The sequence below is a fragment of the Bombyx mori genome, chromosome 19 (genome assembly GCF_030269925.1).
Source record: "Bombyx mori chromosome 19, ASM3026992v2".
Classification (NCBI taxonomy): Eukaryota; Metazoa; Arthropoda; class Insecta; order Lepidoptera; family Bombycidae; genus Bombyx; species Bombyx mori.
Window position 1 is genome coordinate 882,662 of NC_085125.1, and position 67,050 is coordinate 949,711.

Sequence of the window (67,050 nt, forward strand, 5' to 3'; positions counted from 1 at the left end):
CAGCTACTTCGGCTGCGTGGCTTTTGCGCAGAAGATGCTCAGCGCTGCCTCTGCGGATCAGGATGCCGGGTCGGTGACGGGTTCTAATATTAACACTGGACCGTCTGGTAGGCCAAACATTAAATTACCTACTATAAATTTGCCGATCTTTTCTGGACGCTATCAGGAATGGCTAGAATATCACGACACTTACAAATCCCTTATACACGACAACACAACCATTCCCAAAATCCATAAGTTTCACTACTTACGAAATACATTAAAAGAGAGCGCTTCACATATTATTAAATCCCTAGAGTTCTCCGCTGAAAATTATGACATAGCATGGGATCTGTTATGCGATCGATATAATAACGATCGAATTTTGGTCAATAATCACATACAAGCAATATTTAACATACCACCAATAGTTCAAGAATCTTCCAAGGCTTTAAGAAGTACAATAGATTCAGTTAATCGAAATTTAAGAGCTTTAAAAACACTGAATCTACCTACAGAGCACTGGGACATTATCATAATACACATGGTGTCTGGTAAGTTAGACCCAGGCACACTACGTGACTGGGAAGAGAAACGCAATAATTTAACGAAATTACCTACGTTACAAGATTTTCACACATTTCTAAAAAATCGTGCTGACTTACTAGAGACAGTGGAAGAATCATCAACATATACAAAACCGCAACAATCACAACGCAGACACAGCGATATTACTCACAACCGTCCAAAGACGTTTGTAGTTAACCAAACACAAAAACAAGCGCTGTTTAGATGTCCTGTGTGCAAGAATAATCATGCAATTTACCAATGTATGAAATTCAAATCAATGCCGATTGAGATGCGTCTTGACCGAGTTAAACAATTAAATCTATGCACAAACTGCGTGCAGGTCATGATGAACAGCGCTGTAGGCTCAGTTCCTGTAAGCTGTGCACACAGCGCCACAACACTCTGTTACAAAATAAAAACACTGTTCCGGAAGCTTCAACTTCATCAGCGGGCTGTGTAGTCTTGCCCACTGTGCAGGAACAGACTCAAAAGGAATCGAGTAGTGTCACACTCTCATCCACACATCACAGTCAGGTACTTCTATCCACTGCTATGGTCAATATACAAGGCTGTGATGGTCAAACACATAAAGTTCGTGTACTACTCGACAATGGAAGTACATCTAGTTTTGTCACAGAAACTTTACGAGCGAAATTAGGAATACGCAGTTATTCTACTTCACTACTAGTACAAGGGTTGAACAATCAGTCCTCAAAAATTACAAAAAGATGTGACGTCACCATATCGTCACTCACAAACAGTGGTTATACAACTGACGTCAATTGTTTTGTTGTACCACATATCACTCAGTTGATACCTACTTCACAAATTAATTGCAATTTCTTTTCCATTCCCTCTCGCATCCACCTCGCGGATCCAACCTTCTCCACGCCGTCTGAGGTGCAGATGTTGCTGGGGGCGGACATCTTTTGGGATGTCCTTCAAAACAATCATATTGTCCTGGGAAAGAACAAGCCAACTCTGATTGAAACAACATTAGGGTGGCTTGTCACCGGCTCTATACAATCAAACACAAAATTTAACACCAACAATACAGTCCATTGCCATTTTCTAAACAACAATGAGCTTGATGAGAAGTTAGACAAATTTTTCGAACTAGAATCAGTTCCCTCTGCTCAACAAATCCATACTAAAGGTGAGAGTGAGTGTGAACAAATATTTACACAAACAACAAAGCGCCACCCAGATGGCAAATTTATTGTTACCATTCCATTAAAAGGATCACCTGAATCTTTAGGGGATTCCAAACAACAAGCTCTAATTAGGTTTCAATCTTTGGAACGTAAATTTAAACGCAACGCAGAGTTAAAAAAAAAATACACAAATTTTCTTGAAGAATATTTGGCTTTAGGTCACATGTCAGAAAATGAAACAATACAAAACGACTGCATTTCATACTTCATGCCTCATCATGGCGTTTTGCGGGAAAACAGCCTCACTACAAAATTACGTACAGTCTTTGATTGTTCAGCTGTAACAAGCACGGGTTTATCATTCAATGATATTCAACATATTGGGCCAACTGTACAAGATGATTTACTTAGCATATTGATTCGATTTAGACAGCATAAGTTTGTAGTAACGTCAGATATAGAAAAAATGTATAGACAAATTTATGTTAACAATAAACAACGATGTTTGCAACAAATATTTTGGCGATCACACCCCAGCCAGCCAATTAAACAATATAAATTAAACACAGTCACATATGGGACCGCATCAGCACCGTATTTAGCAACTAGATGTCTGGTACAGCTGGGACAAGAATGCACCAATGAGGATGTTCGGGAAGCAATTTTACACGATTTTTATGTAGATGATTATATATCTGGGCATGATGATGAAAAAACGTTAATACAAATATGTAAAGGCGTCATTCAGACGTTAGAAGGCGCACGTTTTCATTTACGTAAATGGCTGTCCAATCAACCGTCTATCCTGGATGATATTGTTAGCGAAAATAATACAGACGAGTTATTAAACTTAAACAAACATGATTATACAAAAACATTAGGTTTACTCTGGGCCTGTAAAAAGGACACATTATTATTTGCAATAAATAAAATATCAAATCAGCCTAACACAAATAAACGTACAATTTTATCCACAATTGCTCAAGTGTTTGATCCACTTGGTTTAATTAATCCTTGCATGTTACAGGCAAAACTCATATTACAAACACTATGGGCTAAGAATATCACATGGGATGACCAGCTACCTGCTGATGTTGAGTCACAATGGCACGACTTTATTAAATACTTACCAGAAATTACAAAAATAGAAATTCCTCGTAGAGTGTTATGCAATTCGTATGTTAAGGTCGAATTGCACGCATTTTCTGATGCCTCCATTAAGGCCTATTCAGCTTGTATATATCTACGCTCAGTGTCTGAAACTGGGAATGTACAAGTACATTTGATACTTGCAAAGGGCAGAGTGGCACCATTGAAGCAAAGGCTGACTATGCCAAGGTTGGAGCTTTGCGGCGTCCTTCTCGCTACAAGGTTAACAAAAAAGGTAGTAAATTCATTACGTTTAAACATTGACTCAACATTTTTTTGGTGTGACTCAACTATTGTGCTGGGCTGGATCAAAACATGCAAGTTAAAACTAAAACAATTTGTATACAATAGAATTAATGAGATCACTAATAATTCTGATCCTAATTCATGGAACTACGTTCCCACAGATATGAACCCGGCTGACATTGGTTCTCGCGGTCTTAATGCAGCGCAACTTCAATCTTCACTTTTGTGGTGGGGAGGTCCGCACTTCTTACATCAAACAGATGTGCAGTGGCCCACACAGCCACAAGATGTGAATATTGCTAGTTTGCCAGAAATGAAACATCAATGCCATCTGTCAACTGATGACTTTCATTGTCAGAATTTCAATATTTCTCAATATTTTAACAATTTTTCTGAATTTAGTAAATTACAACGTATCATAGCTTATGTAAAAAGATTCATTTCCAACTGTCAATATTCTCGCAATAAAACATCAGGTCCCTTGACTGTCACAGAACTAAATACTGCATTAGAATTATTGTGCAAACAAGTACAACGTGATTCATACTGTAAACAATACTCACAATTACTTAATAAAGGCCCGCTGTCTCCTAAGGACAAACTTCTCAAATTAAACCCTTTTATTGACCATGCAGGTATAATACGAGTAGGAGGTAGACTGTCAAACTCTCACTATGATTACAACACAAAGCACCCTATCTTACTAGACGCATCACATCACATAACTAAAATATTAGTCACACACTATCACAAAATTCTTTTACATGCTGGACCACAGCTGTTGTTATCAACGTTGCGACATAAATACTGGATAGTCAATGGTCGTAATCTTTGTAGAAATGTTACTCGAAATTGCATATCCTGCCTTAGATTTGCAGGCAAAACTTATCAGCCTATCATGGGCAACCTACCTCTACAAAGATTGCAAACAGACTACCCTTTCAGTAATACGGCTGTGGACTATGCTGGTCCCATCATGATGGCAAACAGAAAAGGTCGTGGCTGTCAGTTGAAGAAGGCATATATTGCCGTTTTTGTTTGCCTGGCAGTGAGAGCGATGCACATAGAACTCGTCACCGACTTAAGTTCTAAAGGTTTCATTGCAGCCTTAAATAGATTTATTGCCCGCAGAGGTAAGCCAGCTGTGATCTATTCCGACAACGGAACTAATTTCGTGGGTGCTTGCAACGAAATAGTTAGGTTTCTAAAAAATCAATCTAACGATATTATTTCATACGGTGCTGAAAACGAAATTAATTTCAAATTTAGTCCAGCCTACAGTCCACATTTTAACGGCGTAGCAGAAGGGTCAGTTAAATCAATTAAAAAACATTTAACTCATGTATTGTCAATGGCTCATTTGGATTATGAAGAGATGAACACTGTATTGGTTCAAATTGAGGCAATACTGAATTCTAGACCTCTCACTCCAATTTCATCTGATCCATCAGATTTAGTTCCTCTTACACCAGCGCATTTCTTGATTGGACGAACGCTCACTATGTTACCTGCTCCCCAGGTCGATGATACTCCAGTTCATATGCTTTCCAGATATAAAAGGATACAATTATTAAAAACACATTTTCGGAATCGATACTACAAGGAGTACGTTTCAGAATTGCAGATCCGAAACAAATGGCGCACAAATAGAGGACAACCACAGCCAGGAGAGATGGTTCTCATTAAAGATGATCGGCTGCCCCCCAATAGATGGCTGCTGGGACGTGTCACCACAGTGTACCCAGGCGCTGACGGCGTCAACCGGGTGGCAGACGTAAAAACTACTTCAGGAACCTTACGCAGAGCTTGGAATAGGCTCTGTCCATTACCAGTTATGTTGGACCAGAAAGATGCATCTGCTCCAAGAGGGCCAGTTTGTTAACGAACGAAGCGGTGCCCCCCCTCTACGTGCTGCGGGACGCGCGCGCGCCGCCGCCATCCCATTCCGCCACCGACCGGCCGTGCGATCGCGCGCGCCCGCTTCACACAATTTTTGTTGGCGCGTCCATTACGAAGGAGCCTCCGTGATTCAAGAAAACACGCGCGGCCATCACAAGTTGCTGCCGCGTGTTACATCAAGAAGCCTCGTTAACAGTGACTGAAAAACATAAGTGTACTGTTTAGCATTTACAAATGCTATAATTGTGTAAATGATGGGATTTGTTGTTGTTCCCATGGCCTGTAAAAAATTATTTGTAGCAATAACGTAGATATAAGGTAGCTAGAATAGATATGTAGCTAGTATAGATACTTTATTCGACTTGAAAAAGGAGGAGGTTCTATGTCCTACACTATATACTTTATTTATCCAAATTGTGTAGATGGGCGACCGAGCTCATAGCCTATATCATCATGGGAGCTCATCGATACTGACCTCATCTTGAGACATGAGGTGGAAGTGTCTATTGTATGGCATAGCGGCTGCCTCACCTTTCAAAACGGAATGTAGTAATACTTTCGGCAAAAATGGGTAGAATGGTAGTATGCCTAGGCGGACAAGATAAGGTCAGTGGGCTTTCAAAAAATTGCCAAATTGTACTCTGCAGGTACACCCATTGTTAAGCTTAATTAAAGTGTTTCATTATTACTGTTATATGAGTATTTTTAAATAACACAAACAGCAGTCATCATAGTTGCTTAGCACGGACACCGGTGATCATTGTCTAAATCATCAATCATAAACCTTTGAATAACGAAAGCTAATTTGAATAAAAGAAACAAAGCGCTTTTAACGTTAATCTGTTTTAGTGCTATCTTGTGCAGCGGCTGTGAATACATCGGTAATTATGATTTTTAATTGACAAATAAAATAATGTCCATGTCTACTAATTTAACAAAGGCTACGTGTGATTCGCTCCAGTAACTCAGCGCTCGTGCTCATATTGTTACTTAACATCGCCTCATAATACACTCGCACCCGGCGCTCAGCCTCCCAGAAAGAATACTTATAACGCGGACTTGAGATATATTATACATTTGAAAATATTAATTAGTCTTTAGTTCTGTACTGTTGAATTGAAAACATATAAATGGTCTAAAAAAGCCTAACGCTCATTGTCGAGCGGGGGCCAGGGAGGCGGATCTCGCCCAAGCCCTGGCCCTCTAAGTGTTTCGGGTCCCCCTCACATGTCGGTCTGGGGACCGGCGAGGGGGGCCTAAGAAGACGACGTGCAAGCTGCTCTGCACGCGTTTTACGCAAGAGCATCCGGGTGATGGAAGGCCGGCTATCCTCGACCCACGCTGGCTCTGGCCCAGCGGGGTATTCCGTGGGGTAACCCACTCTAACCGGCGCCATCTAGGCGGGCTTCGGACAGTCTGCCGACCGAGAGGGCTGGTGGTCGTGGCGCCGACGACCGCCAGTCCGGCGTCCCGAGGGGGAGGGTGATGGGAGAGATGTGCTCCGCACTAAACGCTTCACTTTCCCCCCTTTGCCTTGTCATGAGTTCTGTCTCATGCGAGGTTTGGACGTTGGTTGTTGAGCGACAGGAGGTTTTAGTCAGTTCGACTCTGACATACCCCGCCCAGTATCCCCAGAAAAGAGCGGAAGTCCGGCGATTTCCTCCTGACCAAAAAAAAAAAAGAAAGGAGAGTCTATTCTTACCATGGGAAATGTATAGACCAATAAGCCACGATGACATTCGAGAGATTAAATTAGTGAGGTTAACTATATAAAAAAATCTGATGAAAAATGTCTCAAGTTCTAATTTACGGTACCCTGACTTTAAACCCACACAAGATATTTTTGGCAAGTAAAAACTTCTATATATAAACAGGAAAGTGAAATCGTTTCTCTTACATTACGACTATTATCTCCTAGCCAAGGCGTTCATCATGAAATTGGTTTGTTTAATTATTATTTTAATTAAAATTAGACATATTTATTGTGTACGCTACAATTGTTTTGGGCTATTTCTTAATCTTCAACATGAAGATCTCGATAATGGAAGAGTTGTGTCAGAATGTTATGTGGTAATCACTTCCGACCCCTCTGGCCCAAAGATACTTATACAATTTTTCACCAAAGAAAATAAGGGTGGTGGTAAACAGTAATCGCGATATTAGCAGCAGCATTCATTATCAGTTTATATTGATGGTAGGATGGATTCTGAGTACATCCGGAGTGCCCCGTCCTCCTTATTTCTTCTGCGAGGCCATTGAGCAAAATATAATTGGGAATTAAAGTTCGTGTGATCTCTATAGGCTTCTAAAGCCACTGAACATTTGGTGAGCGGTGGGGTTTACTCTTACTACTAAAAAAGAGATAAAGTAACTGATAGAATGTTTTGTTCACAGAATTTTGGGGTATATTTGGTCTTAGGCAAAGCTTTATGGACTGTTTATCAGGCTTACTGCGCACCTGATATTAAGTATGTACCGGAGCCCGTAGACACAGTGTTTATCGCGTTAACTATGCTTGTATGCTTTCACAACCAAACAACAATAATTAAAACAAAATACAGACAGTGCTGATTAATAAAATTCTTCCTTCAGGTAGCAGTATTCGTGACGGTAATTACCGCGGTATCAGCAGGCCAGGTCTACATAAACCAACTGGTTGACCAGGCCCTCACTCAGCCCGACTATCCCTCAGGAGTCTATCAGCAGGAATACCCCGCGTATCATCCGCAGCCGTTTGTCCCTAATCACCAGCCGGAGAAGGAGGCCAGGATCCTGAGCTACATGTCCCAGAATCACGGTCATGCATATCAATATGCTTACGAGTCGGAAAATGGTAACTAATATTGCTGATTAACTAATTTGTGAAGCTTTGCCTATATATTTACCAGCTTCTTCCATTTGACTCCATACAGAAGAGGGCCGTTCGGATTGTTGATAATCCCATTCTTATGGATCGTTTGTAGCCTCTGGGTCTGCGGAGGGACTTCGGTTCCCTCTATATTTTGTACCGCATGTTAATCCATACTACCTGAAGCCACTACGTTTCCAGAGATATTTTTTTGCCACGTAGCATCCGGCTTTGGAATGAGCTCTCCTCCACGGTGTTTCCCGATGACATATCCTTCTTCAAACAAGGCTTGTGGAGAGTACTTAACGGTAGACAGCGGCTTGACTCTGCCCCTGGCATTGCTGAAGTCTATGGGCGATGGTAACCACTCACCATCACGTGGGCTGGATGCTCCTCTGCCTAAAAGGGCAATGAAAATTAATTCAACAGGGTGAAGTCATTGACCATGTCGTAGTAAATGGGTATCAGAGCATATAACGTAAATGCCGCTACCTTGAGTTCTTGGATAGGTTCCACTATCTTGCCTATATCAGCCCTGAAGCACGTGTCGGTTTGAAGGGTGAGACTTTTTTAATCCAATTCAATTCAGGCTCCGACCTCAGTGTGTTTAGTCCGAGTTTTTTATAACGTTCTCTATAGCGTAAAAGTTAACTCAAAGTTGTATGCAGTAGGAACTTAAATTTAAAATAATAAACAAAAGTAAAATTGCAACTAGTACATAGATATTATAATATTTATGTACTTCGATTACCACTTAACGTCAGGAGGGCTGCAATCCATTATTCATCTATAGCAATTAAAAAAAGATGAATGACAGTACCACTATACAATAACAAGTCACGCACCGTCCCAATTTTAGGATTCTCTGTGTTATGGGTAACAGAGATTGACATACATACTTATGTACCTCTAAATACATAAATATATAGATAATAAACACCCAGATAAAGAGCAAACAAACTTGTTTATCGCATGATCGTTTGCTTGATGTGGGAATCGAACTCACGACCCTCGGCGCAATAATGAGAGTCGCTAACTACTGGACCATCGAGTTAGTCAGTTTTTGTTTTTTGCTTAATTGGGTAGACGAGCTCACAGTCCACTTGGTGTTAAGTAGTTACTGGAGCCCATAGACATCTACAACGTAAACGAACCACTACCTTGACATATAAGTTCTAAGGTCTCAAGTATAGTTACAACGGCTGCCCCACCCTTCAAACCGAAACGCATTACTGCTTCACGGCAGAAATAGGTAGAGTGGTGGTACCCACCCGCGCGGACTCACAAGAGGTCCTACCACCAGTAAAACTAACTATCCCACTCTCAAAACTGAAACACATGCCTGTTTCGTCGCAGAAATAAACAGTTTGATGTTACCCGTGTGGGCTTAGAATATGTTTTACAGCCTGTAAAATATCTACTCAAAGTTTATTTGTAACTTTTTTCAGGCATAAAAGCACAAGAAGTTGGTCAAGACGAGGGTTCCGGGAAAAAAGTCCAAGGCTCCTACTCGTACAAGGGTGACGACGGTCAGGTCTACGAGGTGTCTTACATTGCTGATGAGCACGGCTTCAGGGCTGAAGGCGCTCACCTGCCGACGCCTCCGCCTATCCCAGAAGCCATCCTGAAGGCTTTGGAGACAAACGCGAGAGATGAAGCCGCTGGTGTTTTTGATGACGGTTAGGACTTTTTTAATAGAGAGAGCTAGGAACTGCCCAACGGCCAGGACAATTGCGCTGTTTTTTTTTTATTGCAAAGACGTGTTCACAGCCCACCTGGTGCTAAGTGGTTACTGGAGCCCATAGATATCTACAACGTAAATGCGCCACCCATCTTGAGATATAAGTTCTAAGGTCTCAGGTATAGTTACACGAACGTTCAGTATCTTAAACGAATTTCTGTCCGAAATCCAGGATGCTGACGTGTTTGCCGATAGTTGGGGAATACTTTTATCTAAAATAATGTTATTTTTAACATAATAATAGTACTTAGCGGTAGTCAGCGGTAGGCAGCGGCTTGGCTCTGCCCCTGGCATTGCTGAAGTCCATGGGCGACGGTAACCACTCACCATCAGGTGGGCCGTATGCTCGTCTGCCTACAAGGGCAATAAAAAAAAAAAAAAACTTCATAATTTTAATACTGTTTTTTGTGTTATCGAGTTAGGCGTTTTGATGCAAACTGTAAACCTGACTTTGTATTGAATGTAATAAATAAATAGACACACAGCATGACACATCAAAGTGATGTAACGCACCGGAATATATAGAAAAAGTAATTCTCGTAAATCATAAATCTTAGTATGTTTTATTAGGACATAAAATTACTACCGCGTTGAAGTCTTTTGTACTGGCAAATTGAAGTCACGTTAAAACTGTTGCATAGATCAGCGTCACAATTTTTGTGGCCATGTCCCATGTTCTTAACTGGTTACTGCATGTGAGTGAAAATCACTAGTCACCTAAAGACATGAGGTCTAAGAGTTCTCCAACCCTCCAAACCGGTCAACTCAAATTTTCATATTGGCACAGAATTATTAAAATAGTTAAAATACTGATATCATTATTTTTTCTAGGTAAATACCATGAAGTTACTTACGGAGCTGCTAGCTACAATCCCCATTCATCCCAAGGTCAAATCGAGGAGCATCAAATCAACCCAGGTCAAGTCCAAGACCACCAGGTCATCTCAGGTCAAAGAATAGAGTCTGCTTACCACGGATATCATTGAAGGCTAACATTTAAGTCATTAGTTTTTTAAGGTTAATTTATGTTAAAAAAAGAATAAAGCTAAGTAAGCAAATTGTTTGTTTTAACCACATTGCCTATTGCGTTTTTAACGCGTCAGCTGGGTAGATAAAAAATTGCTTTTTTAAATTTGTGGACGAACTCTTTGCTTCTTTGTAACCGAGTGAGAACTTTAATGAGCGTCCAAGTGAGTATCACCAAGACATTGCAATCATTATGGTCATTCCACACTCCAAGCTAGAGCGCTTGTTTTGCAGTATTAAAAGACATCGTACCAGTAATCACGGAAAATACGCAGTCACTTAATATATTATTGTTACGCGCTGGGGTTCGGGATAAATAAAACTTCTACCTATTGGAATTTGGCAGTATTTCAATAAAACTCTAATCAGATTTCTTATAAAGGACACAATGAAAATATATTTGCTCTAAAGCCACATCAGAATTCATTAGCACAGGTTGCACAGATAACACACATCAATTGGAATAACCTGTACCAAAACGTTTATAAATACTTTTATGATCTACTATATAAATTTATTTATTCAACACTACCGAAGTACAGATTGAAACTCTATTTACACTTAAAACACTTAATGAACACTTTAAAATTCTCAGTTCACTTCTTCCGCTTCGCTTCAGGTGATCCGTTCGCTGTTTCGTTTCGAGTAGTTCTGATGCAATGCTTTTATAGTCGATACGACATATCTAAACTTATCGAGAACATTCTTGACAAGTCGAGTAGTTTTGATACGTGTTTCCGATATTCGATAATAGATGGCGTTGCGCTTCTCGAGCGTTCTCTATCTTACTGGTTCTTTTGATATTCGTTTCTGCAATTCGACGATAGATGACGTTGTTCTTACCGCCGTAAAATTATTTATAACGCCGCACCGCCCGTAACCGGAGTAAAGTTCATTTATTCATCAATTCCCTACTTCAAACCACTGTTTTTTTTTTATTGCCCTTGTAGGCAGACGAGCATACGGCCCACCTGATATCTGATCTGATCCACAATATATTTCATTTGTGCGTATAAGCCTTTGGCTTTGGAATAAACTCCCCTTAACGGTGTTTCTTGAGCGCTGTCTTACTGCAAACGAGGTTCTTGGAGAATTCTTAGTGGTGGGTAGCAACAGCGGTGCACTCCTGTCCTTTCTAACGTCCATAGTAATCACTGACCCTCAGATGGGTCGTATGTTCGTCTGTCTACTAAAACTGTAACTATAGCTGGGACCTTAGAACTTATACCTCAAGGTGGGTTGCGCATTTACGTCATAGATGCCTATGGACTCCAGTAACCACTTAACACCAGGTGGGCTGTGAACTCGTCCACCCACCTAAGCAATAAAAAAAAGAAAACAATAAATAATACATTATATTATGAGAATATCTGAAATTCATCGTAGTTTCAAACAGAAGATACCAGGTGTATTTGAACACAGCGATGTGACTTTACCGGTTGCCGCATCCCGCCAACAGATATAGCGTGTAATCTTCGACCAACAATAGTAACTAGATTTAGGTCGGTGCATAAAATCCGTCTCGTCAAATAACAGCTCACTTGAAATGTGAGCCCTTATTTTGTTTATTCACTTCAAACTATTTATGTATATGTTCACGCGGACAGTTTTTGCTTTAATTTTGTACGTATCCCTTTATATAGTTACGATTGTTGATCGAAGCGTGTAATAAAAAAGACAGATGTCGTGTGAATACCCGGTTGGAACGAAGTTCCTGTTGTTATATACTTTTTGTGTCTGTATTAAAGGATGGTTATATAAAAAAAAAATAGTCAGTATAAAATAATCAAACGAATCATATATAGTGAATAAGCGCGAATAAAGTTGGTATCGTAGTTAAATTCCTGGAATATTTGTGAAAAACATTATATTACAATTAAATCTTTTTTTCTTACAAAACTTAAAAATAGTTTTTTATATTTTCAAGATTGAGAAGTTCCGTTTTTATGGTGATCGGAAAGTACCTCAAAGATCACTGCAAAAATATATCATGTGTGTCGTTTTTTATTGTTGTACTTTTCGGGTCTAGCGCGCGTCTGTCTGCGATCAAAGCGTGCGCTAACGAGTTCCAAAATCAGACCCGCAAAATTTGAAGATTTACATAAAACCTAATAATGGTAGGCCGTGTTACGAGGTCTGGTATGGATAGGTACTAAAATCTTACCTATTTCTGCCGCGTAAAAAATAATACTGCGTTGTGGTTCGAAGGTTTTTTATTGCTGCTTGTAGGCAGACGAGCACACGGCCCGCCTAATGGTTAGTGGTTATCGTCGCCTATGGACGTCGGCAATGCCAGAGACAACCTACTGCCTACTGTTAAATACTCTCCACAAGCCAGCTGTGTCAGTGGGGCAACCGCTGTATGATTGAGCCATGGAACTCATGTTTCAAGGCCCTACTGTATAACTGATGATTCTTTTTAACAAACAGCCCGACATAAAATCACTGTTACAAATTATTAATATTGAGCGGAACCAAACTGTGAATTTGAGACGATTCATTAAGAAATCTTTTTTTGTCTTACGTACAAAACAATCGTATAAACTCTGAAGGTTTTATTACTCAACTCATCTTGATCTAATCTGCGTTGGTTGGTGGGAATCCGTGGAACGAATTGTCGAGGTTTGCGGGCGAGATGAATTAGAACAGGAATTTTCCTGTTTATTTTCGATGTTTTATTACAGTTAATAGACGAGAATGTCCAAATTGAAACACGAAAAACCATTGAAGTACTAACGCAAGATTGTCTTACAGCTGAACTATGCAGGGCGGTAGTAATTACCCGTGCGGATTTTTAGTACGTCCTATTAATACTAATAAGTCTCACCGGATCTTCTCAGGAGGTTGCGATTCCGGTACGTTAGTAGATTCAATCACGAAGCAGCTGCTCTTGTTAGGTATCTTCGGTAGGCGCTCAGGCAGCTGTTAGCATATCCCTTGCCACCTAGCTGAGCATTTGCAGGTGTAAGGTTTTAAATGAAAAATAAAAAAAAGCGTGGGGTGGTTTTCAGGATACTAGTGGCCCTGCAGTGTCGAAATTCGACTATAACTAATTGAAATTATAAGTTTAAACATTATTATGGTTCTATTATCAAACACTATTAAAATTCGATGATATAATCACAGTATTCGCCAAAACTGCGCCATAGATCAATAATATTAATCTATTTTCAATTCGACCACAGACTGTAAACAATAGCGAAAGTTTCCCAATTGACAGTAAACAAAGAGTTAATTTTTATGTATGTGTTGTGTCAAATACATGGCAGTGTGAGTAATGTTTTCTTTATTGATTTAAAGTATCTTTTATGCATTATTTTAAAAATATATTAGCATTGTGCACTCCTTCTCTATATTCTCTATAAATGTGAGAATTTTCATATTCCTCCGTCTGCGCAATATTCGTAAAAAGGGGTACAAAGTTTTTGCTTCACGTATTAATATATAGATTATTAGATATATATATAAAATAATCTTTCTACTCATATCTGTTCATAAAATATTTATAAACTACCTACTACTGATACTATGCACCCCACGCATTCAATTTTTTAGTTGATTTTTTTATAAAAGCGTATTATGTTAGTTTTTTTAAACTATTATTTATTTTTCATTTTTTAGTTTAATTTAAATTTTTTTAAATATTGAATTGTTATCGGTCCATAATAAGTATACCAAATTTCGTTTTGAAGGGGGTCAAAATCATGTTCATTGATTCCGTTACATGAAGCTAATAAAAGCGTGTTAATGAGTAGATATGATTGAAATCTTCACGATCCTATTTCGTACCTGTTTGATTTTTCGAAAGCATTCTCAATCATGAAGGTTAAATATTTGAATGATGTATGCAGGCTGCGACGGTGCATCACAATCCTACATCGAATCTAAGACGGCTCATGCCTAGAGAATTCCCGGTGCTTTTGTCTCGCAATATTTGATACGTTCCAATATGACCTAGTGACATTTCGAGCATTTTAAGGTTCCACATTGAATTTCGATCTGTTGCTGATGAATCCTCGCCACGGTTTGCTGTAACGATCGCTGGTTTGTTGGTTAGTTACTATAACTACCAAATTAAGATTCAATTCTTGTTTGGAATCAGAATATTTTTTTATAGGACAATTGGACTTTCAACACCCAACTTGGACGTTAGATCAAAGTCTCAATTACGTTTTATAACGGCTGCCCTACTGTTCAAACTAGATCAAATTATGATTTAGCCGTAATTGGTAGAATGGTGATACCGGTCCATGCGAGCCCACATTACGCTCTATGACTAACCATATACATAATTTACTTATGTCTAAAATTGATTACGAATGACAACTATATCTAATACACATGATGTATTAGCTAAGGCAATGAACAAAAAATAAGTATATTTTAACTTACAAATTTCTTTCTTTATGTTTTAAAACTAATATTTGATTTGAAAGAAATAGAGAAATTTTATTGTGCAGAACCCACACACGTTTTTGCTGACCTTCTCCATAATACCCACACCCCGAGGCGGTGTTTAACTAATCTATAACAACGACGGCCGTTACACACATTCACATTGATGTTATATAGTAAAACAGGAATATTTCAAAAATATTTTGTAAAATAATCTGATTAATATCTGTGTCTGCCCATTGCCTGGAATGTTGGTACTTATTAATTATGGTCTTCGGGATCTTGATGTGTCCATTTTATTATTAAACAATATTATACACAATGCGTTATTTGTAAGTAAGCAATGTTTCTTTCTTTCTTTTTTTCTTTGAGTGCGCTTAAAGCTTAAATCGTTAATTCCACTTCCTTACGCATCTATCAGATCCAATAACCTTTGCATTAGACCCCTTCAGCTCTAACACTAGGAGCAGGCTTAGGAACTCCGGTAACCGTATTCGTCGAACTCGGCAAAGAGTTCAACGTGCAACCTAACCTAAGCATCAGCCCGCTGAGTTTCTCGTCAGATCTTCTCAGCGGGTGGCGATTCCGATCCGGTAGTATATTCATTCACGAAGCAGTTACTCTTGAGTCGCTAGGTCTCCTTTGGAGGCGCTCGGGCAGCTGTAAGCAAGTCCCACCCCTCCTGGCTGAGACGCTGCTCGCCCACCTGTCCAGGTGAAACCGGAAAGGGCTCTAGGCCACCAGTAATCCCTCAATTATAAAAAAAAAACGTTAATATTTTATCACGGTTTACTACACTGCTCTACAATAAAACAAAGTTTCTCACATTAGTACCAAAACTAAAAGCCTCTTAGTATGCCTACCAGTTCGGGGTGTCTCTAATCACCAATTCGTCAGCTCTCATGTGATGTGCACTGATTCAACCTTAGAAAAAAGGCGTAATAATAAGTGAAACAAAGTAAGCAATTATAGAATGAATTAATAGAATTATTTATTAAAATCAACGTCTAAAATTGTATTTTACGTCGATGTATAAGATTGATATGATATTGAGTGTTTTTTTATAGTATGTGTTTTACTTCTGCGTGTAATAACAAACTGTTGTTTTTAAATGTGCCATAATAGTTTATGTAATCAAAATGTGAGACTATTATTTTTTCATATTTTCTGTATTCTGCGCGGGCAAAAGTTATGCAATAAAACTAAACTCTCAAATAGTAGTGACATTTTTTTTTTGTTTTTTTTTTTGCTACCACCCTTCATGGAAGATGGCAGTGACATATTTGTATTGCAATGTTTATATCGTTAGAAGATGGACACAGAAATTAAGACCTCTAGACTGTACGTTTTCTAAGAATTTTAGTAAAGAACAATCTTTCACATCAGCAAATAATACTAACATAAATAGTTGTCCACACACATTCGCATCGGAACATTCAGTAGGGCATAAAAAAGACGGAAAACACCTTACTGGGTTCTCTTGATAGTCTTTGATTCAGATAATTCTGACGGCTCACCTTAAGGTTAATGTATAGCACCGTGAGCTTGTCCCGTCTAAACTCAACATAATAGAAAAAAATGAGTCGAATACTCTGGTGCAGTATAGAACTTGACAGTCAGTGAGCTCAGCAAGCGAACGAAGGACACGTAAAGTTTGTGGTTACGTGGTTGTGGGCTTAAATCTATGAATGGGTGTACAATTAGTCACACAACGTTTTTATAGAGGACTAGTGAACATACAGCCAGGTTTTGCGAAAAATTACATACATATTACATATTTATAAATATGTGAAATGATAATAAAATTATTACTGGTGGTAGGACTTCTTGTGGGTCCGCGCGTGTAGGTACCACCTCCCTGCCTATTTCTGCCGTGAAGCAGTAATGCGTTTCGGTTCGAAGGGTGGGGCAGCCGTTGTAACTATACTTGAGACCTTAGAACTTATATCTCAAGGTGGGTGGCGCATTGACGTTGTAGATGTCTATGGGCTCCAGTAACCACTAAACACCAGGTGGGCTGTGAGCTCGTCCGCCCATCTAATCAAAATTTTTTTTTATTTAAATTGAGAATTAATGGGTTCACATAATTGAATTCGCTAGAAACTGGTGCCGTACTGCCCATTTCCGCAACGATATGGCCATATGTCCTGGTCTGAATGGTGCAATAGCAGTAATGCTTTTAATCGAATAATCTAATTGAAACTGACCTCATATCTCAAGGTATGTATTCACGTTGAGTTGCTCTCTAGTTGTTTAGGGCAATCCTAAGCATGACAATTTATGTAATTTGTTTTTTAGTGTGGAAACACAGTAATAAGTATGGCAACACAGTTAATTGCAAGCGCACAAAAAATTCTGATCGTACCTGCACGTATTGTACATGAAGATAAATAAAAATCCTTCGCTCTGAATCAAGTTTTTATTCAAGCTAGCACAAAAATACAGTCCACGCTCTAAACACTAGTAACCGCTTAACATTATATGGGCTGTAAGCTCGTCTGTACATCGACAACAATAAAACAGTATTATGAAACATTTGACTATACTTTCAACACTAGCCTACACGACTCCTGTACAATAGGGTACAATGAAGCGATCTTTGAGTAATGACAGGTGAATCTTCTTGCTTGAAGTAACACAATAATGATTGATGAAGCGAATGAATAGGCTGATTATAAACGGGCTATCGGTTTTATTAACATTAAGGTTTTATTAATGTGATTTAATATAAGAATCATAAACAGTTTTGTAAACATAAAATTTTGTTAGGAATACGCTTAAGCCACAATGTCTGGGGCATAGGCTAAGTAGGGACTGTTGGGTACCGGGTGCGGGGGCGCCCGGTGCTCTGCTGTCGGTTCCGTGGTGAGGGGCGCAAGGTGGCTCCTGTGCGTCGCTCACGGGGTGTTTTTTTATTTTTTTTTTATTGCTTAGATGGATGGACGAGCTCACAGCCCACCTGGTGTTAAGTGGTTACTGGAGCCCATAGACATCTACAACGTAAATGCGCCACCCACCTCGAGATACAAGTTCTAAGGTCACAGTATAGTTACAACGGCTACCCCACCCTTCGAACCGAAACGCTTCACGGCGGAAATAGGCGGGGTGGTGGTACCTACCCGTGCGGACTCCCAAGAGGTCCTACCACCAGTGTCTCCCGAGACGACTTCCTGTGGGATCTTCCCGGGCATGGAATCCCGTCCTATTGTCAGGACAGGTACCGGCGACGGCGAACCTTCCTCGCGCACTGTGCGGCACCGTAGGTTTCGTGGAGTCGGAGTGGTGGAGCTCGATGGGGTTTAGTCAGTAGTCGGTTTTGCGGGGCGGGTACTGAGTGGTAGAAGCCGCGCAGTGCCTCGCGCAGCGCCTCGCGCGCCTTTCTCAAGGCGTAGTCTCCCGGTAGGAATTGGAAGGAGGACTTTGGTCTTCCTCTTCTCCCTCTTCTTCTCTGGAGGCGCCGGAGTCCGACATAACCCGGTCTGTTACCCCTCTCGACCGGGTATCCGTAAACGGATTAATCCCAGCGTTAAAAAAAGGGGTATAACTAACCACATGTTTTAGAGCCTATCCACAAAACTCACTTAAAGAAAGTGCAGAAGCACACACTGTTTGTATACTTATAGATGGAATGACTTCTAGATATATACTTCTAGATGGAATGACGATCTACAGAAAATAAGTAAAATTCAAATAATTAAATTTAAGTTTTCTATATAGATATTTAATGATATAATTGTAATATGGATCTGAATAAAAGGCTATTCATTTAATCATTCATACATAAAGTGTATTACATACAATTTAGATGACAAACTTTATAAAATAAATCATTCAACCTTCACAACGAAACAATAAGACAGATAACATCGTCTATTAATATTATAGCTTAGTGATTTTTATTAACTAGTTTGTACCTGCGGCTGCGTTTTGCCTAGAAATAACACTTCTTTATTGCTTACATGGGTGAACGAGTCTCACGGCTCACCTGCTGATAAGTGGTCACCAGAGATCATAGACATCAACAACCTAAATGCTGCCGCTTAGCTTGAAACATGAGTTCTAAGTCTTAGGTTCTACAATAGTTTCACCGCCCTTCAAAACCGATTACTCTTAGAGCAGAAATAGACAGGGTGATGGTACCTACTTGTGGGGCTCACAAAGGACTTTACCACCAATAATTACGTAAAACATAGATTTGAGGATTTAATTTTTATTACACACTGTTATTCCCTCATTGTGGAAGTCATTGCTGATAAGTTAAGTACGTATTTCATTAGGAAATAATGTCTCCGTCCGTGGGGTTCGAACACCGGTACTGTCGCTTCGCTCGATACGAATGCACCGGGCGTCTTATCATTAAGGCAAAGACGACTTGTTATTACCGAAAACAAAATAAAAGCGGTTTTACAAATATAATAAATATAAATATAAATAAATATAAATATTTACTAACAATCACGCCACCTTAACTGGTCCCGTGATAAGTTCGTAAAGAGCTTGTGTTACAGGTACCAGATAACGGATATAAATGTAAGATTTTTATTATACTCATACATATATTTAATATACATCCATAACCCTGGAAAAGACATTTATATTTATCATACAAATATCTTTCCTTGGCGGGATTCGAACCCGTAACCCCCTTGTGTAGTGACCATGTCACTTACCACTACACCAGACGGCCGTCAAATGACCCGTCGATAGACTTATTGGGAAGCAGTAATTGGAAAGCAAACGGTAGGCAGCAGCTTCGCTTTGACCCCGACACTGCCAACATCCATGAGTGATGGTAACATGATGGTGGTAGGCTAGTCTGCCTATAAGGGCAATAAAAAAAAACAGTATTTAGAGATTTCTTCACATTGAAAATTGTTTTAGTATTTAATTATGGATTGACGTATGTCTACATTACAATATATTATATTAAACCATACTACGAGTATTTATTTTTTATTTTTATTGCACTTGTAGGCAGACGAGCAAACGGCCCACCTGATGGTGAGTGGTTACCGTCGCCCAGGGACTTCAGCAATGCCAGAGGCAGAGCCGAGTCGCTGCCTACCGCTAGCCGAGCCGCTGCCTACCGCTTTAAGTATATTAGAAGTTATATTATTTATTAGATTTTATTTATAATTATAATTAGATTATTATTTGTAATTAGAGTATATTAGAAAAAAGCTAGTCCTAAATTTCTTGTGAATTAATTTCAGTGACTGCATCCCCAAGCTGTGCTAAAAATATAACGATTTGAAAGAGCATGCTAAGGCGTACTTACTTTTTTTTAACTCTTGATTTTAAGAATAATTATTTCAGGACTGAAACCCTCTTTTATTAATAAGTTTTAAATCTAAAATAAATTAATCAAAACAAACAAACAGACAGACGCTTTCTATGGAGTAATACGAAAGGTCGCGTGCCTCAAAATATGGTGATGAATTCTCCGGTATCAAGGGCACCGGTTTACTAATCTCGGAGTGTAAAGGTCACGGCTTTATAAAAAAAATACTTTCTTAAGATTTCAGACGATTGATTGAGGGTCTGGAATCTAAACGCGTTCAGAGGCTTATTTATGGGGCTTTTTCTTCTGAAAACTGGGCTTACGTTCTTTTGCTGCACGAGACGGGCCAATAATCACATGGTTCTCTAGTTTGTGTAGTCCTGCAAACCCGCAAAACTATAATTTGCATATTTACTGGTGGTAGGACCTCTTGTGAGTCCGCGCGGGTGGATACCACCGCCCTGCCTGTTTCTGCCGTGAAGCAGTAATGCGTTTCGGTTTGAAGGGTGGGGCAGCCGTTGTAACTATACTGAGATCTTAGAACTTATATTTCAAGGTGGGTGGCGCATTTGCGTTACAGATGTCTCTGGGCTCCAGTAACCACTTAACACCCGGTGGGCTGTGAGCTCGTCCACCCATCTAAGGAAAAAAAAAGTCCACAGACATCATGCAGTGAATGGCACTGTTAACTTTAAGACCTATTTCAATGTCTCCAGCATATTGACATATAGGCTATCGCTACTCTTCAAAACATCAATTTGCGAGGAAAATTACTTGATGATGTATGATAGATGTATGATAAAGGGTGTACGCCAAGGCGATCCTCTCTCCCCTACACTATTTAACGCCGTACTCGAGCACATCTTTAGACAGCTAAACTGGGACCACTTAGGTCTAAATATAAATGGAGCTCGCCTAAACCACCTAAGATTTGCCGATGATCTGGTGCTTCTTGAAGAGAATCCTGCGGCAATAGAACTAATGATGCAGAGCCTAGCCAATATAAGTAGGGAAGCTGGTCTGGAAATCAATGGCAGAAAAACAAAATTGATGACAAACTCAAGGGAAATAGACGTTATGGTAGATGGCATCAAGATCGAATATGTCAAAGAATATAATTACTTAGGCCAGATTATATCCCCTTCAGATGTAATGACCAAGGAAATAACCAGGCGAATAGCCCAAGGTTGGAGAAAATACTGGTCACTGAAGGAAATAGTGAAAAGTAAGGATCTAGGCAATCACATCAAAAAGAAAACATTCGAGACCTGTATTCTACCAGTTCTTACTTATGGCTGCGAAACTTGGTCAATGACACTTAACCACAGGGAAAAGCTAATAAAATGCCAACGTGCCATGGAAAGAAGCATGCTAGGGTTAAAAATCAAAGATAGAGTTAGGAACGTAGACATAAGAACAAGAACGAAACTCACAGACATTCTCACCCGGATAGACGTCCAAAAATGGAGATGGGCTGGGCATATGCTACGCCACCCCATTAACAAATGGAGCAAGCAAGTCACCCTCTGGCAACCAAGAGACGGCAAACGAAGTAGGGGTCGTCAAATCAGGAGATGGGAAGATGACTTGAAGCAGACAGCGGGACCATTCTGGCTGAGAGTAGCAAGGGATAGGACCCATTGGAAGGAATTGGAGGAGGCCTATGCCAAAAGGCACACCGAACTTAGGGACCTCTTGTAACCCTATGTTTAGGAATAAAAAGGCTATTATTATTATTATTATTATTATATGATAGAGGCTGCCAGCTTCTATGTCCTCACATGTCATTCTTGCCGGTTATTTACGCAGGTTTTTTTTTATTTTATTGCTTAGATGGATGGATGAGCTCACAGCCCACCTGATGTTAAGTGGTTACTGGAGCCCATAGACATCTACAACGTAAATGCGCCACCCACCTTGAGATATAAGTTTTAAGGTCTCAGTATAGTTACAACGGCTACCCCACCCTTCGAACCGAAACGCATTATTGCTTCACGGCGGAAATAGGCGGGGTGGTGGTACCTACCCGTGCGGACTCCCAAGAGGATGTCTGCAAGAGGTCCTGGAGAAATGCATCGTTTAAAGGAAAGTATGATTTAATGTCTCCAAAGTGACTACAGTATATTGTAGGCCCGAAGTGTTCATTCATCTAGTTTTAATTAGGATGGTTTTATATATTTTTTTCATTTGATTTGTTTGGTTGGATATTTTTTGTCGAAGTCAGCGTTAGCCACTTTGAATCCCTTAAACCTTTGTTCGAGGAAGGCTTAGAATAGACAATTTGATCTACAGAAGTCGGTTCCAGTTGATTGACGAATCAAATCTAATTATCGCTTTGTCCCAAGGGTCATGACAGCTCTAGCTACAAGAACATAACCAAGACAATAATTCCACAAGGATTTTTTAAATTTTTAATAGCTTAAGTGGGTGGACGAGCTCATGGCCCATCTGGTGTTAAGTGTTTACCGGAGCCCATAGACTTCTACAACGTAAATGCGCCACCCACCTTGAGATATAAGTTCTAAGATCTCAGTATAGTTATAACGGCTGCCCCACCCTTCAAACCGAAACGCATTACTACTTCACGGCAGAAAGAGGCAGGATGGTGGTACCTACCCGTGCGGACTCTCAAGACGTTCTACCACCAGTAAAACGACTTTTACCAAACTCAGGTAGCGAGGTTCAAATCAGCAATTAAGAGTGGTACCTATGTATAATGTGGTCCTAAATTGGTGAGAGCCTGAGTTTTGTCCGCCTTGTGACTGATCACAATGCGGACAAAGCTATTTACCATCGAGACGTGAGGTCGCAGTCTCTGTGTCACAGCAACTACGTTCTTTAATGACGTTGATAAACTTACGCTTAAACACAACTTTTTTTTTTATGGCTTAGATAGGTGGACGAGCTCACGGCCCACCTGGTGTTAAGTGTTTACTGGAGCCCATATACATCCACAACGTAAATGCGCCACCCGTCTTGAGATATAAGTTCTAAGGTCTCGAGTATAGCTACAACGGCTGCCCCACCCTTCAAGCCGAAACGCATTACTGCTTCACGGCAGAAATAGGCTGGATGGTGGTACCCACCCGCGCGGACTCACAAGAGGTCCTGCCACCAGTAATAAGGTTACCGTACGGTTATGGTTACCATAATACTAAATTATATTAGTATGCTCACTAACACTCAGGCTAGACGTCTTATCAGCATTACATTAGCTTTGTCAATCGACATCGACAATGCAAAACTCAAATTATTCAACAATGTAATTACTTGTATATCTTTTTTTTTAAATCTAATCTTTCAAATCTCGTACAACACAACATGACCCGTAACATCTTTAATTACGTAAAAATAACGCACCGTTCGAACTTACAGACGTATTTTTGAAGACGAACTATCCCCGGTAAGGTTTTGTAATACCACGTTTGAGTATATATACGAGAACATGAACTATTAGGCATCATTCATTGAGTCAACTCAGTACAGACAACAACCATGCAATTGGTGAGTTAATATCGATTTGACTGTGAAATAATACTCGTAATGTTAGCAATCATTCGTTTTGAGCACTCGTGAGCGTTGGTTACGCGTTAGAAAAAGATTTACGTGAACGTATCGGTCATCAAGGCTGTATTTTCAATTTGACTGTGAATAATACTCGTAATGTTAACAGTAATTCGTTTTGAGCAATCGTGAGCATTGGTTACGCGTTAAAAAAGATTTTCGTGAACGTATCTGTCATCAAGACTGTATTTTCGATTTGACTGTGAATAATACTGGTAATGTTAACAATAATTAGTTTTGAGCACTCGTGAGCATTGGTTACGCGTTAAAAAAAGATTTACGTGAACGTATCGGTCATCAGGACTGTATTTTTGAGTCGTGTTACACTACCGAGTCATTATCTTCTTTAGGCTGTTTGTTTAATAGTTTTTTTGGAAGTGTGCAAGTGTGTGTTTTGTTAAATATGCTTTTTAAATCGTTAGATAAAAGTATTGCATCCAATAAGTCATAAACTTGAGTAGAAAAGTGAAACAATTGAGTCAAACAGCCCGAATGGCTTTTTTGATTTGTTCGTGTCATAATTTCTAAATTAATATCTATACATATAAAAATAAATTGCTGTTCGTTAGTCTCGCTAAAACTCGAGAACAGCTGGTCCGATTTGGCTAATTTTGGTCTTGAATTATTTGTGGAAGTCCAGAAAAGGTTTAAAAGGTACATAAATAGGAAAATGCTCGGAATTAAATAAAAATAACAATTTTATTTTCCCTTTGATGTGCAGCAGATTGTCGAACAGATTCCTTTTGTTTGTTTTAAGTTTATTTTATACAAAAGTTTAGGTCTTTTATTTATCGATTGAGGCACTACGAAGTCTGCCGGGTCAGCTAATACCTGATAATTACAAGATCAGACCGCGAGAATACCTTGTGTATAATTTGAAATATTCTGGTGATGGGAAATGCACATACAAAATAGTGTAAAGAAATTAAAGTATGTAGCTTAAAACGACGTAAAGTAATCGAGGCGAATATTGAAGATAAATAATATATATCTGTAATGTTATAAAAGAACATACTGAAATAACATTTAGAACTAACATTTTTTAATTATTTTTGTATTGCGTAGATGGGTGCACGAGGTCACGGTCCATATGGTGTTAAGTGGTTATTGGAGCCCATATACATCTATGACGTAAATGGGCCACCCAGATATAAGTTCTAAGGTCTCAAGTATAGTTACAGGGCTGCCCCACCCTTCAAACCGAAACGCATTTCTGCTTCACGGCAGAAATAGGCAGGGTGGTGGTACCCACCCGCGCGGACTCACAAGAGGTCCTACCACCAGTAAGATTTCGTCTATTCACACCAGATTTTTTATCCTGTTGATATTAATCAGAATATAGAGTGAAGTAATAAAATTATTGTATTTTCTTCAGTTCTTGATGCGTGTGATAATTATAAAGCTAATTGGTCTTCTTGAAGTCGGTTCATATGACGTTAAAATATTCCTTTACATGAAAAACATATATTTTATTTATTTATTTATTTTATTTATTTATTTATGTACACACAGAAAACAAGACACAGTACAGAGTAATAGGAAAATTATGTACAAAGGCACTGCTTATTTCTTTGAGAAATCTCTTCCAGCTATATACATATCAAACTAATAAAATCGTGTTAAAAAGACAGTCACGTGGCTGTGCCCCTGCTACTGATGTCCATGGGCAAACAGCTGATCACCAACACGTAGGCCGTAAGCTCCAATCCCTTCTATGGACAATTGAATAAGCCTTAAAATTATATATTCATTTCTGTAAAGTTCACAATTAAAGAAAACTAGAAAACAGATATTTTGTAAATGTAAATGATAAATTTTACATAAAACAATTTACATACAAAGAAGAGTTTGACAAAGAAATGTGGTCAATTACAAAACAATATTGGTCATGCTGTTTCACATGCATTTGTTTCAAAATTGTCATTTATAATTTCATTTAAATTAATTCAAAATTAAAGAGTAATGTTTACGTAAAGAATTAAATATATAGCAGATATTTGATGCATGAAATTAAAAAAAAAAACTTTTCCATGCTTACTGCGGTGTGAGACCGCATTGACCCACGCATCACTTTTATCCAGTGCTTCCAGAAGAAGAGGAGTAGTGGTATCAGCTCGGTGTTTGCAAGTTGTTCTCTTTCCACTTATAACAAAACATTAATCCAAAAACGCATCCAAGTTCTTCTTGTCAAAGAGCGGTTATAAATTTATTATTAATATTAACCCCTTAACACCAACGGGGCCGTGAACTCGTGCAACAATCTATGCAATAATGAAGAGATAATTTATTAACGTTACTGTTAGATGGATTTTGAAAACGTATCCGTGTTATTTTGCAAACATAATAACTCAAAAATTGCATTCAGATTATTAACAAACAATGACATGAGGATCAACGCCCACAAAACTCTGCCGGCTCGAACTGGGTTAATCGACAAGGAGGGTTCAGATAAAACATTAACGCCTTCAGCTCTAACAATTGGGAGCAGATTTAGAGACCCCGGTAACCGTATTCGTGGAACTCGGCAAAGAGTTCGTCATGGAATCTAACCCATGCATCAATCCGCTTAGTTTCTCGCCGGGTCTTCTCAGCGGTTCGAGATTTTAATCCGGCAGTAGATTAATTCACGAAGCAGTTGCTTTTGAGTTGTTAGGTCTCCATTGGAGGCACTCGGGCAGCTTTTAGCAAATCCCACACTTACTAACCGAGTCTTTGCTCGCCGATCTGTCCTGTTGAAACTGGAAAAGCCTCTGGGCCACCAGTAATCATTTATAAAAAAAAAAAAATGTTTTATCGGAATGTGTGACATGTCACATTCGTGTGAGCACTATGCTTCAATTTCCTTTAGGCGTTGAGTTGCTTAAAGAAAGCTCTCTGGGCCTTGGTTGGAATATAGCGAACTATATTACGCTGAGCTTTTGGAATTTCGTTTTTTTTTTAATCTGTCTGTCCGTGATGTTTTAGTGAACCAGACAATTTTCAAACAATGTAACAACAGATCAGTCGTTATCTCGTGGGAATTTTGTTTACTGTGAATAATTTACGCAATAATTAGATTGCGTATTGCTGGTGTCGATTTTCGGATATTTTTCGGTAAACCTTATGCGTTTTATTGGACCAATTGGGAGTTGAGCATGAGATATTAAATGCCACCTTCGCGATTAGCATTATAAATTAACAGATTGTCAAAACTTAGGTACATGTATATACGTATTGTGATTAGATACTATATAGGTATAATAGACCTGTCACTTAAGATCAATACTAACAAACCAAACCAAACAATAAATATAACTAGAGGTCCCGCAGTAGTCGAAATTCGACTATAATTCTAATTCATCTAAGGAATCGACTATAATTATTCATCTAAGGAATAAAAAAAAAACAAAAATTTACGGTTAATTTCACGATTTCATTGTAATTACATTATTACGGACGTTCGATTCATTTACCATTTTACAACTTCTCGTGACCATGTAAACCGTAAAAGTACTTTTAATTAGAATATTTCAGTGTATAGTAAGTAATCTGTATAATTAAGTAGTCTGTAAAAGTCTAAGTATACTTCGAATTTTTATATCACTAATATTATACACAAAAGGCCGCATTCAGGTATTATAGAAGGGTTTTCAATTTAAAAACACTAATATTTAAAAGCACCAATTTATATAGCATTGATTTATTAACATATAACCCAACAATTAAGTGTAATTAGTTTTTTGGTGTTCGCTGTAACTTCTAACACAGTAATACTAACACTGTCAATATAGTCTTTGACCTCACGCCTCAAGGTCGGTGGTGGTATTTATTTTGTGTAGTCTATGGGCTCTGGTAATAAATTTCTACTAGGTGAGTCGTATAAAGTTGATACAATACTCATCACGCAAAGTAATCAAAACATTTCCAGTATTTGAGTAATCTAGGCTTTATCCTATTTTTATTGGGCATTGTATATCTTTTGCATAACGCAGTCCCATTTTTTATGATTAACAGCATTTTAGAATAAAATCTCGTGAGCTTACAACATGTGCCATTAGTATTTGGGATAGAAACGAATGTTTTAAGACTTAAATAGCTAGATAAGAGAAGTATGTTTTATGGGTATACTGTTACTAAATTTGTGAATGAGTAATTAAATAACAAGAGAAGAGAATATGGGAGCACTGTTAATACTATTTAGTTTATGAGTAGTCGTAATATCGAAGACAATCAGTACACATTATAATGAGCTTACATCACATGTTTTTAGGTTTAGAAATTCATGAAATAGTTTTTTTTTTTAACGCGTAGGCGAAAGGTCACCGATCTGAAAGCCGTCACGTATTTTGTTTTACGAAGCCATGTTATTTACGTAATGTGATCTTCGTGATGATTCGTAATTGACATGTTAATGTCATGTTGATTCTAGCGGTCATAGTTAAATTTGGAAGAGGTGTATTTTAATTAAAACTGTTAATGAACACTTTCTTTAGCGTTTGGTTAGCGGTAGGTAGTAGTAGGTAGTAGATTTAGCGGTTAATGGTACTTACTGACTGCTATACTGCATACTCCGAGATCGTTTTCCGGTTTAAATGAATCTTTGGTATTCGTGGAATAGAGAGAGAGATCGAGAGAGAGACAGAGAGATAGAGTAATCTTTATTGTACACAAAAAAAACATTAAATACAGAAAAAAATTACAAATGGCGGTCTTATCGTTAAGATCGATTTCTTCCAGACAACCATTAGGTAGACAAGAATCATTATTATACAATAGAATATTATTTTATAGAACAGTTTTTTTTAAGTTTCGTATGATCTCTTCTGGCTTCCATCACATAGAAGTAAATACTTGTATTGGTCCGTTGAAAGTGGAATATTTCAGTTTTTTAAATTACCTTTATTGGCTTATGGTGAGTGGTCATTGTCGCTCAAGGACATCAACAAAACCAGGGCCGTAATGCCGCTATGTTTTTTCATCTCCTTATTATCGTTTAGAACTAATTATAGGATAGGTTGAAGTGAAGAGCCTGCCATTCTATTTACCTTTAACTAGTGTAGTTCATCTGTGAAACACCTGCATAACAGCAACACTATTATTAGCAACATTATGAGTTTGAGATCAAATGAAAATAGTTGTACACGCAAATCTTCATAATTACTATTCATATTGAACTTAATAGATATTTCTTCACTACAAATCTAAAGTTAATGTTGACCATCTGCCGTTGGGAATCGACACTATTATTAGCTTTTGCAATGAAGATCGCTCGATAGTTTACTAGCAAATCAAATACTGACAAAGGTTTTTACATAACACTAATTAACAAAAGACGACAATGTATAATTATTTTTTGTTCATTATCCAACCAACATAATTATGTGAATTCTCTTTGGTTGTTACGAAATATTTGTGTGGGAGTTCGGACGTTTTGGTGCCTGGTACTAATTCTCGGGGTTATTGGGGTAAATATACTTAGTCTGGCCATAAATACTGTTACAATTAAAAATAAAAATAAAATATATTGCAAATAATATTTATTACTTTTACAGTGTGTTAGTTTAATACATAAATATAAAACAATTTAAAGTATAAAAAGCTTATTCGAAGTGGTCTCCATTGGCTGCAATACAGTCCTTTAAACGTTGAGGCCAGTTATCAATAGAAGCACGCACTCTTTCTTTGGCGTCAAAATGAGAAAACTCAATGAGCAATCATATAAAAATGACAGATTCCAAATTCAAATGTAATATTTTGTTTATTTTTAATTGTAACAGTATTTATGGCCAGACTAAGTATTTATTTGTGTATTTACTAAACTGCATGTTATTTTATACATTACGCTATTAATTCTGTCTGTGCCCTCAAGCAGTAAGTTAATCTTCTTTTTCTCCACCTTATCCCACTAAGTGGGGTCAGCACAACTAATTTTTCTCTTCCATTCTCTTCTATCAGCCGTCATCTCAACACTCACTCCTCTTTCCGTCATATCGTCATTCACATACTCCATCCATGTCTTCTTCGGTCGACCTCTTCTCCCTCTGACTTGCACTACCATTTCCATACATCTCCTAGTCACATGCATCTCCTCTCTACGCATCACATGTCCATACCACGCTAACCGTCCGCTCTTTAATTTGTTGATTACCGGGGCTACTTTCACACTTCCTCTGACATACTCATTCTCAGATATGAATATGAGGGCATATAAAGCAATAAGCTAATGTAATATAAATTATACTATGGTATGTTACGGATTGCTTGAAGATTTCAGGGTAACCTTTTTAGAAGTAGTTATGTAAGAAGGGTTCTTGTCACGATCTCTGAAACTTCTCTCGAGAATTCACACTATACTGTTTATTATCTGGACGAAAGACTCAGCTCCCAGTGAGGACTGGGTAGTAAAGAATATAGTCTAATCTATATCCTCCAGTGTACAGGTCACTGACGCGCGACTGTTGTTTAGAGCCATTGTATCATATAGAAACTTGGATTTTATCTGATGGCGTTCGAGTTGTGACGTCCATTGCTTCTTGTAACCTGTAACATCAGTCGTCCACTAAACGCCGCTCATCCATGTATTTTATACAAAAAAAAACAGATACAGCACGAGGCTCAGATCTTCGTTTGTCATCAAACTGTCACTGCTGTAAATTTTTTTTTAAATACATAACGAGGAAGACGAAGTTATAAATTGAAGTCGTCGTGGCCTAAAGGATAAGACGTCCGGTGCATTCGTGTTGAAGCGATGCACCGGTGTTCGAATCCCGCAGGCGGGTACCAATTTCTCTAATGAAATATGTACTCAACAAATGTTCACGATTGACTTCCACGGTGAAGGAATAACATCGTGTAATAAAAATCAAACCCGCAAAATTATAATTTGCGTAATTACTGGTGGTAGGACCTCTTGTGAGTCCGCGCGGATAGGTACCACCGCCCTGCTTATTTCTGCCGTGAAGCAGTAATGCGTTTCGGTTTGAAGGGTGGGGTAGCCGTTGTAACTATACTGAGACTTTAGAACTTGTATCTCAAGGTGGGTGGCGCGTCTACGTTGTAGATGTCTATGGGCTCCAGTAACCACTTAACATCAGGTGGGCTGTGAGCTCGTCCACCCATCTAAGCAATAAAAAAAAAAAAAAAAATTTAATTTTTGCTTAAGTCGTCGTGGTCTACAGGATAAGGCGTCCGGTGCATTCGTATGTAGTGATGCAACGGACGTTTTACTTGAGACCTTAGAACTTACATCTCAAGATGGGTGGTGCATTTACGTTGTAGATGTCTATGGGCTCCAGTAACCACTTAACACCAGGTGGGCTGTGAGCTCGTCCACCCTTGTAAGCAATAAAAAAAAATTAACCTTGAGAAAATAACTATCGTTTTTCGATTTTGCTAAGCATACGTCCTTATGTCTAATAGAATTCGTCGATGATATTTTCAGTTAGTGATCTCCGCTCTTTTCGGGCTGGCTGCCGCTGCTTACTCACCAGCTTACCCCGAGCAGTCGAACCGCCCTCAGGCTTCCTTCGAGAAGAACGCCAGAATCCTCGCCTTGGACTCTGATGTCAAAGAAGACTCCTTCAGATACAACTATGAAACGGAAAACGGCATCAAGGCTGAGGAACAAGGTCGCGAGGTAAGACCATTGAAAGTAATATGAAGGTGATTTTTGTTGTGACAGGCTATACTGATGTAACTATACTGAGACCTTCGAACTTATATCTCAAGGTGGGTGGCGCATTTACGTTGTAGATGTCTATGGGCTCTAGTAACCACTTAACACCAGCTGGGCTGTGAGCTCGTCCACCCATCTAAGAAAAAAAAGTCTCAATTTTCTCCAATATACTTGTGTAAGAATGGGGGCTCAAGAAGACATGGGATATGATGTTGGTGTATATTTCATATCCGATGGACCGTGTACTCATATTAGCAAGTATTAGATATTATAGCTTTTTAACTAAAGAAAAAAAAAACAGATTATTTGGACCCACTATCTAACTTTGTTGTAGATTGCTGGGTTTCAATGAGCTTCCTAAAACTGGTCTTTGTATTCAAACGAAATGAATATGGTATTCCGCTTATGGTACGGTGAAATATATTATTTGTCTTTCCACCATTCTACAATAACTAGATGATGACCGGGCTTTGCTCGGTTTTTTTTTTGATAACGCCATCTTGTTGTGTCTTTAAGGCGGTTAGTTGCCCTCAATTAATAAAAATAGTATTATTGTTCGCCAATAGATGGCGGGAAGAGTTGATTATTGAACACACAAATAAAACAACATTTTCTGAAAAGAAATCGTAGCTAGATCGATTTATCGCCCCCGAAATCCACTTTATACTAAATTTTATGAAAATGGTTGGAGCCGTTTCCGAGATTCAGATTTTTTTTATTTTTTTTTATTGCTTAGATGGGTGGACGAGCTCACAGCCCACCTGGTGTTAAGTGGTTACTGGAGCCCATAGACATCTACAACGTAAATGCGCCACCCACCTCGAGATATAAGTTCTAAGATCTCAGTATAGTTACAACGGCTACCCCACTCTTCGAACCGAAACGCATTACTGCTTCACGGCGGAAATAGGCGGGGTGGTGGTACCTACCCGTGCGGACTCCCAAGAGGTCCTACCACCAGATTTAGTCATTTTATTCATTTATTCATTTTATTTCATTTTATTCATATTTATTTATTTAGTCGCGGTTTGACCGCGGTTATAGGAGCTCGCACCGCTTGGGAGAAACACATTGAATTTTTTTATTAAAAAAAAAACAGTGTTGTTATTTCATTGCCAGTCGGACCTGTACCACTTGCGTTTCCCTATCTCCAAATCTGATATAATCTACCTGTGATGAATAGCCGCGGTCAAACCGCAGATGCAAAGGGCACCGACCACTCCTAAAGGTCAACGATTGCTCACAGCATTCATAGAACACAATTATGGCGCATTATTGTAATTTTATATTGCGTTACTGACGAGGTTGCGTCATCGGAGTGGTATACGCATCTGGCCCAATTGTTTCCAAATCATGACTCTTGTTCTGTCGTCTGGCCCGAAGTCGATACCAGGACAGGTGGGCGAGCAAAGGCTCAGCCAAGAAGGATGGTATTTGCTAACAGTTGCTCGACCGCCTCCAAAGGAGACCTCTCATACAGTTTTAGAGCGCTCTAAGGATCAAATTCTTTTATTGCACCACAATGACAGATTATTGGTGATGGTTGTGGATCCGCGCTGGTAGGTACCAGCACCCTGCCTATTTCTACAGTGAAGCAGTAATGCGTTTCGGTTTGAAGTGTGGGGCAGCCATTGTACTGTAAAAATTGAGAGCCCAGAACTCATGTCTCAAGGTGGGTCGTGGCATTTACGTTGTAGATGTCACAACACCAAGTGAGCTAGTTCACCTATCTAAGCAATAAACAAAAGATTAGTACCAAGTGCTTTATCTGCTGATCAATGAATAATGGAGCCTGTAACCCCTGTAGGTACCACGAATATCAATTATATAGTATAGCAGCTGTGCCACTTTCAAGCTCTAAAGGTTCTTTGCTTTGTATGAACACGGTCAGGATATTGGTACTTACCCCGACGGGTTTACCATACACTCTACTACAATAAGCAATATCTGAAGCCGTGAGTCATACTGACATCACTGCAGCAAAATATATGTAATCTATCTATATACTAATATATTATAAATCTACAGTGGTTTTTACGGATGTTCCGTTATAACTACTGAACCATACATCCGATTGACTTAAAACTTGGTATCCATGTAAAAAATACATGTACTTAATGGATAGGCTAAATTTTATATGCGTGTTGGACTCCTTACACAAGTTGCGGGGGCGTTCATGTTGAGAAATTTTGTGGGGGTAAGAAATAATAATGTTAATTTTAAATGCCCAGCGAAGCGGACGGGTACAGCTAGTTTATTTCTAAAGCCGAGGTCAAGTTAGTTTAATGAGATACTCAAAAGACTTTCTAATGTTTTCCAGGTCGACGGCATCGAAGCTCAAGGAGGTTTCCAATACACTGGCGATGATGGTCAAGTTTATGCTATCAGCTACGCAGCTGGTCAAGGCGGTTTCCAGGCCCAGGGCGCTCACATCCCTACTGCTCCCCCCACTCCTGAAGCTATCCTGAAGGCTTTGGAGCAGAACGCCCGAGATGAGGCCGCTGGCATCATCGATGACGGTACGTTAAACTTCTAGTCATTACATTAAAATTTGAAATCATACAAATTTGAATGAATCTGAATCTACATCGGTTGTGCAACATTAGAGATTTGAAGATTATCATCCAAAAAAGACTGAAAGCGTGTACCTACGTTTAGTTCATTTTATTTATTTATTTATTTATTTATAACTTCATATACTAGAAAGTGTAAAAGCGGACTTAATGCCATAGGCACTCTCTAACAGTCTACCTTAGGGGAGTGCAGAGATGAAGCTTGGTAGGTGTAGTGTGAAGGTGATATTACTTAAACATATGTGTATATATAATATACATACTATTTATAGATACAAATATTTAGATACAACTACATTTTGGTTCATCTTTGTAGTTGTAGGAAAAAACAAATATTAGCATTCATCCTAGTAGTCTTGTTCGGAGCTTTTTCATATCAAAGATATTTTGGAAAATATATTTTGGCGATATTGAGATTTGTAAGCCTATTTTTATATGGGCAATATCTGTAGTAGACCTTGTGTAGCGACGCCCGTTTTTTAAGTTTTTTATTAAAGCGCCTGACAATACTTAGCAAGTTTATTGTTATGTCGAATGTTTGCTACATGGTTTGGTATTGTTTGAGTAGAATGTCATGTTATTTTATTATCCCTAGGAAACCACTAAAATAGTCGATTATCTTTATGTGAGTGGGAAAAGTATAATGCTAAGTACTAATAATGCTTTTATTGTTGTCACTAGCAGTTTAACAAAAACAAAAAATGAAAGCATCGTCACTTGGTACAGAGCATACACGTAGTGCCATCTGTATTTTATTTCTGGAAGTAGCTCTCAGATAGCTGAACGCTAAATGACTTATTTTATCTAATTTAACACTGAATTTACATTTAATAATCGTAAAGTAATCGCCTAAGTCATAGGTTCACCAAAATCTATTACAGTTTGTTAATAAATCAAATGTTCTTAAAGACTACTGCTTGTTACAATATTTCAGTATTCGAGAATAGAGAAAGAATGCTTTCTGTTACTTGCGTACTTGGACGATAGATGGCGCGAGTTTTATTTACAATCTAGTACTAGAAATGTGTTCGGATTAATTATTGTTACCATAGTTTGTTATATAAAAAATGCAAAAAGAACAGTTTCGATAAATATGTTTCGAAATTAATTACTGGTGGTAGGACCTCTTGTGAGCCCGCGCGGGTAGGTAGCACCGCCCTGCCTATTTCTGCCGTGAAGCAGTAATGCATTTCGGTTTGAAGGGTGGGGCAGCCGTTGTAACTATACTTGAGACTTTATAACTTTTTTCTTAAGGTGGGTGGCGCATTTACGTTGTAGATGTCTATGGGCTCCAGTAAACACTTAACACCAGGTGGGCTGTGAGCTCGTCCACCCATTTAAGCAATAAAAAAAAAGAGAATGTGGAGAGGCTTTTTGGTGAGCCAAATATCCTGGGGGAGATGAAGGCGCGGAGGTTCGGGCATGTACCTAGAGCGTATGGAACAGGATTAGGCTGTGAAACGGATGTACGCGGGTGTTCCATAGGGACGCTGCCCCGTAGGGAGGCCCAAGTACCGCTGGTCTGACGCAATGGAAGGAAACTTACGTGAGCTCCAAGTGTTGGACTGGAACTGTGTGGCGTAGTGCAGGGATGAATGGCAATGCTTATGGTCGGAGGCCAAGACCCACATCGGTGGCAGTAGCAGCAGAAATTCGTTAAGGGCTATCTGATTTTAATTTTGCATCATTCCTTTTCCAGGCCAGTACAACCCTGGAAAATACGGTGACGCTAGTTTCCCCCAGCAGCAGTACAGAGCGCAGGCCCAAGCGTCAGCCAGCTACAGACAGCCCTACAAGTACTAAGGACATGAAACACATTACAACATTGTAAACTAACATTAAACATCAAAAATAATTAAGTAGAACTAAACTTTAGCGATATTAAATATATTAAATTGGACGTACGTACTTTTATGTATTTAATTGACAAATTGTTCTACTTAATATTTTGTGATGTGTCGCGTGTACATTTTAAAGACCAAGTACAAAATAATAAAATGTCTACTAAAGAGTTAAGTGTAAAAATTTACCAGATAATGAATGCAATGATTATTTATTTAACGAATAAAATATTAAAAACGATAAAATAGTTTTTTGTATTCACAATTTAATTTACAATTAATTAAAATGTGTTTTAAGCATTATGAAGTTAGTGGTAATCGGCATATTGTATAGTTCTGCTTATTTCTCCAATGCAGTTGAATTAATACAAACCCTTATACATTCAATATATTTATATATATTTGCGTGTCGTTACATTAGGCGCGGCGGTAGCTTGCTAGAAATGTTATCTCTGATGCCAAAAATGGCTATCCTATACAATTAAAGTAATTACTAGCTTCGTTCAAGACCAATTATTAACCGAAGAAGATGAGTATAAGCCACTACTCACAACATAGAGATACTTTTAGAAGAGAAGGATAGGTATTAATATTGAGTGGAGTGATAAATAGAAGCAAAACGTTGTGATAGTATTGTATCAAGCAGCAAATAATTCAGATGCTATTTCTCAAACCCTCCATATGTGTAGTATTAATAGAATGTTTGTGTAACGATATTGATAAAAGTTCTAGATTAGTAGCAGAAAACGATCTTCCCAGTATAAAATAGACAATCAAAACAGGGAAAGAAATAATTTGGAGAAATGTTGTCGAAATGTGAAAGATATATTTACTCTGCACTACCTTTGGTTGACTGGTAGAGAATGCCTTAGGCATTAAGTCCGCCAATGTAAATTTTACATGAAGTGTAATAAATAAATATTTTAGTGAAATCAATATGGCTCGCATAAAACGCAACTTAGGGCTAAAAACATTTGAAAGCATCAGTTAATATATTTAGTTTGGACTCATAACAGATATTCTACTATTATGTTTTATTCTTTCTAACATATTTAAAACTGTACCTAATGAATGGACCTTCTCTCTCGCACACAAACTTCATGTTAGATGTAGAGAAAATCAGTTTTTTGGATCTGGATCTCGGTTTTTTCGGACTGTTGATTTCACCGAATTCCGGGTGCAGCAGTTGGCGTCAAAGTCGTCATTTTGAATGTTACTGTCCAAAGGTTATGGAATGAGCTCCCCTCCACGGTGTTTCCCGAGGGCTACGACATGTCCTTCTTCAAACGAGGCTTGTGGAGAGTATTAAACGGTAGGCAGCGGCTTGGCTCTGCCCCTGGCATTGCTGACGTCCATGAGCTACGGTAACCACTCATCATCAGGTGGGCCGTATGCTCGTCTGCCTACAAAGGCAATAAAGCCACCTTGAGATATAAGTTCTAAGGTCTGAAGCATAGTTACAACGGCTGCCCCACCCTTCAAACTGAAAAGAATTACTGCTTCACAGCAGAAATAGGCAGGGTGGTGGTACCTACCCGCGCGGACTCACAAGAGGCCCTACAACTAGTAATTACGCAAATTATCAATTTGCGGGTTTTATTTCGTTAAGTATAAGAGCGAGTTTATGCCGAAAGCTCTACAAAAGATACTTAGTTAGTCAGTGGGGACTGTGTGATTCTGTGTGACTATTCAGCTTTATTGACAGTTGTAGTGTTAGCTCTCAAGGGTGACCAAGAATTATTTTTGGAATAAAATATCAAGTGATCGGCCTGGGCGTTCCAAGATACCATTCCTGAGAAGTCGGTTTTAAATCTCTTAGCATTCCGAGTTCGTCAAAACTCAGGATTGGGTGATAAAACTATATCCACAAAAGCTTTAAGGAAGCTTTCTGAGTTCATCCGAATTGAAAACTGGCCGTCATTTAGACTCGGTTCCTGAGTAAGCTTTATAGAGCCTTATAGATGGTCTGGCAATCTTTGAGTGACATTTTGAACTCATAAAACTTTCCATAAGATTGGTCTAATGCACAAATAGTGCGTATTTCAAACGCAAACCACAACCACAATGTTCTGAGGATAGTTTTAACACCTATAGACATAATTACGTAGGAGTTAAACTTTTTTAAGATACAAATATGTAATAAAAATAAACAAAGCTCGACTGTCGCTTATAGAGGTATAGATAAGTAGCAGTCTCACTTACGGAGGTCCATGAGGGAAAAACGACTTTCTAAAAGGTTTCTGTTTCTCGCTAATAGAGGTTTTGGGAGCTTAAAATGTCAGGTCCTGGCTATTACTCTCAGTTATAGAGTTTTCTCACTTATCCAGCTCTCACTTATCCAGGTTTGACTGTAATAAGTTGGGGCAAAAGTCTTTTTGTATTATAGTATGTATATGGTATTAAATGCTTAATGAATGCACGAGGTATCATTTACAATTAATAATATTAACAGTCTATTGATGAAAGAAAGCTCGCATCCATTCACTAGAAATCCCACAGAACATATAAAAGCTTTATAAGTAAATAAATAGTTTGAATTTAGTAATGTATTGAAACGTATAGATTTTCTCGCCCGATCTACTCAGTGGGTCGATTCTGATCTGGTGGTAGCATTGCTCTTCCTGGTAATCAATTCTCTCAGTTTGAGCTCATGAGCTCACCTGCCGGCGTAGCTAGAATAGTTATCAATACGTCATGATAATCGCCTTATCGTTGCCGCCGCTGACTACTCCCCGAATCCTGATCACGCAGGAGCCAGTCACGGTCGTCGGCCTAAACACGTCCTTACGGATCCATTTGATCTAATAACTCTTGCATTAGACGCCTTCCGCTCTAACACTAGGAGTAGAGACCCCGGTAACCGTACTCGTCGAACTCGGCAAAGAGTTCGACGTGCAACCTAACCTAAGCATCAGCCCGTTGAGTTTCTTGCCGGATCTTCTCAGTGGATCGCGATTTTGATCCGGTAGTAGATTCATTCGCGAATCAGCTACTCTTGAGTTGTTAGGTCTCCCTTAAAGGCGCTCGGGTAGCTGTTAGCAAATTCCGCCGCTTCTGGCTGAGCCCTTGCTCGCCCACCTGTCCTAGTGAAACTGGAAAGGCCTCAGGGTCACCAGTAAATTCTCAATCATAAAAAAAAGTTATCAACGATTAGGTAGAGAAAAAGTGTATTAGCGAACTACTTCTACGATGGAAGTATCACATCCCATAAACTCTGAATTTCAGTAATGAGCACACTCATTTACCACTACACTGTGGTGCGTCTGTGGTCATTATTTACGATAGGCTGTGTGGAGGTCAGCTCACAAAATGTGATTATATTTTCTTTGATTAATTATATGTTTATTATCATAGTTGCGATTGCAGCTTCATTTGAAAAAGCCAAGGACAATCAAGGCCTCAATGTTTTTTATAAGTACTATTACAGCATTTTTATTGTACTAACGACCTTTGTCAGCTTTGTTTCATACAGAATCTTTTGTATTAAGCTCTGTTATAAATCATAATCAGTATTTTATCTATACTAATATAATAAAGAGGAAAGATTTGTTGTTTGTTTGTATTGAATAGGCTCCGAAACTACTAAACCGATTTGAAAAATTCTTTCACTGTATGGAAACTACAATATTGCCGAGTGACATAGGCTATAATATTTTTTGAAAAAAATTAAGGATCCTTACTAAAACTCCAATAATGTAACCCAAGGTGTAAAAAAATTACCTAAAATATGCTTTACATCGCGTACCCTGCGAAAACTATTGATGATATAATAATGTACTACGACTTTGTAGAACACATTATTGTTTACAAAAAGTATCGCGACAGCATATGTCTAACTGTTATAGATATGCCGCAATAAGTGTTCTTTTATTTAAAAAAATAAAACAATGTCAAAATTATCGTTGAAGTTTTTGTTAAAGACCAGAGCGAAGCCGGAACGGGCCGCTAATGGAGTATAAGAAAACAAAAAAAAATATTTATGATTTATGTACTTTATATAATATACCAAATCATACATTCCTTTAACGTGTTTGTCATGAAGGGACAATTTACAAAAGTCATTATTTTAAAATTTATTAAATTAAACTTAGTAGTGATATCCGGTATTCGAGTTGAAACCGTTTTGATGACTGTCAGAACCGGATTGCCCTGGTGATGGAACGAAGCCTCCAGACTGCCCAGGTGTACCTTTGCTTTCACTATTCGCTTCAGGATGATATTGACCTGAAGAAATTATGTATACTTTTGAAGTGAAAACTTCTTTAGAATCGTTGTGATTTCAAACCGGATGCAACGGAAAAAACGACAGGTAAGAGACATAAATACAAAAATGTGTAGGATGAAGCCAGCAAAGAATGAGACAGAAATATACATACTATTTAATACAGCGCCATCTGTGAGATTTTTTAATACTAACGTGTGTATGAAAGCTCTTATTAATTTAGGATTATACGTGAAATTAAAATATCAATTCACAGAGGGCGCTATCTTACAATTATTTACTAATGACAAAATTTTACATATACTTAAGACGTTTAGGATAATTGTATTTTAATTTTGGAAGGTTTCACTTCTACCACGTGTGAATTGCACACATTTTTTATATTTAAAGAGTTAATTTGATTGGCACGAAGCATCAGCGTTAAGAAATGATAGCCCACTAAGTTTCTCGCCGGATCTTCTCAGTGGGTTGCTTCACGGAACGCTAGGTGGAAGCACTGCTCTTGTTAGAACCAGTGTTAGCAACATTCCCGGTTTGAGCACCGTGAGCTCATCTACACCTCAAGGAGAAGCTGAAATAGCCTCTTAAGGCATCAGCACAGGTAGGATAAATAAGTTAAGAAATGACCGAAGTCAATGAGTAGAACTAACCTGTACTCGCTAGGACCATTAGATTGAATTAGTTGATTCTCGTTTTAGTAGGGGAGCCCACGATACTAAATGGGGATTTACTCAAGCGTCATAGACACCTGTTAGGTTGCAAAGCTTAGATGATAATAAGAAAAAAAAATCGTACAATCTATACCTTTTCAACGGTGGGGGAAGCGGCTATACATTTTAAAATTTATAAAAAAAACTGTTACATACTCGGACATACTCGAGCGCGTCAGATATCGATAGCATAAATGTCCTACGTATTTGTAATAAGGTATGTATGTTAATCTGATTTTTTGCATGATGGGGGGTCGTAGGTAAGGGTTAAAAATGAAAAATAAACAAAAAATCGAGTGCGTCAGATTTTCTTAGGGGGTCTTAAATGAACCTTAAATAAAGCTCTCATGCAATAATCTGACGATTTCGATGTGACGCAAACTCGCGGCCATTAGTACAATATGAAAAAAAAAATCGCCTTTTTGAAATAGTCAAGCGCGTCAGATTCAGATATATATGGTTCAATTTTATATCCTAGACGTGCTGTCTCATAATCTGACGATTATCTACAGGGATTCGCAAAATGTGATAAAGAATAAAAAAATTAAATCATTGAACTTAATTAATTGAAAAGCTCAGCAAAAAGTATGCAAAAAAAAAAGTTTATGTTTTTTAAGTAAAATCATTGTATTTGCAAGAAAATACTTAAAAAACAACATGCTCAAAAAATGCGGAGAGGGGAATATAGGCATTACGCAGCTGTATGCATTCATTTATCGACGAATTGTTGTTATTTCGACATGTTGAAATCGCCAGATTATATATTTTTCGTTATCCTTGAATTATTTTCTTCAAAATAAAATAAAAAACTGAGCCACGCTCGAGGATGTCCAGATGACGTTTTTTTTTTATAGCTTTATAGCCCTCCCCTTTCTTTACGTCATTCTCAAATTGTCAGATTAGGGGAATATACACTTTTTAGCATTTGTACAATGTAAACCCTGCAGCTCCTTATTATTTACTTATTTCACTACGTATTTAATTAACTAGAAAAATTGGTGCTCGCCAGCGGGATTCGAACACCGGTGCATCGCAAGATACGAATGCACCGGACGTCTTATCTCTTAGGCCGCGACGACTTCGAATTGAGTTGATTTCTTTTCTTTCTTTTTGTCACTATGAAAGTCATTCTTGAACATGTGTTACAAAAAGTGGTACGTACCTGCTTGCAGAAATTTGAAAATCGGTACCGACGCATCGCTCGATACGAATGCACCGGCTGTCTTATCCTTTAACGCGTTGACTGCCGTGTAGGTCACCGGTGCCCTACGCGGCGCATTGAAGTAATTATGTCGATTTCTGTTAAGGCGCCCGGATTGCCGAACTCGCCTTCTTTTGTTTGCTATGTCTTAATCTTTTATCTTCTTTCGGTCTTTTAGAAATAGAGTTACTCTCGGTATCTAAAGATTGTCTTTCCCGTAGTTTATTAGATATTCCGGCGCCTTAGTTAAAATATTGAAATCGATTTAATTACTTCAGTGCACCGCGTACCCACAATTACTTCATAGGGTTGAGTAACAATTACTACATGTTGAGCTATCGATATGTTCTAATCTATACTAATACTAAAAAGCTGAAGAGTTTGTTTGTTTGAACGTGCTAATCTCATACTACTGGCCCGATTTGAAAAATTCTTTCAGTGTTAGATAGCCCATTTATTGAGGAAGGCTATAGGATATATAACATCACGGCAATACCAAAAAATTTTTGAAAATATTTTCACTTTCTACGTAAATGAAGTGGGGGGTAAAAATTGGCGTTATGCCAAAGTAACTGTTCCACGCAGACGGAGTCGCCGGCAAAAGCTAGTAACTGGTAACTGTTAAAAGATCTATGGAAGCGACAATGAACTAGCATCTTTACCGTCATCAAAGATCCCAGCGGCTTCATCTTTTTCGTTCTGTTGCAAAGCCAACAAGATCTCTTGCGGAGTCGGTGGTGGAACAGGAAGGTGCTCTCCTTGCGGCCTGAAACCACCTTCTCCTGAGCTGTAGATCACAGTGTATGTGTTCCCATCATCTCCTTTGTATGAGAAGCCACCCTGGGATTGGCTGGTGGAACCTGACTCTTCAGCTCTGATGCCGCTTGAGGTTTCATAGCCGAAGTGGTAATCTGCAATTAGTTTTAATCTAGATTATTTAATTGGGGCTGATTGTTCAAATCACTATTAGAAACACGGACATTAAAAAAATTACGTAAAGCTTAATAACTTAGTCTTCAATCACAAACTTTTTTATTGCTTTGATAGGTAGACGAACTCACAGCCCACCTGGCGTTAAGTGGTTACTGGAGCCCATAGACATCTACAACGTAAATGCGCCACCTAAGGTCTCAGTATAGTTACAACTACTGCCCCACCATTCAAACCGAAACGCATTACTGCTTCACCTCAGAAATAGGCGGGGCGGTGGTACCTACCCGCGCGGACTCACAAGCGGTCCTACCACCAGTAAAAAACTTACCCCCATTCTCAGTAATTTCTTGCTCTTGTTTCAAAATTGCAGAGTTCTTCTCGGCATCTTGTTGTGGTCTTCTATTCCCTGTATCCCCGTGGATCCCAGTCCCGTGTTCTGGGTGTCCTGCACTCTCTTGCCCGCCTTGGCTCGGTGGAATGTAGTTCCTGGATGGAAGCTGTGCAGCTGAGCTGAACGCGAACACCGTTATGAAGATTATCTGTTTTTGGACGTATTTTTGCGTCAACAAGGAATCTCATATCACATTTGTGGTCTAAAGAGCAACACGTAAGTATCATTCAAGAGGTCACAGTTTCGAGACACGTATCTCCACAATCACGATCACATGTGTAAATATTACGCACGTAACGCGATGTGAGATCACAAGTGCTCTAGATTCGTAGCTTTTGAGTAGCTTACATCTGTCTACAGTTCGTTTATTTCTCAAAAGAGTTTACTTCATTTATACCACGAACAATGAACATTCTATTTTAGTATTCAATTTAATTTTTGCATCTAATTTATCTATATATTAATACGTGAAGCAAAAACTTTGTACTCATTTTTACGAAAATTGCAAGGACCAAAGAGTATGAAATTTCCCCCACTTATAGAGCATATAGAGTAGGTAGTTTCCTTCAATAATATTGCAAAAATAGTTTAATAAACATCTAAATCCATCTACCAAACGAACTACAAAGATGTCAAGTATGATAGCAATGTAGTATACGATATAAATATGAATTACAGAATTTTTGACATTCAAAGATAATGTGGAAATGGGCGTGACTTGTGTTTTTTTTACATTTATTTTGAATATTTTATTTTTATATTTTATTTATATTTGTTTTTGCTTTTTTATCATTAAATTGTATTATAAATTGCAGCGATGAACACTAACTTGTATTTATATAAATCAAAAAGCGGATGTCAGCTTCGAAATGGGATTCAACAATAAAAGCATTAGTAAATTTTGTATAAAACTAGGCTTTCTGGTAGACTGGGAGACCAGCTCGCGGCTGGTATTAATCGGGTACTGGAGTCCATGAACAACTAAATGCTGTTCATGGGAGATGAAAAGGAAGTTTCAATTGCATGGAAAATATGGATAGATTCGACGATAGTTCGAACGCAGGACTGTTTGCCAGCAAAAATAGGACATCAAGATCGAGTCATTCCCTAATTCCCCAACATTCCCTAACAGCTTTTTTTATTGCCCTTGTAGGCGGACGAGCATAAGTTTCACCTGATGGTGAGTGGTTATCGTTGCCCAAGGACTTTAGCGATGTCAGGGGCAGAGCCAAGCCGCTGCCTACCGTTAAAACTGTTACGCAAATAATACACTAAGGTTTACCAATTTCATAGTTCCTTTTCGTAATACGTGTTCTTTCTTCACACTGTACTATACAACTGTATAGTTTTGTGGAGGAACATCCATTTTTATACTTAAAAAATATATATTTAATTTAATTGTTCTGTCATTAATGATATCGGTTTCTTGAACCTTGATCGAATTGAAATAGGTTTACTTTCTATAACTTTAGGTACGGATGAAGATTTTAAGTCGATTACGGCAAAGCCAAAGGGGGTTAATGTGTTTGAACGTATCTGATTTTCGTGGCTCCTAAAATAATACTTAAAAGTGAGTAAATACGATTTGGTTTCTATGGATCTTAGAAGTCTTATGCCGTGTCGTGCTAAGACATTATTCCAATATCTATATGTATAAAAATGACTTGCTGTTCGTTAGTATCGCTAAAACTCGAAAGCGGCTGGACCGCTTTGGCTAATTTTGGTCTTGAATTATTTGTGGAAGTCCAGAGAAGGTTTAAAAGGTAGATAAATATGAAAATGTTCAGAATTAAATAAAAATAACAATTTTGTTTTCCCTTGATGTGTTCTCCATCGGACGGATTCCTATTGTTTGTTTTAAGTTTATTTTATACTGAAGTTTAGGTCTTTTATTTATCGACTAGCAACCCGCCCTCGCTTCGCTTCGGAAACATTAAAACACACATGAAACCAAAAAAAAATAATTAAAAAAAAAAAAAAAAAAGTAGCCTATATTCAGCAGGGACAATGTCGGCTTCTAATGGAAAAATAATTTTTCAAATCGGTCCAGTAGTTTCGGAGCCTATTCGAAACAAACAAACAAACAAACAAATCTTTCCTCTTTATAATATTAGTATAGATTGAGGCACTACGAAGTCTGCCGGGTCAGCTAGTCTCAAATATTAATTAATAAATGAATAAATAAAAATAACTGGGAACACGCTCGGTCAGCCGCTCCCAAATTAGGATAGGAGAGAACCGTAGACGGTGGTATCAGCGGTTTCGCGGTTCTAGTCAGACTAACTGCACAGACACTGGTGGTAGAACCTCTTGTGAGTCCGCGCGAGTAGGTACCACCACCCCGCCTATTTCTATCGTGAAGCAGTAATGCGTTTCGGTTTGAAGGGTGGGGCAGCCGTTGTAACTATACTTGAGAACTTACCTTAGAACTTATATATCAAGGTAAGTGGGGCATTTACGTTGTAGATGTCTATGAGCTCTAGTGAGTACACCGGGTGGCTGTGAGCTCATCCACCCATCTAAGCAATAAAAAAAATATAGACTGCACACCCTCTCTTCTATGAACTTTGTCATTAATCACCAGACTTTCACTGTATTTCCTGACAATATGTCTCAAGTACTCTAGGATTCGTTTGAAAGCATATTTTAGAATGTAATGTATGGCTCAGAATCGGATGTAAGAAAAACAACGACAACCATCAATGCTTTAAGGGTTGAATCACTTATGGAATTACGAAGAAAGAAAGAGAAGAAAATATGTCCAAACAGTTTTATTCTCCTATTTAATGTTTATTTCATCGGCATCTACTATTATCCAAACTTCATCCATTTTAGGGGTTTCCTCAATTAACTTTTCCCTCCTAAATTTTTTCTAATGGACACTTCTGCTGTCTTAGAATCAAAGGCTTCAAATATGATGTTTTAGTTCCGGTAACTACTCATCACGTGGTTAGTGAATATCCCTACCCATCAAATGGATTAAATTTTTCATTAGAGATTTCTAATAAAAATAAAATAGCTTAAACCTCCCCCCTCCCTTTTCTCAGGAATAGCATCGTGTAATAAAAATCAAACCCGCAAAGTTGTAATTTGCGTAATTACTGGTGGTAGGACCACTTTTGAGTCCGCACGGGTAGAACTTATATCTCAAGGTGGGTGGCGCATTTACGTTGTAGATGCGTCCACCCATCTCCTCCTCGAGTCGTGTTCCTCATGTCTGAGGGTCGTGACCACCATCACCCATGAGCTTCAATCTTAGGATCTTTTTCCACTTTCCCTGTCCACGGCGTCATGCAGCGCGCTGTACACTGTACTGTCCAAAGCGGTGCGGATCTGATCGGACCAACGAGTATGGCTGCGGCCTCTAGATCTGTTGCCTTCAACTTTCCCTGTGATCATAAGTTTTTCCAGGTTATCGCCGTCTTTCCTCGCAATGTGACCAAAATATTCGAGGATCCGCTTCAGACATACAGTAGACAGTCTGATTTTGATGCCCAGTTGCTTCAATATCGACACGTTAATTATCTAATCAATGAATAATAAAATAGTTTATAAGCACGGGGGGGGGGGGGAGGTTCTTACTGCCGTGTACACATGCAAGTCACGATGCAGCAATGTGAGACAAGAACGAGTTTCATTAATGCGTGTTCGTATGAGATGAATTCGAAAGTGACCCGACCAAGGTCCCCGGTCAAGGTCTTGTATCATTACGACGTTAGTGTTCTTCGGATGCAGACAGACTCTTGTTTTTATATTTGCCTTATCCCAAGTTTGAAGTTGATTATATTTTATTTTATTTATTTATAATCTATACTAATATTATAAAGCTGAAGAGTTTGTTTGTTGGTTTGGTTGAACGCTCTAATCTCAGGAACTACTGGTCCGATTTAAAAAATTCTTTCAGTGTTAGCTAGCTCATTTATCGAGAAAAGCTATAGGCTATATAACATAACGCTAATACCAATACAATAATGTTTCAAATTCGGGTTTTTTTTACCTTTTGAGAGCTTCTCTCTCTCTCTCTTCTGCTACTTGCGCTGCGGAAACGATTAAAGTTGCGCTAAAATGTATGACAAAACTGTTCCGTTTTACAAGTTCAAAAAAAAGTCCACGACAGCATATGTCTATATTTTAAGGTTGGCTTACTATAACTTTTTTTATTTTAACCAAATTTGTTTTAAAATAAAGCATTATTTGTGAAGGTGTTTTACAAAGATGATATTAATCCTTATCCAAATGAAAATTTTACTTTTACATCATTTGATTTCAATGAACATCTTAGAAGATATCGCTATCAGTTTTAAAATAACATCGTAGCAAAATAATGATTAAGCGCGTAATATTGATGTACAAGGTGCCGGCGGCACAGAATAAGAAGAATAATAAGAAACGCCCAAATCACTTCGATATAGGCTTTGAAACTGTAGATTTTTCTCGATTTCTCCAAGATCCCATCATCAGATCCTGATCTTGATGATTTCAAGACCATTCCACCACCACTAACTACCCTTTCGAACAAAAAAAAGAGACATCATGAGCAATGATGAAACCGTCGTCCTGCCTTTGTTACGAATGGCAAGCAAAAATCATTGGAACTAAGTTGAATCAGAATAAGTGGAACCTTTGATTGTTTCGAGGTGGTAGGCGTGATAAAAATCAATGTATAATGCACAAGATTGAAAATCGAACTATGAAAAATTGCACCATTGGCAGTAGATCACGACGCTCTGCAAGGACCTCAACGACTGAACCATGGGGTGAAAACAATCATCATCATCATCATCATGGTGCCTAGCCGGTTTCGGCCACGGCGACCAAAATTTTCTGTTTAATAACTTAAAAGCTAATGTCCGCACCTCTCATGCGCTCTAATATGGCTATGGTAGCCTATCTTGTCCTTAAACGTAAGCAAACAGAAGTTACACGTAAGAACACCACCCACAAAGTTGAAAAAAATGGTGAAAACAATAGCGTGGACCACAGTCAATGTGATGTGGTTAGGACAAAAAATTAAACTGTTACCAGATATTATGAGGCGCTAAATATGAACTCGTGGTTAAGAGTTTGGGAAGATATACGACAAAGGGAAGATCTTCCACCGAGCGGGTGATATTTTGCTCGGTAGACCGACGGTCCGAATGTTGTTGTTCGGAACTTGTATATATGCGCTTTATCTTGAAAATGTCGTAAGCGAGATTCAGGCATCTGTCAATTATCTTGCGTTGTATGATGGCTACCCGCCACAAGAGCAATTGCAAAAGGCTATTTGCCTTATTGTCTGGCATTTTTTTTTTTATCGCTTAGATGGGTGGACGAGCTCACAGCCCACTTGGTGTGTTAAGTGGTTATTAGAGCCCATGGCTGCCCCGCCCTTCAAACCGAAACGCATTACTGCTTTACGGCAGGGTGGTGGTACCTACCCGCGCGGACTCACAAGAGGTCCTACCACCAGTAATACAAATATCCATTTTATATATTTTTTCTGACATGGGCTTAGTTTTGGTCCTCGTCTTCGTGAGCAATAAAACACAATCTCATATATAATTTTTAATTAGAATACATAATTTGAACACAATTATGAAGTTTGCGGTACCAAATCAGTATTGATAGCCAGTTTGTTCATCGAACGCTTGTTGGGGGATGTTCTGAGAGCTGGTGATTTTAGGTGTCAAGTACTGACGACTGGCGGCGCCACTCTGGTATCTTGAAGAGCCGAGCGAACCGAATTGAGGAGTGCCGTACTGGCGGCTTGGGCTTCCAAAGGTGGTACCGGAAGTACGTCCGAAAGCTAACTGGTTACCAGAGGAACCGTGACCAGCACTCGCGTATTGGTTTCCAGATGCTCCAAAACCAGAGTGACCGCTAGAGGTTCCGAAGCCGGATTGGCTGCCAGAAGCACCATGGGCACCATACTGGTTGCCAGATCCAAAACCAGACTGAGTGCCAGATGATCCAAAACCAGAGTGACTGCCAGAGGCTCCGAATCCAGAGTGCCCACCAGATGCTCCGAATCCGGAGTGCCCACCAGATGCCCCAAATCCGGAGTGTCCGCCAGATGTTCCAAAACCGGATTGGCTACTAGGAGAACCGTGACTAGCGTATTGGTTTGCAGAGGCTCCGAAAAGACCGCTAGATGCTCCGAATCCTGAGTGACTGCCTGAACCGTGGCTTGCACCAGAGTATCGGCCAGAAGATCCGAATTGACCGCCAGGAGTACCGTATTGTGTGCTTGGAGGCGAGTATTGGTTTTGAGGAGATCCGTATTGAGACGACGGAGTGTGGGAGCCAAATCCTGTGAAAAATAATATATAGGGGATCATTGTACATAAAAATTATTGTTACTATTGAGTTTTATTAAGTTTTATTATTGAGTTGGCTTGCATCCTGACATTGCTCATGTCCATGGGCGACAGTCCATTACCACTTATGGGCGGCCCGTATGCTCCTCTACCTACAAAGGCAATAAAAAACCATTTTCTTACTGGCGGTAGGACGTGTTATGAGTGCACACAGATAGGTACCACCGCCCCGCCTATTTCTGCCGTGAAGCAGCGTTTCGGTTTGAAGGGTGGGGTAGCCGTTGTTACTATACTGAGACCTTAGAACTTATATCTCAAGGTGGGTGGCGCATTTACGTTCTAGATGTCTATGGGCTCCAGTAACCATTTAACACCAGGTGGGCTGTGAGCTCGTCCACCCATCCAAGCAATAAAGAAATAAATAAATTTGGGATCTATTTTAGGGTCAGGGTTTTAGTTTGTGGCAGCCCTGAACATGGACAGACTAAACTCACGGATTATCGCAAAATCCTAAAATTATTCTATAAACCTTGCCAATTTTGATTAATCAAATCAGTCCTCAGGACATTTACAATCTCATCTAAGTCGAAGACACGATTCACGTTTGTGATATTAAAATCAGGTCTACATTAACGTTCAGTTGAGTGGTTTAATTAACTGTTCGCTTCACAAATAGTCTATTTTACATGATAACACTTCACTATACGAAATCGTTCGATGTTGTAAAATCGATTCTTCAAGTAATCGAGTAATCGAGTGGCATCGACATGGCGATTGAAAAACTCGTCATAGTGGTAAGCGAATCTTTACAACGGAGTCCGGCATTCGGTATCCAGTTACATGTTTTGGTCTCGTATACATTTTCGGCATAGCACTGGAAAAATTTGACACACACCACTTACTGGTGGTAGGACCTCTTGTGAGTCCGCGCGGGTAGTACCACCGCCCTGCCTATTTCTGCCGTGAAGCGTTTCAGTCTGAAGGGTGGGGCAGCCGTTGTAACTATACTGAGATCTTAGAACTTATATCTCAAGGTGGATGGCGCATTTACGTTGTAGATGTCTATGGGCTCCAGTAACCACTTAACACCAGGTGGGCTGTGAGCTCGTCCACCTATATAAGCAATAAAAAAAAAATAAAAAACTTGGAAAAAATCGTGTACTTGCTTGCTTGCGAACAAATCAAGCAAGATCATCCGATTCCAAATTAGGTTTCCATGTTTTATGGATACCAGAAACTGACATATCATAATGTACATATGTACCTATAGACGTTTTTTTTTAATATATACGTATATAGATAATAAATACCCAGACAAACAGCAAATAAATGTGTTCAACACATAATGCTTGGCCGATGTGGGGGGAATCGAACCCATGACCTTTAACGCAATAGTCAGGGGTGCTAACTATTGCACCACCAAGCAAGTCACCATTGTACACGACAAATGTTAATAAATAACATTATGTACAAAAATGAAATCGAACGAAAGAAAATATTAATACCTTGATGGGAAGAACCGAAGCGTCCAGATCCTAGAGAAGAGCCCTGGTTGGGTGGGAGGTACTGATTCGAAGTAGCACCAGGGAAGGAACCCGGCTGGGAAGCATGAGAACCGGCTCTACCATTCCCAGTTCCGAAGCCGTTAGAACCGAATCCTCCTTGAGCACCATGACTTCCAAAGCTGGAACCACCGATGCTGTTGTCTGGTGGAAGATAAGAGCGTTCCAGGTGCTCCAGACGACCAGCTGCGCAGACAGCGATGAGAGCGGCTACGATGAACTGTAAATTGTGTTTATATTGTCTCAAATTATTTTCAAATATTCCCAGTAAAATACCATTTCTATAGCCCTGCCTATTTATGCCATCTTGCAATAATGCTTTCCAGTATGAACTCCACACACCACATAGCACCGCGTAGGCCAATATCTCATCTAGCCAACTATTTTATAAGAAATTTATAAATAAAATAATGTGTATACAGGATGTTTTCTATTATCCCATGAAATTGTATTCCATAACTTGTTTCAGTAATACAAAATAGATTCGATTGGTGTAAAATACATTATTTTTAATAAAATAATTCAGTTTTTTTCTCTACATTATAATTTTTTAACTGCTTGAGGAAAAAAAAAAATTAATTATTTTGTATATTTTAAGCACTATAGTTTTGCGGCAGTTAGAGGTGCGGCAGTTGTAACTATCCGGATTTTGTTTTGGGTAGCATTAACGAACGTTTTATATCAGGATTTGAATAATTTTAGCATACAAAGAACTGCAATAAACTCTACTTTTTCACACAAAAGGTTTTTGCCAGAGCCAAAAATCATTATCGCGATCCACGAAAATAGCATCAATTTTACCAGTTTCATTATGAATTGCGATCTCCTTGCACACTAACACTCGAATGGCTCGTTCACTACTGTGATTGTGGAGACGAACTGCTCCAATATATATATACCCTTCCGTCAACTCCTGAGTTTCGAATGGATTACGTCACTTCGAAGATAAACGAGCTCGGCGTAATTAAGAAGATTTTTTCGGTTGCCTATGACCTTGGTGTAGCACAACTTAAGCTGGTAGACGGAACACTTTAAACATGACCGCCATCTGACTATAGTTTAATCGAACTACTAGGAGTATACATAAATTTTCCATAATTATGGTCTTTTTTTTGCAATAGATGGGTGCCCAACTAATGGTAATGTCGTTGCCAAGCCGCGGGTCATGATGATGTCTTAATTTGCATTGTTTTTCTTTATAAAGCAGAAATACAATAGTGGATATTTTGGTTTACGAGGGGCACTCTTGAAAATTGAATTATGTGTTAGGTGTTAATCGTTAAAGTTTCAATTCCATTGTACAAGAACGGTTCAAACTAGAACGCGCGGCAGAATGGATTGGATCTATTTGCTTGGACTCACAAAATGTCCTACCGCTAATTACTAAGGGTTTTAGGTTTTCTAGTTTAAGGTTCATTACTAGGTTTTTATTACGTCGTGTTTTTCTTTCGTCAATCAAATTATCCATCAAAAACATTATTAGCCTTCAGGATTTCAGTCCCGGCATAGTATGACTATGTGTGTGTGTCACTGGAGAATACCGGGCATTTTAGCCATGAAACCATATCTTTCTACGAAGTTTGAATTGTTGATGTATCATATTGTCAATTGATTAAATGGTCATGAAAGTCCGTAGACACTGCGACGTGCTTTCCATTACCCAATTTCAGATAGGAGGATTTTCTCTTCAAGGCAGACGCGCGAATGCCCTGTAGAAATGGTAGTACCACCGCGTAACGGTACTGATTTTTTCTGTATCAGTACATCATGAGGAGAGCCAAAGACCGGGCTCAGTGGTATGTATTGGGAGAGGCCTATGTCGAGCAGTGGTCGATTGTGGGCTGATGATGATGAAATCATGTTTTCTTTGAAGATTTTCTACATATTTTTTCTTAGTTTTTCATAGGCATTTGAGTTCACAGACAACAGAACGCGATTGAGTTAGCGGAGTCTGCACAATGGGAGTGCTTGCCGTTAACCTATATTAGACTTAACCTATCTTAGAGTTGGCGAACGGTTGTCCCTCCCTGGTAGCCGGAATACATTAATGCTTTGCAGCAGAAACAGGGTAAGTGGTGCTCACTCATGCAGGCCCCCGATAAGTTCAATCACTAGTGAAATGTAACGTTTAGCTATTCTCGAATTTTCCAATAAGTTGTTATTTGTTTGAAATCATTGCTTTAAGACCGACCCAGGTTTAAAAAGACCAGTCTTCTAACGGCAACCAAAGAATATGGCCATTGAAATTAAAATTTCCTAGTGTTAAATGTAACGTTTAGCTATTCTCGAATTTTCCAATAAGTTGTTATTTGTTTGCAATTGTTGCTTTAAGACCAACCCAGGTTTAAAAAGACCAGTCTTCTAACGGCAACCAAAGAATATGGCGATTAAAATTACGATTTCCTAGTCGAGGGTTGCGGATGATGCCACTGTATTGTTTACGACCTTGCCGAGAATCAACCGAGGATCCGTGAGGTTCAATGAAAGTAAGAAACGTGATCTAAATCACTGTTTCGCAATTGTTCATTGAGATCTATACACGTACATATTTGCTGCTAATTGATCTTGATTACGTATTGAGACTGTGCATTTGGGAGCATTGTTGATGCAAGGTTTTCGAAGGTATATGTTTTGAAAGCTCTTACGACCAGGAGGGCCGTGAGCTCGTGAGGGTCTAAGTGTATATGGAAACCCAAGGATACAGCTGGTCTTGTGTAGCGTATGACTTCTGATACTCATTCAGGCTCATAGATCGCATGAGCAATGTCAAGTATTTTAAACGAAAAAAAAGGAGTGAACATTTTGGAAGGGTTTATGTATGTATGAGAGACTTTTTAATTCAAAATAATTTTGATTTAAAAATACGGATATATTTGGGTTTATGAAAACCTCACTGAAGACTTCGTATCATCTCAGTTATTTACGTTTTGTGATAGAGCAATCGAATTTGTTTTCGTAGTTCTGCTGCGAAGTAATCATAGTTTTGAAGCCTGCGGTGGCAGTCATACAATATTGGACCTAGTGTCGCGAGGTGGACAGTGGTATTTACGTAATCACCGTTTTAATTTTGAAGCTTGAGGTGGCAGTCATACAATACTGGACCTCGTGTCAAACTTTGTAACGTCTATTCACCCGACTCGATACGCGAAATGGTCAGTCTTGCATACGTAGAAGGAATAATTGGATAGAAAAATAATCCTCTTTTATGTTATGACTTTAGCTGGTGGGCAATAGCTGAAATTCATGAGACTTCTCGTTCCCATTATTGGTCAACGCTTGATAGACCACGCGACCAAATATGCCGTCGCACGATTGGTATGGCATAAAAGTACTGGAGTGGAGACCTCGTATTGGATGTCGTAACGTGGGCAGGTAAACAATGAGGTGGATCAAAATAGCTGGTAAGGATTGGGTACGAAAGGCAGGAGACCGAAAAAAATTGAGTGCATTTGAAGAGACCTACACTGAGCATTGGGGGGAGGGGGGGCACAAGTTGAAGAAGAAGCTTGATAGATTTCGAGCTGACAAAGAGATTTGAAATTTTGCAATGTTATTATCGATGCGGGTTTCTGTGCGCTACCAATTAAGTTATAAACGTCTATGTAATATTTCATTAGCGCATTTATAAGGCTTATAAAATAAACGTGATGTAACCTAGGAGCATTAGGTCTTATCTTGAGTACTAGATATGGGTGGGTGTCGCTGTCTTGCGTCTTTCAGTCTCGCAGGATTCATGCGGTCGTAGTCTCCCGGAAGGAATTGCTAGAAGAGGAGGAACTCGGTCTTCCTCTTCTCCCTCTTCTTCTATGGAGGCGTCGGAGTTGGAAATAACCCGGTCTGTCTGTCCCTTCGACCGGGTATCCGTAAACGGATTAGCGTTAGAAAAAAGGAGTCATGCGTTCCGGTTTTTATGATGGAACAGCTGATGTGTTAATGTAGTTGAAAGTCCGTTTTTTCTTTTATTATTGCCCTAGCAGGCAGACAAGCATACGGCCCACCTGATGGTCAGCTATGCCAGGAGCAGAGCCAAGCTGCTGCCTACGGCTTAATACTCTCTTGAAAGAGGATGGAGAAGGAAGGAAATTCAACCCTACATTACGATAGTGGGCATTTATGATGGAATCCCTGTTCAAAGAGTGGGCCATGAGATTGTGGTCCATTTGGGTAGCTTCAAATACGACCGAGAGTCAACATTACTTGTGAACTATCACTTGATAAGTTACCATCAAAATTAATGTTAAGCAATTCCTTTGTCTTATATCATGTTTTTTTTTTCAAATACTATTTAATTTAGAACTGTCCGTCTCATATTGTTACATCATGTACAGGAAAAAAGTCTTTGGATACATACGAATAAGATACTTTTTTCGGTACGTAACATAGTCGACTTGATAGTTATTGGTTCTTTATTGCAATCCGTAAGACGATATAGTAATTAATATTATGTTATTAATAAAATCGATATTATATTACAATTTTGAATACGCATTTGGTATTTAAATATTTTGCTTATTTGAGATTCTCATAGAATTGTTACTCGCCTGTTGTTGTAGTCTTAGGGTACCCTGCTGTTACATAGGGCCCTCACAAAATGTCTTGCGCATGGTCTATAATATCACTCCGGGTCAAGCCGGCAGTCTCATTTTAGTCACCACGGTGCGTCGCCAAGTTTGTATAGGGAGACCAGGTCTTCTCCTGCCACGCTGCTATCACTCAAACACGATCGATACTCTTTCCTTGGTTAGAGCGCTGTTTTTTTTTCCTACCTATGCTGATAACCTTGAGAGGCTATTTCAGTTTCACCCTAACTTGTAGGTGAGCTCACGGGGCTCAAACCGGAAGTTTGCTAAAACTGTAGCCGCTGGCTTGGCTCTGCCCCAGGCATTGCTGAAGTCCATGGGCGGTACGTTCTGCCTACACGGGCAATAAAAAAAAAACAAAAAACACTGACCCTAGCAAGAACAGTGCTTCGCAGAATCTACCACCAATTCGGAAATGTGACCCACTGAGAAGATCCGGTGAGAAACTCAGTGGGCTGTGTCTATGGGTTAATCGTCGTCGCTCGTCGAGTCCTTCATCGCAAACGACAAGCTCAACGAGGATGGTGACCGGTGCTGGTTTTTTAGTCGCGGTGTGCTGTATTGCAAGTATGTACGTACGGCTAGGTGTCACTATCCTTTTCATGCCTGTAGTGACGCAGCTAAGCGTCCTGGTTCGAAGCTTAGTGTCTGTAAAATGATAGTAACGGTCATATTGATGATGTCTATGGGTTTGGTTGTAGGAGGATGTACCTGAAGGAGGATTTCACGGATATGGTTTGTTTAATATTTGGTAATGGTAGTAGAGCATACTACAAGCCTGCATGGGTAGGCATCCCCATTCTACCTATTTCTCTCGTGAGGCAGTTTGGTCTTTCGGCTTTAAGGATGTGATGGCCGAAATATACAAATGATTCTTCGACTTCACCCTTGGTCGCTTTGCACCAACCGGGACGTTTGTTCACTCATCGTAGAAGGTTCTAAGTGTCCTAACTGTCCTAAGGTCCTAAGGTCCTAAGGTCCTAAGGTCCTAAGGTTCTAAGGTCCTAAGGTCCTAAGTAAGCTTCGTGAAAATTTTCTTGATGTCAACTTTAAAGTGTCTTTTAGTTGTCATACTTGCAACTCGCGTAATGCAGGATCTCTGTGTAGATGGACTAGTTAAGTCCTTATAGTAGAACCTGCAGTCTCTTGATTAAAACACAATTGAATCAAGAGAATGATTTAAATCTGTAAACATTATAAAGACAATGTCTCTTACTTCATACAATTTTAGATGTATTTGATAAGTTCACTGATAACGCTGCTACGATTAATTCAGCGTCACAATGATGGGAAAACAGTTTTTCTCACACTTAGATTGATTATAAATTAAATTAGTATGTATGGTTTACTTGGTTGTATGGATGACTGGCGAAATCAAAAGTAAAATCCCCGTGCTCGAAGTCATATGACACCAACGTTCTTTTATCTGTAAAAGAAAATCTTTCACTCAGTGGGATAAATTCTCATTAGACCAACGATTCGAAATATTAAGTCGTTAGAAACTTCTATCCTTCTCCTTGCGTCGTATTCCTCATTGCTGAGGGTCGTGACCACCCTTTTGAATCACCTTCGCACGCACGATATTTCTCCATCTATTCTTGTCTCTGGGTAAACTTCTATAAATGCAAACATATCTTAAAAACTTCGTTAGCGCGATTCAGATATCTGTTAAATACCTTCTGTTGTATGTTAACTACCGTCACATTCGCACGATTGGTATCAGAAATGTCAGTCAACGCAGCACTTGTGATCATGACCACTCTGTCAGCAGCGACACCGACAAAGAAGAAGAAACGTCCTAGGTCAAATTTCAATGGTCATTTTATTTTATTGCATTAGCTGAGTAGATGACCTCATGGATAGCTCGATGCATCATATTATGGTAACCGAATCCTATATATATTAAAACGTGAATATGGCCACCACCTAAAATTATAATTTGCGTAATTACTGGTGGTAGGACCTCTTGTGAGTCCACATGGGTAGTTACCACCACCCTGCTTATTTCTGCCGTGAAGCAGTAATGCGTTTCGGTTTGAATGGCGGGGCAGCCGTTGTAACTATACGGAAATCTTAGAACTTATATCTCAAGGTGGGTGCCGCATTTACGTTGTAGATGTCTATGGGCTCCAGTAACCACTTAACACTAGGTGGGCTGTGAGCTAGTCTACCAATCTAAGCAATAAAAAAAAGTCTGTTTCGAGACACAGGTTTGAAGTTTCAACTATGTTATGTTATAGACTATTCCATTTTTCCAACGAGAATAAGTGACAGCTTCATTAGAGAAATAGAGAAGATGCTACTAGCTAAGATATTAGAAGTAGTAGACTAAACTATAAATGAATGACTTTGCAAAGGTTTTTCAGGTTGCAAATAAAACCAGAAGGAATTTCACAAATTAAATTTTGTTCATCTAATTTCAATAACCCCATCAATCACTACATAGTATAAAACAAAGTCGCTTTCTCTGTCCCTATATCCCTATGTATGCTTAAATCTTTAAAACTACGCAACGGATTTTGATACGGTTTTTTTTTATAAATTTAGAGTGAAAAGAGGAAGGTTTATATGTATAATAACATCCATTAAATAGTGTAGAAATCAATAATAAATTACAGTTTCCGAAGCGAAGCGAGGGCGGGTCCCTAGTTGTTTATAATTTACATAGATTTTAGAATGTAGTATAAGGGATTCCACATCTTTTGTTAGTTACATAAAACTAGGTTAGAAGACGTCATGTGAACGGCAGCCGATTTAAAGTGATGCCTTTCGAAAGACGATCCCAGAATGGTCTGGTCGTGACGCGATAAGTTTAATCTCAAGAATTTCGCATTACGAGTACATTTGATGTTGACGATGAATAAGAACATTGAGATTAATTAATTCAAGCTCGGACTATTATATACATTTTTTTTATTGCTTAGATGGGTGGACGAGCTCACAGCCTATGGACCACAGGTCTATGGTACACAGGTACATAGACATCTACAACGTAAATGCGCCACCCACCTTGAGATATAAGTTCTAAGGTCTCAAGTATAGTTACAACGGTTGTCCTTCAAGCCGAAACGCATTACTGCTTCACGGCAGAAATAGGCAGGGTGGTGGTACCTGCCCACGCGGACTCACAAGAGGTCCTACCATCAGTAAATTATTTGAATATATATTGATAATTATATTATTAATAGACTAGGTCATATCACCACTGGCTAGTTGCTGAAGACCATAGTCATCATGAAATAGGCCGGAATTTGTACTTGAATCATAAAGCGTTCCACCGACAGTATAATAATATATATAATTTTAGCGGGAAAACTGCGCAGTACCTCAATATTTATGAAAGTCTTTGGTCAGGATGTGGTGCCAGGGACGTCAAGCGAGTTAGACGTGGTTGCTCATAATGAGCCTTAGCTGAGGGCTGAAAGTCACTCAAAGAGCAATGGAGGTGGCTGCGCTTGGAGGTTTCTGCGAGATAGAATTAAGAATGAGGATAACCATGGTGAATTAGGTGACTACATAGACTAGCATAGCATAGACATGCGACGTTGTAGAGACAGTGTACAGGGTACACGGTAAAAAGGATGGTCACTCATTATCCTGCCCTTCTCCCAGTCACCTGGGGTCGGCGCAACATGTTTTCTCCTTCCATACTCTTCTATCATATTCTCACTCATTTCTTCATTTCTTCGCTCACTCCCCTCTTATCCATATCGTCTTTCACGCAATCCATCCATTTTTCTTAGGTCTACCTCTTCTTCTATATCCTTTCACATTTATAGTTAGCATTCTCTTACCAACCCCATTTTCATTTCGTCTCAGCACATGTCCATACCATCCCAAACACGCACTTCTCAGCTGCTCTGTCACAGGTGCCACTTTCAGACTTCCTCTAACATATTCATACCGTATTCTATCTAACATAACTATATTCTAAAATTTGAATCTTTGCTTCATGCAATCGCCTGTGTGTGAACAGGGTACATTGTAAAAAGGATGGTCACTGTGGTAAAAAAATCACGAGTATTAATCGTACATCCTAAGTGCTTGGGTAGGCCTCCCATGAGGTGAACCGAAGATCTGACGAAGGTAGCATGAGTCCGCTCGATGTAGGAAGCGCAGGATCGGTCTTTATCGTGAACTTTGGAATAAGCCTATGTCCAGCAGTCGATGTTTGTGGACAGTTAATGTAATCGCATAACGAAGCTAGTATCGAGAAACATACACGATCATGTGGACCAAGCAGTAAAGTGCTACTACCGGCGCTTTTGGGCATTTTAAACACAGGTCACCGTTCTCGTCGAGTCCATCGAATGCAAGGAGCGGTTCGTTGTGAAAATTAACCCACAGATACAGCCCACTGAGTTTCTCGCGGGATCTTCTCAGGGGGTCGCGATTCCGATTCAGTGGTAAACGAAGCACTGCCCTGGCCAGCGCTGCTATTAGTAAAGTCACCGGGCTGAACCCAGTGATCTCGCCCTAAGCGACCTGTGATTTTATAAAAGTACCAGACATGTAAACCATAATGTCGAACATGATTAAGTTAGACATGAATACTTATCGGTCAGCGGCTTATCACGTTCCAACCCGGTAGGCTGGTTCTGACCCAGCGGGGTATCCCGGAACACCAGCGCCCTCGCCCGAGCGTCCCGGTAGGGCCGTCGTAACACGGAGGCCGGTGTCTTAGGTCGTTGACTATCACCTCGATGACCCGTCGGTCGGGCATCCTCGGAGTGGCTCCACGAGTCTGGTTGGACCGCGGGAAACCCCCTTCTCGTCGGGTGTAAGAGTGCAGGGGAGTCGTTAGTGCGGTAGGGCCCTAAAGCACCTTAGGCCCGCGGTCTGTTTCGGTTATCTGCAGATCGTCAAATCTCACATACCCCGTCCCATAAAAAAATTAATACTGAACACTGACAAACGCTTTATTTTAAATTACAGTGCAGTTAATAAAGTTTATAACAAAAACCCTTCAGTGGCGGCATACGTGACTTTTAAACTGAGCTTCGGTAACAGCCGAACTCTAGATGAACCATGAACTCTCGTCTGCCCAACAAACAAAAACCTCAACGTTCAATTCATGATGTGTACGGAAGCTTCGTTTTAAATGGGTGTTTGTCTAAATGTCTAAAAATTGATGTAGTAGAGACAGCTACGCGAAGTCTTATTAGAGAACAATGTATTGCATGATTGAGTTGACGTCTACCTTGATAACAGTAGTAGGGAGGGAATTTTGACTAAGTAATATGATTGATTGACTGGATTGACCTCATCACCAGCACTATGAAAACCACCGCGGTACGATATGCTCTCAATGCTAACAGCCGCCTCCAATGGAAGCGACTGGTGGCGACGAGACGCAATCCATTTCCAGCGACAACCATGACTACTCTGCCAAGAGTATCCGATGAGAAAGAAGAAAAATATGTAGGTGGGTTAATAAGTGGGTTAATAATACAATCCAAAGAGCTAAATTTCAGAGATATAAAGTTTTTCTATTCACGTTGATGGACAGGTCGTGTAGTAAAAATCAAACTCGCAAAATTCTAATTTGCATAATTACTGGTGGTAGGACCTCTTATGAGTCCGCACGGGTAGGTACTACCCTGACTACTTTTGCCGTGAAGCAGTAATGCGTTTCGGTTTGAAGGGTGGGGCAGCCGTGGTAACTATACTTGAGACCTTAGAACTTATATCTCAAGTTGGGTGAGTGGCGTATTTACGTCGTAGATGTCTATGGGCTCTAGTAACCACTTAACATCAGGTGGGCTGTGAGCTCGTCCACCCATCTAAGCAATATAAAATGATAATAAAGCATTATTGTTTGGCAGTGCCCTTGTTATCTCCATGAGTTTCTACTTCCTATCTTATCTTAAGATAGGAAATACTATGCTTGAAGTCGCAATGTGGGTGGTATCGGGTGATGTTTGTGAGCTTTTGTAACGCCCAAATACCAGATGGGTCATTACTACGTCTGCCCAGTTACAATAGTAAAAAATCTATTCAGCCAGATTAAAATAAACTTGTTGTATTTATTGAATTTCTTGTACAAGTTTTTCTTTAGTTTCCATTATGAATAGATGTTGGTTCAACTGCTAATGGTGTCTGGTCATTTGTCTATTATCGGACAATGAATTCCGATTAAAATTAATGAGGCTAAAATTGTTTTGAATTTAAAAAAGTGTTAAGTTAAACATAAGCTCATTTTGTGAGTCTTCTGTGGTTTTCTGGTCCAAATGAGTTTGCGGCCCAAGTGATGTTAAGCGACTACGGAGCCGATGAACGTCATTCCATGAATGTTTCTTTTGATATGATTATCTTCGCGATAATTTGAAGTCGTCGTGGCCTAAATGATAAGACGTCCGGTGCATACGTGTTGAGCGATGCACCGGTGTTCCATTCTCAGGCGGCTACTAACTTTTCTAATGAAATACGTACTCAACAAATATACACGATTGACTTCCACGGTGAAGGATATCTTATCAGACCATAGACGTCCACTGCTGAACATAGGCCTCCCCCAAGCCTCGCCACAAAGACCGGTCCTGCGCTGCCTGCATCCAACGGATCCCCGCGAACCTTAATAGATCGTCGGCTCATCTTGTGGGAGGCCCACCCACGCTACGTCTTCCGGTACGCGGTTGCCACTCAAAAACTTTCAGACCCCAACGGCCATCTGGTGAAGGATATAACATCGTGTAATAAAAATCAAACCCGCAAAATTATAATTTGCGTAATTACTAGTAGTAGGACCTCTTCTGAGTCCATGCGTATAGGTACCATCACCCTGCCAAGTTCTGTCGTGAAGCAGTAATGCGTTTCGATTTGAAGGGTGGGGCAGCCGTTGTAACTATACTTGAGACCTTAGATCTTATATATCTCAAGGTGGGTGGCGCATTTACGTTGTAGATGTCTATTTCGTTTCAAAGAGCAGGGCAGCCGTTGTAATCTGGAACTGAGACATAGAACAAATTATCCGAAAATAAAACTATCAATCGTTATCCAAATAATAGATTAGTTTACCAACGATTAAAGTAATTTATTTGTCTCAAAATTAACTGTTTTTCAGTTTTGTTTTACACGCCACGCTCAATTATTTATGAATAAATATTATCTTTTTCAGGAACAGGTCTCTTGCGCATCTCTATAAAAAGTGAAGCTATGTGACTTATTTAATTTTGTGTTAACAAACTAGGTAGTCTAAATAGTACTAAAGTAGTACTAAATCTAGTCTTAGGGTTCGGCTTCTCCCGAAAAGTTCATTAAGTTTTAAATTCCTACAACTCGACTAAATAGTTAGTACATTTCATCTTATTCAACACATACTATAGTCTATCAAACAAGGCTTGATATGTGAGACAGCTAAAAGTGGGATTTTTCTAGGTTCTACGAGTATGGGCTCCAGTAACCTCTTAATACCAGGTACGTGGCTTGCTCGGCTACAGCAAAATCTTGTGTGAATCTATCTCACACTTTGCATTTATTTCGTACTAACGGCCCGCCCCGGCTTCGCTTGGGTAGTAGCGCACGCGATGTAAAGAATTTTAGGTAATTTTTTTACACACTGGGAAACTCCAAATAATATAATTATTAATATTATTATTGGAGTTTCAGTAAGGATCCCTAATTTTTTTTAAATTATAATAAATATAGCCTGTGTCACCCGGGGATAGCGTAGCTTTCCAACAGTGAAATAATTTTTTAAATCGGTTCAGATTACAAACAAATCTTTCCTCTTTATAATTAATATTATAAAGATTTAGAATCGATCCACTCACTTTGGTGCGAGATATCATTAAATTTGCCATAAACGACTGTCCGATCGATTTTTTGCCCGAAACCATTAAACAGTACTGACAGAAACATTTTTTCAAATTCTTCAATATCGCCGTCATCACTACATGATTACTGTTTGATCGATCGCTGTTTTTTCACCGATCTTATCCGTTTGTAAAACAGCTTCGTGACTGTCTGGCCAACCACGGTGCTGATCAAGTTTGAAATTTATGAAGAAAACCTGATATTTTAGTTGTTAGGGCTGCTATTGGTCGTTTGATGGGTAAGACCCTAAAACATTCTTGGGCCCGCTGTCTGTTCCCAATATCTGTTGACTGTTAAGTCCTACGTACCCTGCGTGCCCAGGCGCGGATATCTCGTAGAAGGTTCGGGCCCCTTTTTTTTTTTTTTTTTTCGGGTAGAGGGCCGAACCTCCTACGAGGTCCCCGCGCAAAAGGGGCGCGCGGGGTATGTGAGACTCAACGATCTGCATGGTGTTGTGAGCAGACCGCGGGCCCAAGGATTTTAGAGCCCACCCACTAAACGACTCCTCTGCACTCTTACACCCGACGTCCGATCCCCTCCGAGGTCAGAACCGGGATGAGGTAGGGGGGCTACCGCGGTCAACACTACAACCAGACGGCGCGGCTCACCCCAAGGACGCCCAGCCGACGGAGCCTTCGAGGCGAATCGAAGGCTCTGAAACGTCGGCCGTCTCGGTACGGCAGCCCGTCGGGCCGCCCAGACGGTGCCGCTGGTGTCCCGGAATACCCCGCTGGACCAGAACCAGCCTGCCGGGTCGGGACGCGATACACCGTCGACCGGTCGCTCTATTCACTCCACGGCAGCGCGCTAGAGTGCTGGTAGCGCGCCGCGCGGCCTCACCCCCTCAGGTCGCCCCTTGACCTTCACCGGGGGGAGGCCGCCACCTACAGGGGCCGGGACGTACGGGCGTATTCCCGCCTCCGGCCCCCGGCTCGACGGCGACGGATCGGTGCGGAAAGGGAAGAGCTCTCCCTCTCTCGCTCCGCCGCCTCCTTCTGCGAGATGGTGGACTCGCAGAAGTCGAGCATCGCCTTCCAGGACGCGTCGCTGCCGAGCATCGTAGCCACGACGCGCGGCAGCGAGAGGTCCTCTCCTATGACCGCGACGAGGGCGGCGCGTTGCTCGTCAAATCCAGAGCAACGCGCCAATGTGTGTTCCGCTGTGTCTTCCTCGTCGCGGTCCGCGCAGTGGTGGCACTGCGCCGTCAGTTCCCTTCCGGCTATTTTGAAAAGGTACCGGCCAAAACAACCATGGCCGGTCAACATTTGCGTCAGCCGGAAGGTGAGGCATCCGCGGTCGCGGCCCACCCAGTCCGCGAGAACCGGGCGGACCGCCTCGACGGTTCGGAGGCCGGCCGACGGGTCCGCCAAGCGGCGAGACCACGCCTCCAGCACGGACCGCCGAGAGTGGAGCCTCCGCGCTCGAACTACACCTTCGCTGGGGCGCCCTTCCCCCCTAGAGCGGAGGTCGCTACGCCACCGGTAATCGGCAGCGAGCGCCTCCGCCTCCAGGTCCCAGGGTGGCGCCCCGGCGAGCAAGCACGCCGCCTCGAAGGAGACGGTGCGGTATCCTCGGATCGCCCTGACCGCGATCGCGCGCTGCGGACGTCGCAGCGCGGCGACGTTCTGGCGGGTCAGGGCGTGGCACCATACGGGCGCGCCGTATAGTGCCATCGACCGCACCACCCCCATGTAGAGGCGGCGCGCCACCTGATCGGGACCCCCGACGTTTGGAAGCAGCCGGCTCAAAGAGCCGGCCGTCGCCATCAGTCGAGGGCCCAACTTCGCAAAGTGAGCGCGGAAGTTCCACCGACCATCCAGTTCAAGGCCGAGGTACCGAAGACCGGTCACCCCGACCCCGACGCGGACGCCTCCGATCACGAGGTGGGCACCCAGAGGCGGCGCTCGTCCCGGCCCGTGAAACAACAGGGCCTGGGTTTTGTCGAGCGCCACCTCGAGTCCCAGCCGTCGGATCCTTGTGACAACGTGTGCCACGCCTGCGCACGCCAGACGGGCAGACTCCCGGTAGTCCCTCCCCGGAGCCACGACCAACGTGTCGTCGGCGTAACATATTACGCTCAGCCCGGGGAGGGGTCCCCGAATGACGCCCCGCAGGACCCAGTCGTAGCCGATGTTCCACAGCAGGGGGCCCAGGACAGACCCCTGCGGAACACCGCGCTCGACGGGGAAGCGGAACATCGCCCCACCGTGTCCGATGCACTGGATCGACCTGCCCTCGAGGTAGGAGCCGATCAGTCGGCGGAGGTATGCGGGGACGCCGTGATACTCCAGCGCCCCCGCGATCACCGACCAGGGCAGGGTGTTGAAGGCGTTCCTTACATCTAAGGATAACGCCATCGCCACCCCGCCCCGGGATACGGCTTCGTCGGAGAGGGCCCGCACGCGCAGAATTGCGTCGATAGTCGAGCGGCCCTCTCTGAAGCCGTACTGCTCCGCCGAAAGATCGGGACCCGTCTCGGTCAGGTGCCGGACGATGCGGGCCGCGACGATCCTCTCGAGCATCTTGCCCGCTTCGTCCAGCAACACGATGGGGCGATAGCCCGCGGGTGAGTCCGCGGGGCGCCCGTCCTTCCGCAGAAGGACCAGTCTGCCCGTCTTCCATTTCGACGGGAACCGTCCCGACTCGAGGCACGCTTCGAAAAGCCCCCCGAGCCGGTCCCCTAGGGCCTCGAAGGCCAAGCTCCAGACCCGGCCGTGAACGCCGTCAGGGCCGGGGGCCGTGTCCTTCGCTCTCATTTTGGACACGGCCGCATGGATCTCCGCCCCCGTGATAGGGGGAGGGGGCTCCTCGGCAGCGGGAACGCTGGGGCGACGCGGAGGCGTGCCCCACGTGGCGTCCATCTGGGGGGACTCAAAGTCCCCCCCCGCTGCCGGCGGGAAAAGCGCAGAAACTATTTCCCGCAGCTGCCGAGGCTGGAGCCGCTCGGTCACCGGGAGCGCCCACGGCTGCAGTTTCCTGCGAACCATCTTGTATGGGCGCCCCCAGGGATCTTCGTCGAGCGACTCCAGGAGAGTCTTCATGCTCTGCTTCTTGGCCTCGCCGATGGCCAGCTGCAGCGCCGTCTGCTTTTGACGACAGTCAGCGTGCAGCCGGGCCGCCGTCTCCGCGAACGTAGCGTCGCGACGACGGCGGCGGCGGTGACGTGCGCTCCGGCGGCGCGCCCTCACGCACTCCTCGCGGAGTCTTGCGATCTCGGGCGACCACCAGAACGCACCCCCACGTGGTGCTCGGGGGCCGACCCGGGGCATGGCGGCATCACAAATGTTTGCCATGGTGCCCCGGAACCAGTCGACCTCCGCATCCACGTCCGCGAGCCGCGCGGGTTTAGGCGCCCACGCAGCAACAGCGGCCGCCTCCATCAGCAACTCCTTGTTCATTCGTTTCAAGGCCCACCTG

At 40.5% G+C, this 67,050-nt stretch overlaps 4 protein-coding genes across 6 annotated transcripts; 2 read left to right on the forward strand and 2 right to left on the reverse strand.

The window, feature by feature from the left end:
* Positions 1 to 1,894: 1,894 nt before the first annotated feature.
* CPR18 (cuticular protein RR-1 motif 18) lies at positions 1,895 to 10,644 on the forward strand. Of its 2 annotated transcripts, none has more exons than XM_062673799.1 (4): positions 1,895 to 6,938; positions 7,590 to 7,830; positions 9,294 to 9,524; positions 10,418 to 10,644. In XM_062673799.1, the coding sequence occupies exons 1-4, from the start codon at positions 6,930 to 6,932 to the stop codon at positions 10,570 to 10,572; spliced, it is 636 nt and encodes a 211-aa protein (XP_062529783.1). In that variant the 5' UTR covers positions 1,895 to 6,929; the 3' UTR covers positions 10,573 to 10,644. The 2 variants fall into 2 exon arrangements, with proteins under 2 accessions (XP_062529783.1, NP_001166730.1); NM_001173259.1 differs by lacking the exon at positions 1,895 to 6,938 and adding an exon at positions 7,024 to 7,059 and having other exon boundaries at positions 10,418 to 10,572.
* A 13,103-nt stretch (positions 10,645 to 23,747) lies between these two features.
* Positions 23,748 to 36,161, forward strand: CPR17 (cuticular protein RR-1 motif 17). The gene is made up of 4 exons (NM_001173260.1): positions 23,748 to 23,792; positions 31,273 to 31,467; positions 33,827 to 34,025; positions 35,779 to 36,161. Exons 1-4 carry the CDS (start codon positions 23,784 to 23,786, stop codon positions 35,880 to 35,882), a joined length of 507 nt encoding a protein of 168 aa, NP_001166731.1. The 5' UTR covers positions 23,748 to 23,783; the 3' UTR covers positions 35,883 to 36,161.
* Positions 36,162 to 39,898: 3,737 nt separating this feature from the next.
* CPR16 (cuticular protein RR-1 motif 16) lies at positions 39,899 to 44,721 on the reverse strand. 2 transcript variants are annotated; one of them, XM_062673800.1, is made up of 4 exons: positions 44,660 to 44,721; positions 43,315 to 43,525; positions 42,716 to 42,964; positions 39,899 to 40,144 (listed from the first exon to the last, which is right to left on the reverse strand). In XM_062673800.1, exons 1-4 carry the CDS (start codon positions 44,666 to 44,668, stop codon positions 40,008 to 40,010), a joined length of 606 nt encoding a protein of 201 aa, XP_062529784.1. In that variant the 5' UTR covers positions 44,669 to 44,721; the 3' UTR covers positions 39,899 to 40,007.
* Positions 44,722 to 48,911: 4,190 nt separating this feature from the next.
* Positions 48,912 to 52,310, reverse strand: LOC101744936 (filaggrin-2). The gene is made up of 3 exons (XM_004926146.5): positions 52,040 to 52,310; positions 51,182 to 51,458; positions 48,912 to 49,669 (listed from the first exon to the last, which is right to left on the reverse strand). Exons 1-3 carry the CDS (start codon positions 52,046 to 52,048, stop codon positions 48,975 to 48,977), a joined length of 981 nt encoding a protein of 326 aa, XP_004926203.1. The 5' UTR covers positions 52,049 to 52,310; the 3' UTR covers positions 48,912 to 48,974.
* Between the last annotated feature and the right edge of the window lie 14,740 nt (positions 52,311 to 67,050).

Excerpts from the sequence above, each read along its gene's own strand:
- CPR17 (NM_001173260.1), top strand. Across the intron at positions 31,468-33,826 it reads CTGAGGAACAAGGTCGCGAG|GTCGACGGCATCGAAGCTCA; the intron begins GTAAGACCATTG and ends AATGTTTTCCAG. Across the intron at positions 34,026-35,778 it reads CGCTGGCATCATCGATGACG|GCCAGTACAACCCTGGAAAA; the intron begins GTACGTTAAACT and ends TTCCTTTTCCAG.
- CPR16 (XM_062673800.1), bottom strand. Across the intron at positions 42,965-43,314 it reads AGAAATTACTGAGAATGGGG|ATTACCACTTCGGCTATGAA; the intron begins GTAAGTTTTTTA and ends AACTAATTGCAG. Across the intron at positions 40,145-42,715 it reads CGCTGGGATCTTTGATGACG|GTCAATATCATCCTGAAGCG; the intron begins GTAAAGATGCTA and ends TAATTTCTTCAG.
- LOC101744936 (XM_004926146.5), bottom strand. Across the intron at positions 49,670-51,181 it reads CTTCGGTTCTTCCCATCAAG|GATTTGGCTCCCACACTCCG; the intron begins GTATTAATATTT and ends TATTTTTCACAG.
- CPR18 (NM_001173259.1), top strand. The coding sequence starts at position 7,024 with ATGAAGATCTCGATAATGGAAGAGTTGTGTCAGAAT. Across the intron at positions 7,831-9,293 it reads TGCTTACGAGTCGGAAAATG|GCATAAAAGCACAAGAAGTT; the intron begins GTAACTAATATT and ends AACTTTTTTCAG. Across the intron at positions 9,525-10,417 it reads CGCTGGTGTTTTTGATGACG|GTAAATACCATGAAGTTACT; the intron begins GTTAGGACTTTT and ends TATTTTTTCTAG.